A 72,089-nucleotide genomic window follows, 5' to 3' on the forward strand; every position below is an offset into this window, starting at 1 on the left:
AAATCTTCATGAAACTTAAAAAAAAAAAATATATCCACCTCAAATCATTTTTACGGTGATCCATTAAGAAGGAGCCAAGAAAAAGGGAGGGGGGTCCTAAAATGAAATTTCCTAATGCAACTTCAAAGTGAATTTTACACAGTGCTACAGACAAAACGGCTGAATGGAATCACACCAAACTTAGCAGAAACCTAGATATTTCCATGGGAAGCTTGCTTTTTGTGATTTGATGTATTTTGGTACATCATTTTTGATAAATTAAGGTTCACAATTCATAGATATCTAAATGGTTGAGTACACAAGAGTCTTGCAAGATTCTTACAAGCATGCAACTTCAAATAATGGAGTGATCTCATTGGCAGCAAGGGTTCTTTTTTCTATCAGCCACCTCGCTCTCCCTCCCTCTGAGTCCCAAGTATGCTCTCCTTTTAATTTTCTGGCTGTAACACAAAGTAAGGTAAGAGTATCCAGAACAGGTTGCAGTCCCATAGGAGTGGTCAAGAAGTATTTTGTTATTGACATGAATCAAAACATGGGCATTTTCATACCTCTCCTTTGATGAGCACATTTTTGTCTAGAGTAATGTCACTGGAAAAGCCACCCCATACAGATAGAAAATGGATGAACATATCTCTGACTGATGCTGGCAATTGTAAAGTTCCTCCAAGTCACAATATTACCTGCCACTCCCTGCACATTGACCTTGATGTTACTGTTGCAAGCACCTATCACAGCACAGGAAGCCAAATGATTTGTCTAACAATCAAATTGTGGCAGTCACAGTATTCTCTGATCTAAAAGAAAAATGTCTTACCTGCTGGGGTCTTCAGAAAAAATGTACACATCAGGAACAGCTGAGACTTTACTCATCTTGTTTTGAATAATTATGTGTTACATATCCATCAATCCTGTTTTTCAAGTAATTGTTTATTTGGCTTTACAATTATGTGAAAAATATGGAATACAAAGACCAGGCACTGACTACAACATTCACTAGAATGCGTGCACAGTAATGCAGCATCACAGAACGCATAGACTAGCAAATTTATCTTGAGTGTAGGTATAGTGATTGGACTTGGTCCAGCAAAGTGAAGTACAATAGCTCTGGAATAAATTGAAGAGAGTGGTGTGAGATAAACAGAGGATGGTAGACCCTGAAGATAACTGCATAGTAGTGAACAGTGAGCCAGTTCCATGCTGTGGCCATCATTAGCCTGGTGGTCAGGCAGGAAGCCACAAGCATGTTACAAGGTTGAACACCGCCAGGATTTCCGGGGAGGAACCACAGCCACCAAAAGGGTGGCGGAAACAAACAATATAAATGGGAACGCCTACCTTCAGGAACACAGGCACGTCTGTAGGCGCCATGGCAGGCAAATTGCAACTCCTTCCAATCCTCCACCTGGTCCTGCAACTCCCAGACCAGCGACGGCGACCAAAACACCAATCATAAGTACACCAGCCTAGCACACACTGCAGGGAACGATGTCAGTTCACACACACATACAACACACATATGACACGGGAAGCCACACCCACACACAAACACCCGTACCTACACACAGACATACACACATGCATACACGCTAATACCCACAACTACCACACATACATGTGGAAGGAAAGCCAGGAGAAGGTAGGTACCATCGACACCAATGGTGTTGTGGTGCAGATATATTATAAAAGTCAACATTGTGAATGTACCTATTAATACACAGGCCCAAGAGCAAGTCCTGACTGCAAAGTGCAGGCCTCCACAGGGCAGGGGCATCAATGGGTAATGCAGGTACCTCAGGGGTGAGGGGGTGGGGTGGGGGTGTCCCTGTGTTTGGAGGGGGTCCTTTCATCTGGGCTTGAAGGTGGGCCCTTAGGGGTGGACCTGGATGGGGGATCCTTGAGCTTGCCCTTGGGGGGTTTAGTCAGGGGTTGGGCTTGGCCTTGGAAGTGGGCTTGGTGTGAAAAGTGGAGGAAGTGGGCTTGGCCTTGGAAGTGGAGGGAGTGCGCTTGGGTTTGGCAGCAGGAACAGTGGACGTGACAGGAGCGGAAGTGGCCGGTGGTAAAGGTGCATGGGAGGGCATTGGAAAATTGGGATGCAGAAGGCAGGGGCACTGGAAGAGTAGCAGTACACTTAGGGTGAACAGGGACTGTATCAGTGGTGGTGAACAGGGAAAACCCACAAAGGAAATGTTTTTTGTGGACACATGGGAGGTCAAGGAAAGGATGTTTGGGAGTGGAGGGAATGGGTATGGTTGTGAGGTATGTACATGGAGGTGCCTTTGGTGGATGATATGAGTGTGCTGGGGGACTGTTGGGTGGGTGAGTGGAGGTGTTTAGATGTGCTGGAAGGAGGTAGGGAGGAGATGCAGGGAGATGGCGGGGGACATGTGAGTGTATGTTGAGATGGTGTCTGCAGGTAGGGTGGATGTGCTGCTGTGTGTGTGTGTGTGTTGACAGTTGTGTTGTCTGTGCCAGTGGTATATGGAGTGCATGAATGTGGGTAAGAGGATGTGGTGACGGTGTCAGTGAGAACACATCTGGCAGGTCAGTGACTGAGGTGGTGCAGACTGCAAGTGCGAGTGGTGTGCCAACTGTGAGGGGAGAGGTGGTAGGTGGGTAGGTGCAGGGTGTGGATGTTGTCATGTCTGCAAATCTTGGTTGAATGTGTGCATGGTGGTGGTGGTAGCATCTGTGGTGCTTATGTCTGTCCTTGCATATTGTGTCTGTTGATGTGAATGCATGTGTGTCAGTAGATGTGGCTTGGATTGGTGAGGGGAGTAGGATGTGGGTATGGGAACAGGTAGCTGAAGGGGGGAACAGAAGTAGAAGGGATACTGGCTGCCATCAGGGAGGAGAACAGAGCCTGAAACGATCGCTGCAGGCCAGACAAGGCACCGTGAATGCCTTCCAGGAACACATTGTACTGTTGCATTTGGGATGCCAGTCCCTGGATGGCATTCATGATAGTTGTCTGCCCCACAGAGATGGACCTCAGGAGGTCAATAGCCTCCTCATTGAGGGCAGCAGGGACGGCTCGGGCAGGGGCAGAGGTGCCTACGGCAAAGGAGATGCCCACCCTCTTGGATGAGTGGGCACGGGCAACTGGGTGGGGAGCTACAGGGAGGACGGTGCTGGTTAAGGGGGTGGTGGACAAGGGTGATGCAGGCATGGGCCCAGATGGGTCAGCCACCGCCAGTGAGCCCCCATCGGAGATGGAATCTGAAGATGAAGTGGTTGATCCTGTTTTCCCCATGGCACTCCCCTCTCCATCCGTCCCACTGGTCCTCTCGGCTCCGTTGGTATCAGCCTCCTATGCCCTGTGGGTGCAGCTTCCCCACTTGCCAGTGCCCATTCTCCTTCTCCAGATGATGCAAGAGAGGGTGGGTGGGTGGGAGAGAGAGACTGTGCAATCGGTCAATGCCAGCACAACAGTCACAAAGAGTAACTACATCATCTTCTCATACTATGCTTTGACATGCCATGCCTTCACCTACACATGCTATAACAATGGAACACCAAAGGGGAAAGCATAGCTATGCACATGTGTACTGCTGATGGCTGATACAGATGCAATCGTATACATGATCAGAGGCATACCCACCACACCTGCCCAGTACCTGCCCACTTCCTATTGCCGTTGAGACACACAAGTCCTGGACAACGAAACCTACATGGTCCTGCATGGGTAGTTGGCATGCCTACTAGGCCATTGTCTAATTGTACAGTGACATCTTGCCCCACCTTACCTCACAATACACAGTACCTGCCAGCAGATTGAGGACTCTACCTTCGCCCCTGGCACATTGATTGGCAAAAACTGTTTACAATGGCCTGACACCCCAGAAGCAATGATTCTGTTGGCATGAGCTGCCTAGCCCTTTCTTGGTAGTAGGTGACAACACAGATACCACATTGGAGGTAACTACCCCTCTATTCACTAACACACATCTATGATGCCAATCCTGCCAGGTTGTCTAATATCCATAGTGGACATTAATCCATCTATTACCCACGCTACAGTTCCCCAATAGTGCTGACCCCGAGCCACCATGGTAACACATGTTGTAAGTGAGAGTGCGTACTCACCCCCTTGTGGCTGCTGTGCTGCCCTCAAGCACGCATATACCTCAGGGTAGGCTACTACCAGAATGCGGGCCATTAGGGGGGTCAGGGTCCGACAGGCACCCCTCCCAAATTGGGAGGACGTCCCCAGCTGGGCCTCCGTGGTCTTCCGGGCCCTGCGTCTCAGGTCCTCCCACCTCTTTCTGCAGTGGGTGCTCCACTGGGCATGGACCCGTAAGGTCCGCACTTTCTTGGCGATGGCATGCCAAATCTCCTTCTTCTGATGGACACTGACCTGCATGGGTGACACAGACAGAAGGACACAGTCATGTAAATTGGCATCCCTGGGACAGTAGTGGACAGCACACAACACACTTCCACACCCACACGTCATCAGCCAACATAGCCTTAGGCCCCTCTCCCATGTCCATGCTCCATACTCACTGCCAGCTACCAAGGCCCCCATCCACAGGCGCACAAATCGCATACAGGACAATGACACTGGGCGCGCCTGCTGCTCTGGTGCCCCATACAACTGTCTATACAGGGGCAGGACCCTGTTCACGAGCCGTTCCAACTGTTCCTGGGTGAAGGCTGTGGTCCTGCCTCCTGCAGGACGTGGCATCTTGGTTACCAGAGTCAGAACACAGCAGCACATGCAGTGGAGGTCTTTAGTGCACGAGGTTCAGGAGTAAAGTGAGCATGAGCACATGAAATGGTGCTCATGACCGCCATGGACATCACCGTCACCACCGGCTGTGATCACCATTGGCTCCTGCCTCCCATAGGCAACAGTGTTTACCAATGGTGAGTAGCATAGCATTTGTGACCGCCTACCACCATGATGTGTTAACACCGGCAGGATGATCTAATTTCCACCTGTCCCATGCATTCAGACAGGCGGCTACCATTTTACATATCTAATGTGTAATGTGTGTGAAAGTTTGTGCATCATGGTGACATATGCTAGCCTGCAGCCACTTCAACACCTTCAACACAGTCCAAGGTCAACACAGTCTATGGTGCACATAATTAATCCAACTCTCTCCTGTTTCCAGGTTTGTTGGATGGTTGAGGATGGAGAATGCACCGGTGTACCGTAGTAGACCTTGCCACGCGAGAGGAGTGTCACATCATCCAGCCCTAACGCCTGAACCGTGTGACCATAATGGAACTAGTGGCCCAGTTGGAGCTGGATCTGTTGTCTGCCATTCGCAATCCCAATGTCATCCCTCACACAGTGCATGTGTTGTCATTCTTCCACTACCTTGCCTCAGACTCCTTCCAGGTCACAGTGGGCCTTGCAAGTGGGATGTCGCAGCCCATGTTCAACAACGTCCTGAGGGATGTACTGTGTGGCCTAATAAAACATATGGCCAGCTACATCCAGTTCCCCTGACGAGCAGTTTTGCCCACTGTCAAGGCTGCGTTCTACGATGTGGCACATGTCCCACATTTCATTGGGGCCGTTGATGGCAACCATGTTTCCCTGGTGCCACCCAGGAGGAATGAACAGGTGTACAGAAACTGCAAAAACTTTCATTCGGTCAATGTGCAGGTGGTGTGTCTTGCAGACCAGTACATCTCCCAGGTGACGGCCAAGCACCCAGGCTCTGTGCATGATTCCCACATCCTGCGGAACAGTAGCATCCCACATATGATGGCACCACTCCAGAGGGTCTGCGACTGGTTCATCGGTATGTACCCCTGCATATGTGTGCCCCTTAGCTCACTGCCCTATTGCCCTCCCAGTCTTGACATGTCTCTCCCCTGTATGCACACAGGTGACTCTGGCTATCCCACCCTGCCCTGTCTCCTGACACCCGTGAGGCATCCAACCTCAGCTGCAGAGGACCATTAGAATGAGGCCCACAGTCATACCAGACAGGTCATTGAGAGATGCTTTGGCCTGCTGATGGCCAGTTTCCACTGTTTGCATGTCTCCGGGGGTTCCCTGCTCTAAAACCCATAGAAGGTGTGCCAGATCATTGTGGCCTGCTGCATGCTGCACAATCTGGCCCTGAGGAATCATGTCCCATTGCTGGATGCAGAGGAGGGGTTAGATGTGCCCGTGGCTGATGAAGGGGACATGGGGAGTGATAAAGAGGAAGATGATGAGGATGCAGCTGACTCGAGGGCACAGCTGATTCGACATTACTTCGTCTGAGATGCAGGTATGTGAAAACTCTGTGGTAGGTGTCCCCTAAAACTGTCTCCCTTGTCCCTGATTACGGTATTGGTTGCAGCTCTGACACTGAGTGGGTTGGGGGGTGTCACTTGTGCCAATGACTGGGGAATTCACAGTGTACAGGTCAGGCCTATGGTCAGGCAGGTGTTGTGCTGGTGCCATCAATGTGTATGTAGAATGTTCCCTGAGTTGCCAGTTTAAGTGCTATGTGTGTGCTACACAGGGTTGTTGCATCTGTGCAGCATCCATCCTACGAGTCAACATTGGGTGGCAGTGCAACATTGTTGATGGTGGCAGCGGGTATGAGGCCAGGTCTGGCACTGGGTTATGGACCTGACTGGCATATCTGCCCTGGATACCTGTTCCTACAGTGCATTTGTGTGGAGTTGGCATCTGTGACTCCTACAGTGATTGTTGTCCCTGTCTTACTCTCCTTTCAGGAAAATATTGTGGTGTTCTGTGCTCCATGACTGGGCTGTTGCCTCCATTGACACATATCTCCAGTCACTGCCTGCTCCACGATTGACCTCCCAGCATTTTGGTCCCCCCTTTGTCACTCTCCCATGAATGTGCTGGGCGATGGATTACCACTTGTACACTTATTGACAGTTCCATACATACTCATGGCAAATAAACACCTAGACATGGACTGTGCTTAATTGTTGTTTATTTGGGATGTACAAGTGTAAGAGGTGATGAGTGGGGTCATGGCAGAGGAGATCATCAGAATGGTAACGCCAGCTGTAAGTTGTCCACGTACAGTCTGCTGGCCATGGGTAGACGGAGATGTGGGAGTGGATAGTCAACAGCGTGTCATTGTCACACACAAGGAAAAATGTTCAGGAGAGTGTCACTTCCTGGCGGTGGTCGTTGTCTGGACATCATGTCTGGCTGGATGTCTACTTGGACGTCCTTGCTTGTGTGGGGGTTCCTCAGCTGCAGGGGAAGGATTGCTGGTGTCCTGCGAGTCCTGTGGCAGGGCCTCCATGCCACAGGCTGCCACTAATGTGGAGGGCTGTGATGGGATGTGGCCAGTGGTCGGGCCTGCTGGTGGGTGGTGGACTCATGGAAGACAGTGGTCAGGTCATTCAACATCCCTACTATGGAGGCCATGGTGGTATTGTGGGTCTGCCACTGTTGCATGGCCTCCTAATGGTATTGCCCTTGCAGCTGCTGGGTCTCCTGCACGGTAGCGAGGATCTGGGCCACTGTGTCCTGGGTGTGCTGGTATATGCCTAGGACTGGGTTGAAGCCCTCCTGGGCAGTCAGTTAGTGTGACTGTGCCAACCCTGGGGCCACGGTTCCCCTCTCATTAGCCCTGGTCCCCTGTGTGTGTGTCCCTGGCACAGTGTGCCCACTCCCAGTAGCAGAGGGGCCATCATTGTCTTGGGTTGGTGCCCTTGACTCTGGCTGCTGTACTAGGGGGCACACCCCTGATTGATGGGTCCCTGGGGCACAGTTTGGGGTTCAGGGTCTGGCTGTGGTATTGTTGCAACATGTGTTTTGTCTTCCGGTGTGTCCAGGGTGGGTGTGCCGTTGGTGAACTGCCCAGTGGCCGCAGATGGCCCAGGCAAGTTGTCCTCACCAGACATCCAGTGGGGCCTTCATCCTGGAGAGGGCTGTCTGAGCCTGCCATCCTCTGCAGGGTGTCAATGGCAGGGGTACCTGTGGATGCATATGATAGATGTTAGATGTGTGATGGTTGTTGTTGTGTCCCTGTTGTGATGCATGCAGTGGCTCGACTTGCTTCCCAGTGATAGCAATGACGGCTGCTGCACTGCAGACATTGGTTTGGATTGGACTGTGGGAGCTGTGGTTCTTCACATTGTGGTTGACATCCATGCATTCGGTGGGGGAGGGTGAGTAGGAATGGTGGGAGTGGGATGGTGTGGCATACAGAGGAGAGGCGTGGGCTGTTTGGGATGGGGTCAGTGAGGTGGGTTGCAGTGGGTTGGAAAGTAGTGGGGAGGTATGCTGGGCATGGGTGGCTGGTGCTTGGCGGGTATTGTGGACATACCATTATTGTGCCCTCCGCTGATGCCAGTCAGGCCCTTGGGATACATAAAATCAAGGACCTTCTCCTCCCAGGTTGTCAACTGAAGGGGAGGAGGTGGGGGTCCACTGCCAGTCTTGTTACTGGCTGCCCTCTGCCTGGCTGCCATGTAACGGACCTTCCCCCTGAGGTCGTTCCACCTCTTTGATGTCCTCCCTTCTGCGTGGGTATGTGCCGATTGCGTTGACCCTGTTGACGATCCTCTGCCATAACTCAGTTTTTTGGCTATGGATGTTTGTTGTACCTGGACTCCCATGAGCTGTGGCTCTACTCTGATGATCTCATCATCTGTGACCTGCAACTCATTGTAGGTGAAATGTGGGTGCTTCTGGCGTGACGTGTTGTGGGGTGGCTATGTGTTGTGCGTGTTGGGTGCAGTACCGGGTGTGTGGTTATGTGGGGGTGTTTGGCTGTGTGTGCTGTGGTGTTGTTTTGTGTAATGTGTGCTGTATGATATTTGTTTGCTGTGTTTGGGGAGTGCTTAGTCTCGAGTGTGGCTGTGGCGGCTCGTATTTGTCACAATGGCTTGAGGGTGGGGTAATATGGTGGAGTGGTCAGGTGTGCGTGGTGTGTGTATGGTTATTAGGTGTGGGATATTTGAACTAGACAATGTGGTGTTGGCTACTTTCCTCTGTGCCGCCTTGTTCCGCTGCGGTGTGAATCGCCTACGGTGTCTTCCGTGCATGTTCCGCTGTGGTGGAGCTTGATTCATACATAACATGACGGTCGGAATGGTGTCGGCATGGCGGGCCAGTGAGAGATCAGTCACTCTTTCGCTGTGGTTTGGCGGTGTTGGTTTTATGTCTGTATTTGGGCGGTTTGTGTTTTGTGACTCGTAGTCTGGAGGTCACTATACCACTGCCGGTATGGTGGCACCATTCCAACTCATGATGAGGGTCTGTGTGTGTGTGATGCTCCCAATCCAACAATGTAGTTATTTATCAGATTTAGAAATGTGGTTCATTGTGACAATCCCAATAAGGGAAAACTTCACATGCCAGTGGTGCCCAAGGTAACCACCAAAGAGTATTTAATCTATCCTTCCCCGGATCCTTTGAAAATATGAATCTGATCTTGCAGTGTGTATATTGTCCTCTTGTAGGAGGACATGTAAGCTACTTCCTCTAACCAATCAGAGTAGCTTGAGGTTAGTATTTCCCTTCCACCATTTCACACACTTGCCACATTATGGGACCTGACAATCCATCTCTTCCAATCAGTGATTTTTCTATCTGATAGCTGAAAACCTGTATCACAGATCCATTATCATCTTTCTTCTAAAGTCATAGCCGCTAATGTCTGCTTTATATCCTCTGGACTTCTAGTACATTTCAGATAACACACCTCCAAAATATATGCACAACATAAGCAGTCTGGTTGACTGCTCTACAGCATCATATATCATCTCAAAGGCTCAAAGGCTCAGCTTCGGGTAAAGTCCATTAGTGCAGGTTTTTGTAACATACCTGAACAGGATGACACTTCATCTGAGGAACTATGTGTCCCAGGAACTAATCTACTGCTGATGACTCCTGGGGAGGAAAGGCCTAGACTATGCTGTATAGCGCTGGGACAACACCCGCTGCACGGGACAAGAGGATGCTTCATCTAAGGGGCCACATGTCCCAGGAACCAATCTGCTGCCGGTGACTGCCAGGGAGGAGAGGGCCACATCCATGCTGCGCTATATAGTGCTGGGCCAACTCCCACTGCACAGGATATGCCCGGGCAAAGCCCGGGCCAATTGCAGGCCAGTCCTGCACCAATCAGCAACAGTAAGAATCATGGCAAGGCCACCCCCGTGGCTCTGGCCATTGAGACTAATGGATCATTCCTTGACCTTGAGAAGTAATTCCAGGAGCAGGTGGTAGCATCTCTTCAGAGAATGTTTGACATTAAGACTTTTACAATCAAAATACACTCTATCCATTATCTCGAGTTGTAGATTTGAACAGTGAATTATGTTGTTGGTTGGATTTCCAAGCAGGGTGGTGATCCTGTGCCGAACTGGCATGATAAGAAATTATGGTAGGCCAGCCTCAATGAGTAATAAGGGTTTCTTCTCCGGCGGTTTCATGGCCACCCCATGGCCTTCATGGTATAACAGGTGTTACACCTCCAGTGTTTGAAACAATGCCTCCCAAACTCTTCACACTACAGGTGTGGCCAGAGGTTTGCAGACAGGACATCTGCCTGTTTTTTTGGCAGTTGTTCCATTACTATTCCCTCTAAATCAGGCCAATTGTCTCTTCTGCTAAGATTCAGACATAGATAATGATAATTGATAATGTGATAGATAAGTGCTCTTGTTCTCGTCTAGTCAAAAGTAATACAATTATCTTCCTTGAAACTCTCTAACTAAATCTTTCCTTTCATATAGGTGCGCATTGCAAAGGAAATTACCTAGTCGATGTAACTAGGTTTGATTGTAATTTCTTTAACTGTAATTTCTTATCCTCTGAATTAAATTACGTTTTTTCTTTTACGTCACACGTCTCATTCCATCTATTGGACACAGTTAAAAGAGCTCAGTAAACGTGTAAGCTTGATTATATAGAGGGTGCTCAATTGAACAACAAAAAAAACATTTCTCTTTCCCCAGTGTGGCATCTCTGAAAATCACCAGCAATAGACATTCGAGAATGTTATTCGGTTTGACAACTCTGCAGGATTTTGAGACATACTGTGACATCATTCAACGGTTCATTCCCTTTTTTCTGTGAATTCATACTTTTCCATTGTTGCTTTAATTTAAAGCACATGGTATACCTTTCCCTTTAAATATGCAGAGCGCATCCACACAGTTGAAAAAAAAAAGTTATGTATTGATTTAGATGTATCAGTGATTATGTGCATTGTCCCAAATTTTCAAAAAACATTCCTAATTTACTTAGTGCTGAGTCTTCTTTGCTTCCACTTTTCATTTTTGTTTTGCTTCTTCATTTGTTTCAAATGTTAGTGTTATTTCGGGATCGGTCTCTTTAAAGATTGCTGCCTGTGTTTCCTCCTTCTCTAGTATTGACGCTGTGCAAGCATCTTTTCCTCTCCCGCAAGGAGGGCAGTGCCTTGCCACGTGACCCGTCCCACTGGCACAGCCTAGTAGCTAAAACACCAGCCAGTAACTCTTTATGAAGATTGATGGCAACCGTTTGCTCCTCTCCATCACCTGATTCAAGAAAAGGCTGCGGAGTGCTGACGTCCACAGTATTCTTCCCACCCCCAGGCACTTCAGTGTCTTCCCGCGGCGTTTAATTCTTATTTTGGTGGGCAGTAACATGAAATATTAGAACAATCAGCACGCAAATGCACGTCCAGTGTACCGCAGTGACCGCTCCCCAAACAACATCACATCACAACATCACATCTAGTATAAAATGACGATGGTGGCGGCATCAGTTTTGGGCTGACTGGTATCCTATGTAGTGGAAGAACCGTAGCAACACTATTTTACGTTTGCTAGCATATCTAAAGTGAGCAGCTAAACATAACTGTAACAAACCCAAAGCAAAATAACGCCACAGTTAAAACATGACATGGTACATCACAACAAAACTATCAAAACAACGCAGCACAAAAACTGCAGTACAAAAAACAAAATAACATTACTGTAGTGCAGCACAAAAGGAAAGGCAGCACAAAATAACACATCACCAACAAAATGCATTGCAGCAAGTATACACAAAAGTTGTTGTCATTCACTACCTCCTTCAGAATTCTGTTTTCATAATAAGATGGTGAAAGGTGTATGGAGCAAACACTGCCTTTACCACACCAGTCAAAAATGTTGTGTGGTTTAGCTTTAGACCCTAAATCTAGATGTGAAACATGAATGTCACTTAAATAAAAATAAAATAAAATGTGTTTATTATCCTTTTTCTTTTAAAAGGGCGGGGGTGACGAGCTGTGAGGGGGAGTGCATAGCACTCCCTCTCAGAGCGCATATATATTTGGCCGGCCGTCTTGGGCCGGCCAAACATACATGCGCAGTAGGCTCTCTCCAGCCCGGCAATACAGTTGCCAGGCTGGCGAGAGCCTGCACAGGCTCCCAGTCTGCCAGGGAGCACCCTGGCTCGGTGCTCCCAGCCAATCCTGACACTGCTCTGAGGAGTGTCAGGATTGGCGGCAGGGCAGGCTGGGAGCCTGTGCCTGCAGCAAGACGAAGGAGAGGAGCGACCCGGGCTCGGCAAGGAGCAAGGTAAGTGTTTTATTTCATTAGTTTAATTTATTTTAATTGTCCCCCCCCTACTGCGCACGCACACCGCCCCACCCCTTCAATGCCCAGCGAACCGCTCCTAACTGCAAGTAAATGTGGTTTCAGCATCACACAGCCATTAAGGTAAAAATACTTCCAAATCAGTTGAAATTAAATCACTAACACAGTCTGTAATTAAATCATCTGACAAAGTCTTTGGCTCTGAGTACAAGTTGGCCAGAAGGGGTGAGTTACTTACTGCATCCCATAAATGCTGTCACCAGTATTTACCTTGTGGGGTGGATAGTTCTTATTCCAGGTTTTCCTCTGGAAATTGAGGAATTAAAGTACGAAATGGGTTGCTTTCCATACAAAATAATACTCAGTGCTGTCGAGTTATTGATTGGTTTTATTTAAAATTTTAGATGTATTGTTATGCGTGCATATCTCTATTTAATAATTTTATAACAACTGATGTTGGCTGTGGTCTCAATTAATTTTTACATGAAATGTCGCTATATATGGTCATTACCATCTCGATGCCTTTATTGTTGGAACTCTGCAATACGTTGGTGCTATTTTTTAAGCACACCTGTCAAATTAGAGCTGATATTAATCATGCACAGCTTGTGATGATTTAGAACATGTACCTGTTTCTAAATAAAAGGCTTGCTTAAAGATATTGATTAGATTATTTCTTTCTTGTGATGGATTGAATGGTAATTGTTGTGCTTTTGTTGGGAAGCAGCTCATGTGCTGTGTGGGTGATTCGTGTCTCTGGTGACATGGTTCGAGTTCTTACAGATGTTTATTAATTAATTACTTCTTACGGACTGTGTGTTGGTATTGGTGTGTTTAAATTTATTTCGAATTTGTAATACTATGTGTAATAATCGCCTAGCTGCTTGATGCCCCGTTTGTTTTGAGGTTCAGTGGTAGCCTTTGGGATATACTACATTGAAATCCTATGACTCAGTACATTTTCACTCTTTTTCCCGACATTGGCCTGTATGCGATTTTCAGAAGCATTATGTAAAAGAAAGTCACCCAGTGAGATCCCACTTTCTGGCCTTCGGCCTGGTGGCCCGCACAGCTAGGACCGACTCCACTCTCATAAAACTCGTCTAGGGACCTAGGCATCATGATTGATAGCAAAGTCTCAATGATCACCCAAGTCAACAAAATTTCACATTCATCTGCTTCCACACCCTCAGGCTTGTCAAGAAAGTCTTTAGATGGCTCCTGACTGGCGCCCGAAGGTCCGTCACACAAGCTCTCATCACAAGCAAACTGGACTATGACACTGCGCTATTTGTTGGCATCACTTTTCAATAAATCAAGAGGCTCCAAATCACACAGAACACACCTGCACGACTTATGCTCAAACTATCACACCACCAACATATATCCAAACCCCTTATGAACTTCCACTGGCTCCCTATCCCTATTCAAACTCCTCACACACCTAAAAAGACCTACATAGTCAAGGCTAGGCACACCTCAACAGCGCATCCATTTCCAGATACAAACCACACAAACCAGATAACTATGCTAAGCGGGCAGCTTGCTCCTTGTCTATGTCCCTGACATCTGTCAAACCATAACTGGGGACCAGCCTTTTCCTACCTCAACAGCGAAGCCTGAGAGATCTCCCCCACTACATCAGAGCCACAAGCTCCATTCTGGAATTCCATAAAAAACAAAAAAAAACTGACTCTTACAATGAGCCCCAGACAGGTCTGTACCCCCCTCTTAAGTAACAGGATACCCTCACAGGTGATATGTGCACCATACAAATAGATACATCATAGCTTATAACATAACAGAACATTCTGTATTTATCATTTAGTGTGGATAAGTAAGATTGAGTAGGGCTGTTGCTTGTTAAACATAGGGCCAGGTTTGCAAGGTCCTAGCTCTACCAGAGAGTCACTTTTTGTGACGCTACGGATGTGCTATGCAGTGAGCCACATTTACAAGGCGGCGGTAAGCCACTTTTTGTGGCTTAATGCCACCTTTTAAATGTGGGCCCCTCCAATGCAGTTTTCTGCTTCAGAGAGGCATGCAATGGGTGTTGCTGTAGGCATTCTACAGAAACACCCATTGTTTCTGGCACTTCCCCAGATTTACAAGAAGGCATAAATCTATGGCAGCGCCAAAAACTAATGCCAACCAATGGGTTGCGTTTGCATGGCGCAATGAGGAGGAATACTTTTATTCCTTCTTGTTTTTGCTTTTTCTATGCGTACTGCATTCCGCAGCACACATAGAAAGAGCAAAATGCCATGAATGATTGTTTATGTGTAGGAAAGTGCCCCTTCCTGCACATAAACAACAATTAAAAAAAATTATGAAATCACTTTTGTAGATTGTATATGTGCAGGAAGGGACACCTCCCTGCACATAAACAATCAATCCCCTCAACACAGACGCCCTTGCACTATGGTGCAAGGATGTCTGCATTGGCAGCTACATTTAAGACCAGTGCAGATGGAAATGCAGGGGTGCGCCATATTTTAGTAAATACAGCGCATTTCTAAAGTGACGCAGCGTAGCACCGCACTGCACCACTTTTTAGTAAATCTGGCCCATAGTGTTTAATTTGGGTAAGCGGCTGCAAGTGGTGCCAGCCTGCACTACTTTTTGTGGACCAGGACTTATTTTTCACCATCGGACTTTAAGCCACAGCAAAAGAGAAAAAGGCAGAAAACAGTGAAAGACGGAGGGAAAAAACATTGAAAAACAGTGACAAACTGAGAAAGCAGGGAATGAAAAGACACTGTAATAATGAGATAAAGGACAGGTAGTTTATGATGACCGATGAAAGAGGCATGAGGTGGAATAAAGAACAGACAGCCTAGGTATTTGACAACCCCGACATTCAGTTATTGCCAGTGGTGGGCTTTTGAACAAAACTTTGGGCCTCTGCAGGGTTTCAAGTGGGGCGGGCCTCCTTGGGTCATAGACTGACCCTACAATGATGTCCTTAACAAAAGAAAAACAAGCATTTGCAATGTAATGGGTCTTGCATTTGCTCGAGTTAGAGCTATTAGTGTTGTAAACTCCCAACCGCACTTTTCATGCCACATAAACCTAAGATGAAAAGTAATACAATTTTACATAAGGAAGCAGAATTAAAGCACCACGCCATGAGTGTGAAGGTGACTAATCAGAACAAAAAGATGGTCTAGTTTTGCCTTTGCATAGTAATAGGAAGAAAGCTAGTGCGATCGTGCTGTGTAAAACCTTGAATTTGTGAAGCAGCGCTAGGATAAACAACCAAATTAAACTGGTAGTTAGGAAAAGCGCTCGATTACTGCCCAGTGAGATTGCGCTGCTGGTGAAATAAAGAGAAAAAGTAGTCCAGAAAACATACAGAAAACATGGAGCCTTGTATGTTTTCAGTAATTTACCAGTGATCTCGAGGAGGGCTAAACACTGGAAAAGGCATGACCTATGCATGCCTTTCCATGATTAAATCAAGAGAATATTAAAAGGCAAGCCCACGAACCAACGAAAGTGATGGGTGTGACATGGGCATGTTTAAAAGCCTACTGAGAGATTACAACTGGGACAGAGTGCTTGCGTGCTCGAACCTAAAAAGGATAAATCTTTGACCATGACTATAAAAACTGAATTAAATCCGTCAGCAATATAGTTTCTGTTTACATTTCACATGTTTTTCTAATCTTGCATGCCTTAAGAGTGTTTTAATTTTCCACAATGTTGTGCCTCTGTAGTTTTGTTGTGTAGCATATTACCTTTCTATGGTGTTGGGTGGAGACAGAGTCATGTCTAGATGTTTGTGATATTTTAGGTTGTGAGTGGGTTTTTAAACTGGCCAGAAGTAAGAGTTCTAAAGTTGAAGCTGAAGGTAGTGCGAGTTTCTCATAGTGCCTGTGAGTGGGCTATTAAAGTGTTCAGAATTAATGATCATCCAAACACACCCTCCCTGCAGAGCACACAGAGCAAAGGTCATCCTTCCAACTTCAATTGTGATTATATGTGAAAGTGTGTAAATGGCATACAGATTGGAAACATATTGACAGTGCTAAACTAAAAGAAAATGCTGTGCTTACATTTGAGTCTATGTGCTATGTGTGTAGGGTTGGTGATGTGTAGGAAATGCAAGGAAGTGAGAGGGGATGATGTGTGAGATGTGCAAAGGGAGGATTTCAGAAAGATGTGAGGGTAAGAAAAGGCATAAGTGTCTAACAGAGATTACAGAGGAAAGCAGTGTGACGGGAAGTATGGGAGTGACTGAGACCATCCAAAGACCACTACCTGTTCTACAGACTTTATAAAATTTCCTTTACACTCAAAATTTAAATATTTTTCAATCTTAATTATTCACAACAAAATTCTTGTTGTTACTCACTTATTTGATACTTGTAACAAGCATTGGCATAGACAAACAGGTTTGTCTTCTTTAGGTAGATTTTTTACTGTGTTATATGTCTGGACGGAAACTCACAGAGAGTTATTAAAATTCTAATAAAGTGGTACCAATGGGAAGCACAGGGTTTTAGTTTACAAGCTTTAAGCCACACCCTTAATTACAGAGGACACGCTCCTTGGAAATGATTACTAAATATGGTTCGTTTGTCACACCATTTTTTGAGATTCCTACTTTTTTCATCCCACTTAAAGCCCTCAGCCCTGGCACACACTTTTACAAATTAATATCTGGATAAATGTGTACCAGCAATGGCCTGCACCCAAAAGTGCTTAAATACAGTACTATTATGTAAACTTCAGAATATAAAGATGATTTTTAGGGGATACTGTGTACTATCTAAGAGTTCTATACCTAGATCTCATATCAGGACTATGTAATCCCTGTCTTTTTTGTTCAGGCCACTATTTATTGTGTGAAGCTCAGTATGTTTATAAGCTTCCATGTGATGGTTCAACATAGGAGCTCCTGCTATTGTCAGAGGTTTTGAGCAATTACTCTGCATTCTTTAAAAGTAAAGTAAATAATGAACACATAAAGCCAGATATGAAGTGAAATGGTGCATAGGTAGTTGTTTGTTTTTGATTCAAGTCTCAAGAAATTGGGATTCCCTAGAAGAATGAAAATGATATCTATGTTTTTTTAAGATCAGAGTAAGAGCTTAGGTGACACAACAAATGTTAAAAAAGAAAGTTCAGAATTTCCAGGAACACATCTGCCTTTTAATTCACCAAATTTATGAGATCCTTTGTTCATAGGGTTGCCTGTTTTCTTCAGCTACGCAGGATTAAATTACACCAGTATAATAAGTGTAACGGGGAATTTTGCATTATGTTTGTTCTATGAAATTTCTAAAATTATGCCCTAACATGTAATCACACCGCCATCCGTGGTGATCATACAGCAAGGAGAATGAGAACTATGCGAACAACCAGAACGCGAGTACATGTTGTTTGAGGCAATTGTGTTTTAAATGCTATTATTCTATGCAAAATTCATGCTTGATTCAAATATTGACAAAAGGAAGCCCTCTGTGCTAAAATCTAACCCTGAATCATAGATTTGCATTGCACATAATTTCACATATGTGAGAAAACAGGGCTGATTGCATAGGCCACCTATTTTTTTGCCGCCATTGTTCACTTTTTGCTGGTGTTTTCCTGACTCTGATGGTGCCCTGGGCACTGCTATCCAGTCCCAGGGCCTGTGCTCTGTATAAAATAAATATACAAATCAGGCTAATTATAATTGGCTATGTCAACCTACCTAAAAGTCCCTAGTATATGGTAGGACATGTAGGTTTAAGGACCCCAGCATAGGTAGTGCACCCAAAGGTGCACTGCTGAGTTGCCCAGGGTCATTTTAAAGGCAGGCCTGACTTGCTGGCTACTTTTAAATAAAAGTTATATGCAAATTGGGCTTTGGAATTAAAAGTACTTACAAAGTCGTAAACTACCTTATTTTTACATATAAGTCACCCCTAAGGTGTGCCCTGTGTGCCCCTAGGGCTGGGTGTCATGTAACTATAAGCAGATACCTTATACAATAGTTTTGTAAGCCCTGGTGAGGTAAAGCATCCAAAATCCTTTTCCCTCATTGTAGCGAATGGCCTCAATAAGCTATAAAGGGGAGACTTTATTTAAAATGTATGAAGTCCCCTTAAATGTCAGATACTTCAAGTTTTGTATCAAGTTAATTGTTATAATAAATCCCACAACTTACAATTGTTGGATTTAATATAACTTGTGCAGGTAAAGAGTTTTAAACTCTACCTAAAAGTTGCTAACTCCAGCCCTGTGGTGCTCTGTTCTGATTGGCCAGCCTCTGGCAGCCTGGCCAGGCTGCCTGGCCAGGCTGCCTGATGAGGTGTGAAGTAGCCTGGGCTGAACACAAAGAGATACGCCTGGGGGAGGTGAACTGCTGGGTTGCTCCAAATGAACTTCCCACAGCAGATGGAGAAGCACCTCTCACATCCTGCAAACCCACACAATTAGGTGCTCCCATGATTAGATTAGGAGAGGGCAGGAGAAGTGTGTGTATAAGACCTTTAGCCACACCAGTGGCTGGGCTCAGCCAGATGTAACCTCCAAAAATCAATTTCAGCCATGATGGATTTTTGAGGAATGTTGCTCCTTAAGATTGATTTTTGCCACATTCCCATGAAGTGGTCATCACAGGGGGAAGGACCCTGCACCTGATTGGAGACCAGGACCCTCCTGTTTTTCACCCAGGAGCAAGGGCAAATATGGCGGAGCTGCACCCACACCTCAGTTCCCTACCAGATCTCTACAAGGGAGAACTACAGGAGAAGAAGGACTGCCCTGCGGGACCCCTGGCCTGCACCTGTACACTGCACTCTGGAGGGCTGCACCAGATGCACACTTGAGCTTCAGCACAAGAAGGACTTTTCCTGGCTTTAACGGGTTCAAGGTGAGACTCCCTGTTTGCTACAGGTGAAAAATTGCTAACCGGAGTCCCCTGCACCAGCTCCTGAAGAAACTGACCAGCTGACCACTGTCCAGTGGCCAAATTGGAGTTTGCGCCAGGTGCATTCTGGGAGTTGTAGTCTGCACCCTCAAGGGGCATCTTAGAGCTTCTGGAACCTTGGGGTGAGCTTATGGACCTCTAAAGAACCTTAAAAGAACATCTGGGAGAAGATCCAGAAGTTTGGAGAAGTCTGGAGAACTTTTTGAAAAAAGTCCCATAAAGGGACCGACCTGCCCTGGCAACTCTAGCTGGCTTGCCCCAACAGCCCCCGGCCTGACTTGCAGGTTCGTTCCATTGAAGAAAATCTCTGAAAAAGTGATTACGTCCGAACGTAGAAAGTTGACCGGCACCTCCCAGGCAGTGTATCTGAAGAGGGATCAAGAATCAGGTTTGCCCCGGTCGAAGGATTTCCATCTTGAAAAAACAACTAAGTCCAAAGGTAAAAATCTCCACCGAGGGCTCCCGCAAAGCGTATCCAAGGAAGAGTTCCAGGACGTTGGATTGGACGGGTGACTTGGTCCCACTGAAGAAAATCTCCAAGAAAATGACTAAGTCAGAAGGTAAACTTTTGACCAAGGCCTCCTGCAGCCTGTAGCTAAGCAGGGCTCCATCATGGTGGGCCTTAAACTTTGACTTTGCCCAGGTCGAGGTGCAACCAGATGACCAGATTGGCGCTATTAGTTTCTAAGCTCTAAAAAGCATTAATTCTTTAAAAAATCATATCTCCAGGTCCCCTTATCTGTTTTGAATTTTTTTGGTGTCATTTTAAAGATAAAAATATAGGCCCTCATTATGACATTGCGGTAAATGCCGCCTATTGCCATGTTGATGGCCTCCAACATACTGCCGCTGTGGCGAATATCCGTTCGCCATATTATGACACACATACACCAATCCGACAGAATATAGCCACATACACAAAACCGCCAGCCCAAAGGTCAATGCAAAAGTGGCGATCCCAACACCCATACCGTCACACCAACAAAACAACGCCCATCACATTATGAACCACGAATCACCACTGCGGACATTCAGCGACGGTAAACCATTGGCGGTACATACCGTCATGTTCAGAATGGGCACTCTCAAACAAAAAAAAAAAAATTTGGCCTAAACAAAAATCACACCCCTGACACTGATAAACACACAACATCCACCTACCCATATCAATATAAAACACACACCCACATTACACACAACACTTTACGTATACAAATCATTGCCATCAGACTGACACCAAGACCATTGAGACAACTAGATACCCACCACTTACACCCATACATCCCTCACTTACCCCACATCACACACTCCACATTACTCAACACACTCTCACCAACACACACCACACAACACCCATGTCCCCACAAAGGCACTGATGAGGAGTTAAGGGCCATGGTGAAGGAAATTGTCAGGGTAGAGCCACAGCTGTTTGGAGCACAGGTACAGCAGATATCCATTCCAACGAAGATGGAGCTATGACAGAGAATCGTGGACAGGGTGAACGCCGTTTGACAGCCACCAAGAACAAGGGATGACATAAGGAAGAGGTGGAACAACCGACGGGGGAAGGTAAGTTCCATAGCAGGAAGGCACCAGCTCGCCATACAGAGGCCTGGCAGTGGACCCCCACCTCCTCCCCCATAGCTCACAGCATGGGAGGAGCAAGTCTTGGCACTACTGCACCCTGAGGGACTCGCTTGAGCAGCCGGAGGACTGGACAGTGGTAAGTCTACATTTACCACTCATCGCCACCCATAGCTGCATGCCATCACACCACCTCACCCTCACTTCCATCATTCCACTCCATCCCACACACTGCACCTACATATATGGCTAACCCCAATGCCAGGCCCTGCATGCAATACCAATGCATGGACAGCCCTCCCAGCCCTGCATGGACATCCATAGGGAAACTAACAGTCCCACAATACATCACCATACACAAGCAAAAGGTGGCAGGGCAACGATAGAGGGGAAGCTAGGGATGTACAATATGTTGTACACATGAAGCGTAATACATCAATTACATCCCCACAGGTACCCCAGCCAATGTCAGTGGAGAAGAGGTGCCACGACTATCCAGTCCCCCAACAGAAGATGCTCCCAGTGATGACAGTAACTCTGGACTTCTGGATCTGGATGACCTACCTGGTCCATCAGGGACCACTGGACAGCCGGTCACCCAAGCCCACTCACAGACCACCACAGAGCCTCCCCCTTCAGTATCCCACACCGCAGCACCCACCCAGCATACCCACATCTCTGTCCCCGGGACACGTCAATCAGCAGTGTTCCTACCTGTCCAGGGACCCCAGGCCACACTTCACCACCAAGACAATCAGGGACCTGGGGTCAGTGGCAGTGGGCACAGCGTTCAGGGGACAGAGGCACAGGGCAACAGGGACACTGGGAGGACCGCTGTGTGCCAGGGGAAGGACCAGCCTAGGGAACAGACTCTCCAGGAGGCACTCTCCGATATCCTGTGAGCCTATCAATATTCCCAGGACACGATGGGACAGATTCTTGAAAACATGAAGGAGAACAGGCAGCTTCAGGAGGAACAGTATAAGAGGATCAGGGAGGACTTGCAGGCCATCAACACCACCCTGATCTCCATAGCATGGGTGCTGGCAGACATGTCCAACATCATGAGGGAGGCAACAGCACACCAGCAGGCCCCTACCACTACCTAGTCCATTGACCAGCCCTTCACTTCTGCTGTAACCAATGGGCAGGAGGCCCCACCACAGGACGCACAGGCTACCAGCATCCCTCCCCCTGCAGAATGTGAACCACCCTGCAAACGTTCCCTGCAACCCAGACAGAAGCCAGAGACCCTTGCTGTTGGAAAATGGGTCATTGGTAAGGGCAGGTAAGTATCTACACTTAGCAGTAGGCCACTAACCTCCACTTAGGTCCAGTTAGGTCTCAGTAAATTAAACCCAGCTCAACCCTTGGTAGCTTGGCAATGAGCGACAAGGCTTAACTTAGGAGACAGAGTGTAAAGCATTCAAATATCACAAAACAGTAATTAAATAAAACACAGGAAACAGTTTAAAAATCCCAAACCAATTTATAAAAATGTATTCTATTTTTATCTTTAAAATGACACAAATATGAATAGAATCAGATAAGGGAACCGGAGATATGAATTTTTAAAGAATTATTGTTTTCTAGCACCTAGAAACAAAAAGCGCCAATCTGGTCATCTGGTCGCACCTCGACCGGGGCAAAGTCAAAGTTTAAGGCCGACCACGATGAAGCCCTGCTCGGCTACAGCTCACGGGAGTCCTCGGTCAAAAGTTGACCTTCAGACTTTGGGGGTTATTACAACTTTGGAGGAGGTGTTAATCCGTCCCAAAAGTGACGGTAAAGTGAAGGATATACCACCAGCCGTATTACGAGTTCCATAGGATATAATGGACTCGTAATACGGCTGGTGGTATATCCGTCACTTTACCGTCACTTTTGGGACGGATTAACACCTCCTCCAAAGTTGTAATAACCCCCTTAGTCTCTTTTCTGAAGATTTTCCTCCAGGAGAATAAGCAGGAGCCATCGGTGGAGATTTTTACCTTCGGACTTAGTCGTTTTTTCGAGGTGAAAATCCTTCGACCGGGGCAAACCTGGATCTTGATCCTACGTCACTGAATCCCTCCTCGGATAAGCTGGCTGGGAGGTCCCAGTCAACTTTCTACGTTCAGACTTAGGCGGTCATTCTGAAAGCGGCGGGCTGCAGTCGCCGCCCGCCAGGCGGTCACCGCCGAATGACCGCGGTCAAAAGACTGCGGCGGCCATTCCAACTTTCCCGCTGGGCCGGTGGGCGACCGCCAGAAGGCCGCCCGCCGGCCCAGCTGGAAAGCCCCTTCAACAATGAAGCCGGCTCGGAATAGAGCCGGCGGAGTTAAAGGGGTGCGACGGGTGCAGTGGCACCCGTCGCGATTTTCAGTGTCTGCAAAGCAGACACTGAAAATCTTTATGGGGCCCTGTTAGGGGGCCCCTGCACTGCCCATGCAATTGGTATGGGCAGTGCAGGGGCCCCCTGGGGCCTCACGACACCCGTTCCCGCCATCCTGTTCCTGGCGGTAAAAACCGCCAGAAACAGGATGGCGGGAAGGGAGTCGGAATCCCCATGGCGGTGCTGCTAGCAGCGCCGCCGTGGAGGATTCCCTGGGCCAGGGGTAAACCGCCGGGAAACCGGCGGTTGCCCTTTTCTGACCGCGGCTTTACCGCCGCAGTCAGAATGGCCCAGGAAGCACCGCCAGCCTGTTGGCGGTGCTTCCGCGGTCCCCTGCCCTGGCGGTCATGGACCGCCAGGGTCGGAATGACCCCCTTAGTCTCTTTTTTGGAGATTTTTTTCTCCGGGACAAACCCGAAAAATCAGGCCGGGTTGCGGTTGAGGCAAGCCGGCTAGAGTTGCTGCAGCAGGTCGGTCCCTCTATGGAACTTTTTTTCAAAACTTCTCCAAACTTCTGGGTCTTTTCCCAGATTTCCTTTTAAGGTCTATTTGAGGTCCACAGCTCACCCCAAGGGTCCAGAAGCTCTGAGATGATCCTTGGGGGTGTGGACTACAACTCCCAGAATGCACCTGGCTCAAACTCCTTTTTGGCCACTGGGCAGTGGTCAGCTGGTTGATTTCTTCAGTTGGTGCAGGGGACTCTGGTTAGCAATTTTTCACCTGTAGCAAACATGGAGTCCCTCCTTGATACAGTTGAAGCCAGGCAAATTCCTTCTTGTGGTGAAGCCCAAGTGTGCAGCTGGTGCAGTCCTTCTGAGTGCAGGTTTCATGCGGAGGGCACTCCTTCTCCTTTGGTTCTTCCTTGTTGGAATCTGATGGGGATCTGGTAGGGAACTGAGGTGTGAGTGGAGGTCTGCCAGTTGTAACCTTGCTCCTGGGTGAAAAACAGGGGGGTCCTGATTCTCCAATCAGGTGCAAGGTCCTTCCCCCTGTGATGACCACTTCCTGGGAAGTGTGGCAAAAATCAATCCCAGGAGGCAACATTCTTCAAAAAGCCATCATGGCTGAAAATTATTTTTGGAGGTTACATTTGGCTGAGCCCACCCACTGGTGTGGCTAAAAATCATAAACACACCCTTCTCCTGCCCTCTCCTAATTTAATCAAGGGGGCACCTAGTTGTCTGGGGTTGCAGGATGTGGAGGTGTTGCTGGGTTGCTCCAAATGTCCTTCTCTGCCTTTGAAGATCAGTTTGGCAACCCTCCCCCTTCCTGACTCATCATCTGCTGAGGGGAGATCCCCTCCCACAGGCACATCTCTTTATGTGAAGCCAGGCCACTTCACACCTCATTAAGGCAGCCTGGCCAGGCTGCCAGAGGCTGGCCAATCAGAGCACAGCAGCAAAAAAAAATGCAGGGCTGAAGTTGGCAACTTTTTAGGTAAAGTTTAAAACTCTTTACCTGAACAAGTTATATTAAATCCCACAACTGGAAGGAACACCTCAGAGGAATTTTCACTATCTGTGGATGGTGTTACCACTGCAATTGTGCCCCCTTCCAGACCAGGGAGCACTGTCTCTATGCAAAGCCTGACCGCAGAGGAAAGGAGAGAGGAAAGGGAGTTCCAATTGCAAATGGCAAAACTGAAAATTGAGGCTCAACAGGAGGAGAGAAGGGCAGAGAGAGAAGCCAAACAAGCTGAGGCTGAAAAAGCAGCCAAACAGATTGAAGCTGAAAGAACAGCCAAACAGATTCAAGCAGAAGCTGAAAGGGCAGCCAAACAAGCAGAAGCTGAAAGAGCAGCCAAACAGGTGGAAGCTGAAAGAGCTTTGGCTGAAAAGAAACTATTGCTGGCTCATGAACTGAGTCTCAAGGAGCTGGAGATCAAGGCGAGACAGTCTGAATCCAGCAATAATGGTGGCAGTATACAGACAGGACCTGCTGGAGAAAAGAAGGTTTGTATACCCAAAAATGTGGTGCCCAGTTTTGTGGTGGGAGATGACATAGATAAATGGTTAGCTGCTTATGAAGTTGCACTAAGGGCTCATGAGGTTCCTGAAGGGCAATGGGGGGTAGCTATGTGGGGTTATGTGCCGCCATTGGGGAGGGACACACTTCTCACATTGGATCAACCTGATCAAAACACATACCCACTTCAGAAAGCCACTTTACTTGCCAAGTTTGGGCTGACCCATGAGGGATACCGTCAGAGGTTCAGGGACAGAACCAAACAAAACACACAAACATGGGTAGATTTCTTTGACTTTTCCCGTAAGGCACTGAATGGATGGGTGCGGGCAACAAAGTAAATGACTATAAAGGGTTATATGACTTGATTCTGAGAGAGCATATGCTTAATACTACTTTTACAGAGTTGCACCAGCACTTGGTAGATAGTAAACTGACTGATCCCAGGAAGCTTGCTGAGGAGGCAGACCTCTGGGTTAGCACCAGAGTGTCCAAAAAGGTACTTGGGGGGGACTCCCACAAAGGTGGTCAGGGTTCCCAACAGAAGAAAGAGGGGGGAGATAAACTTACAGATAAGGAACTCTCAAAAGGCCCCCAAAAGAATTCCCAGGGAGGGGGTGGCAACCATTCCTTCTCTAAATTTGGGAAGAAGCCAGGGACATTTGATAAGTCAGGGAAATCCAACCCCAAATGTATGGAGTGTTACCAGTATGGTCACTATAAAGGCGACCCCCAGTGCTCAAAAAGGGCACCGTCCACTACCGGACAGACACCTGGGATAACTAGTGTAGCTCTTGGAGGGGAGATGGACCCAGATAGCTTTGGGGAGCAAGTAGAGATTTCCCTAGTATCCCTGGGAGAAAGAGAAATGGTGCCCAAAGCCCACATGCCCCGAAATACTTCCAAGTACAGGCAGTGGGTCACCATTAATGGGCAGAAGGTGGAGGCTCTGCGTGACACAGGAGCCAGTATGACTACTATCCAGAGTCAGCTGGTGTCCCCAGAGCAGATAGTCCCTAATACATTCCACCAGGTCATAGTCGCTGACAATCGTGAGAGTCACCTACCGGTGGCTCTGGTTCCCTTTGAGTGGGGGGGGGTCTCTGGTACTCTGAAAGTAGCTGTGAGTCCTGCCATGCCTGTAGATTGTCTGTTAGGCAATGATCTTGAGCACACTGCTTGGAAAGAAGTAGAGCTCAGATCTCACCTGGAGACGTTAGGGTTACCTGAGTGGGTCTGCATGACCACCAGGTCCATGGCTGCCCGGGAAGGGAGTCAAGGGCGTGTGGAGCCTGGAAAAATGGCTCAGAGAGCCACCCAAGAGGGGGGCCAGGGGCGCGGGAAACCCGCCTCTAATGTTCCCACGGTGGTAGACGAGGTCCCTGAGGAAGAGGAGGCCCCCGAGCCAACCGGGGAGGACATAGCTGCCCTGGGTAACCTACCTGAACTTGCTGGCTGGCAAGTAGAGGGGGGGCCAACCAGGGAAGCATTCTGCAAGGCGCAGAGAGAATGCCCCACCCTTGAGGGTCTGAGGAAGCAGGCCACAGACCACGCAGTAGGTGACGCCTCTGGCGCTCACCATATTTACTGGGAGAATGATCTCCTTTACAGTGAGCGTAGAATTCCAGGTCCTGGGCCACACCGTGTGCTGGTGGTCCCCCAGTGTTACCGGAAATTCCTAGTAGGCCTGGCTCACGACATTCCCCTGGCAGGACACCTGGGCCAAGACAAGACCTTTGACAGGCTTAACACCCACTTTCATTGGCCCAGAATGAGGAAAGCCTCAGATAACTTCTGCAGAGCTTGCCCCACCTGCCAGGCTAGTGGGAAGGCAGGGAAACGGCTTAAAGCTCCCCTGATCCCACTCCCAGTCGTTGGCACCCCCTTTGAAAGGGTGGGCATTGACATTGTTGGTCCCTTGGACCCCAAAACTGCCCTGGGCAACAGGTTTATCCTGGTTTTGGTGGACCATGCCACCCGCTATCCAGATGCAATCCCTCTGAGAACAGTGACTGCAAAGGTGGTGACTATTGGGAATATTTACCCGTGTGGGATTCCCTAAGGAGGTCGTGTCTGACAGGGGCACAAACTTCATGTCTGCATACATGAGAACCTGTGGGATGAGTGTGGGGTGACCTACCGGTTTACCACCCCTTATCATTCTCAAACCAATGGGCTGGTTGAGAGATTCAACCAGACCCTGAAAGGCATGATTGGTGGCCTGACTGAGGCCATGAGGCGTAAGTGGGACGTCCTCTTACCCTGCCTGTTGTTTGCTTATAGAGAGGTGCCCCAGAAAGGGGTGGGGTTCAGCCCCTTTGAGCTTCTCTATGGTCACCCTGTCAGGGGACCCCTAAGCATCGTTAAGGAGGGCTGGGAGAGAGCTCCCCAGGCCCCTCCCCAGGATGTGGTCAGCTACATGCTGGCCCTCCGCAAACAAACCCAACGCTTCTGGAAGGAGGCCCAGAGTAACCTCGAGGCCAGTCAAGAGGTGATGAAGGAGTGGTACGACCAAAAGGCCACTCTAGTTGAGTTCTCACCTGGAGACAAAGTTTGGGTGATGGAGCCAGTAGAGCCCAGGGCTCTCCAGGACCGCTGGACTGGCCCCTTTGAGATCAAGGAGCGTAAAGTGGAGGCCACTTACCTAGTGGACCTCAAGACCCCAAGGCAACCCCTAAGGGTCCTCCATCACAACCGGCTCAAACCTCACTTTGAGAGGTCTGAGGTCAGTATGCTCCTAGTCACCGATGAGGGCATGGAAGAGGAGAGTGAACCTCTCCCCGACCTCCTCGCTGTCAAAGAAGGGGATGGGTCAGTAGGTGGTGTCATTCTCTCTGACTCCCTGACTCCAACACAGAGAGGGGACTGCTATGAGATGCTAGAACAGTTCTCCCCCCTGTTCTCCCTTACACCTGGACTAACCCACCTCTGTGTGCATGACATTGACACAGGTGACAGTGCTCCTGTAAAGAACAAAATTTACAGGTTGTCAGATAAAGTGAAGGCCAGCATCAAGGAGGAGGTCTCCAAGATGTTGACTTTGGGGGTTATTGAGAAATCCAGTAGTCCCTGGGCCAGCCCTGTGGTATTGGTTCCCAAGGCTACTGCCCCAGGTGCGAAACCAGAACTCCGGTTCTGTGTGGACTACCGGGGTCTCAATTCAGTCACCCGGACTGATGCTCACCCCATGCCCCGAGCTGATGAGCTCGTTGACAGGCTAGGCGCTGCCAAGTTCCTGAGTACGTTCGATCTTACTTCCGGGTACTGGCAGATTGGCCTGACTGAGGGGGCTAAAGAAAGATCTGCTTTTTCCACCCCTGATGGCCATTACCAATTCCAGGTGATGCCATTTGGGCTGAAAAATGCCCCCGCTACCTTCCAACGGTCGGTTAACTGGGTCCTAGCTGGTAAAGATGCCTTCTGTGCAGCTTACCTAGACGACATAGCTGTCTACAGTTCCAGCTGGGAGGAACACCTGCTCCACCTCAAGGAGGTGCTTTAGGCCCTGCAACAGGCAGGCCTGACTATCAAGGCTAGTAAGTGCCAGATTGGGCAGGGTTCCGTGGTGTACTTGGGACCCCTCGTAGGTGGTGGAAGGGTGCAGCCGCTCCAGGCCAAGATTGAAACTATCAAGGCCTGGCAACCACCTAGAACACAGACTGAGGTGAGAGCCTTTTTGGGCCTCACTGGATACTACCACAGGTTCGTCAAGGGCTATGGTACCATTGTGTCCCCCTTGACTGAACTCACTTCCAAGAAACAACCTAGGTTGGTGAATTGGACAGAGGCCTGTCAGAAAGCCTTTGATTCTCTGAAGGAAGCCATGTGCACGGCCCCCGTGCTCAAGGCCCCTGACTACTCCCAGGAATTTATTGTTCAGACAGACGCTTCAGAGCATGGCATAGGGGCTGTTCTAGCACAGCTGAATGAGGAGGGCTCAGACCTACCAGTAGTCTTTATTAGCAGAAGACTATTACCACGGGAACAAAGGTGGAGTGCTATTGAGAGAGAAGCATTTGCTGTGGTCTGGGCACTGAAGAAGCTAAGACCCTACCTGTTTGGGACTCACTTCCGGGTTCAGACAGACCACAGGCCCCTCAGATGGCTCATGCAGATGAGGGGTGAGAATCCAAAACTCTTGAGATGGTCTATTTCCCTACAGGGGATGGACTTTACGGTGGAGCATCGCCCAGGGGTTGACCACACCAATGCTGATGGTCTCTCCAGATACTTCCGCCTTAGCGATGAGAGCTCCCAGGAGGTCGGGTAGCTCTCCCCACTTTCAGCTGGGGGGGACACATGTTAGACCTGACATGCCTTGGGGTGGTCACCCCTAACTTTTTGCCTGCCTCCCTCCACTTTTTGGACCCTGTTTTGCTGGCTTTTAGACTCTGCGCACTTTACCACTGCTAACCAGTGCTAAAGTGCATATGCTCTCTTCCTTTTTAAACATGGTAACTCTGGATCAGACCTGATTGGACTATTTAATCTACTTATTAGTCCCTAGTAATGTGCACTACATGTGCCTAGGGCCTGTAGATTAAATGCTACTAGTGGACCTGCAGCACTGGTTGTGCCACCCACTTAAGTAGCCCCCTTAACCTTGTCTCAGGCTTGCCATTGCAAGGCCTGTGTGTGCAGTTTCACTGCCACCTCGACTTGGCATTTAAAAGGACTTGCCAAGCCTAGAACTCCCCTTTTTCTACATATAAGTCACTCTTAATGTGTGCCCTAGGTAACCCCTAGAGCAGGGTGCTGTGTAGGTAAAAGGCAGGACATGTACCTGTGTAGTTATATGTCCTGGTAGTGTAAAGCTCCTAAATTAGTTTTTACACTACTGTGAGGCCTGCTCCCTTCATAGGCTAACATTGGGGCTGCCCTCATACACTGTTGAAGTGGCAGCTGCTGATCTGAAAGGAGCAGGGAGGTCATATTTAGTATGGTCAGAATGGTAATACAAAATCCTGCTGACTGGTGAAGTCGGATTTAATATTACTATTCTAGAAATGCCACTTTTAGAAAGTGAGCATTTCTTTGCACTTAAATCTTTCTGTGCCTTACAATCCACGTCTGGCTGGGCTTGGTTGACAGCTCCTTGTGCATTCACTCAGACACACCCCAAACACAGGGTACTCAGCCTCACTTGCATACATCTGCATTTTGAATGGGTCTTCCTGGGCTAGGAGGGTGGAGGGCCTGCTCTCACACAAAGGACTGCCACACCCCCTACTGGGACCCTGGCAGACAGGATTGAACTGAAAGGGGACCTGGTGCACTTCTTAGCCACTCTTTGAAGTCTCCCCCACTTCAAAGGCACATTTGGGTATAAAACAGGGCCTCTGCCCTACCTCATCAGACACTTCCTGGAGAAGAAACCTGAACCAGAAACTACATCCTGCCAAGAAGAACTGCCTGGCTGCTCAAAGGACTCACCTGTCTGCTTTCTACAAAGGACTGCTGCCTTGCTGTTGCCCTGCTGCCTTGCTGAACTCTTGTCTGGCTGTGAAAGTGCTCTCCAAGGGCTTGGATAGAGCTTGCCTCCTGTTCCCTGAAGTCTCAGGACCAAAAAGACTTCTCTTTTTGACTTGGACGCTGCGTGCGGCGAAAATTTCGACGCACAGCTTGTTCCGCGGCGAGAAAAACGCCGCACACCGACGCTGATCGACGCGACGCTCTTGGGACGATCGAAAATCCGACGCGCGGCTTCGCAAGGACTACGCCGCCAGACCTCTAGAGGAGAAATCGACGCGACGCCTGCCGTGAGATCGTAATTTCGCGCGCAGCCCCGCAGACCAACGCGCAGCCGGAGAACAAGCAGGAAAATCCACGCACAGACCCGGGACATCTGGTAATCCCCGCAATCCACAGAAAGAGACTGTCCGCGCGCCGGAAAACGACGCACGACTTCCCCGCCTTGCTGTTGCCCTGCTGCCTTGCTGAACTCTTGTCTGGCTGTGAAAGTGCTCTCCAAGGGCTTGGATAGAGCTTGCCTCCTGTTCCCTGAAGTCTCAGGACCAAAAAGACTTCTCTTTTTCACTTGGACGCTCCGTGCGCCGAAAATTTCGACGCACAGCTTGTACCGCGGCAAGAAAAACGCGGCACACCGACGCTGATCGATGCGACGCTCTTGGGACGATTGAAAATCCGACGCACGGCTTCGCAAGGACTACGCCGCCCGACCTCTAGAGGAGAAATCGACGCAACGCCTGCCGTGAGATCGTAATTTCGATGCGCAGCCCTGCAGACCTACCTCAAGAGGAGAAATCGACGCGATGCCTGCGTGAGATCGTAATTTCGTCGCGCAGCCCCGCAGACCGACGCGCAGCCGGAGAACAAGCAGGAAAATCCACGCACAGACCCGGGACATCTGGTAATCCCCGCAATCCACAGAAAGAGACTGTCCGCGCGCTGGAAAACGACGCACGACTTCCCCGCGTGGAAAATAACGACGCAAGTCCGTGTGTGCTGGAGAGAAATTGACGCACACATCCTTTTTCCACAGACCTCTTCCTTTGTGGCCCTCTGAGGAGATTTTTCCACTCTAAACCAGGTACTTGTGCTTGAAAGAGACTTTGTTTATATTCTAAAAACTTAAGACACTTTATATCACTTCTCAGTGATATCTCTACAATTTCCCATTGCAACTTTATTCTTTTTGACCTACAATTATCCTGATAAATATTATATATTTTTCTAAACACTGTGTGGTGTATTTTTGTGGTGCTATATGGTGGTATTGTATGATTTATTGGACAAATACTTTACACATTGCCTTTTAAGTTAAGCCTGACTGCTCGTGCCAAGCTACCAGAGGGTGGGCACAGGATAATCTTGGATTGTGTGTGACTTACCCTGACTAGAGGGAGGGCTTTTGCTTGGACAGAGGGTAACCTGACTGCCAACCAAAAACCCCATTTCTAACAGTGGGCCATTTATGTGACAGGCTGGACTGTTTGTTTAATGGTGTTCTACTGTCTGTATTACCTCTGGGGTCAGTGCCCATCAAAAGAATGGTGTATGGTGTGCCATCGCCAAGGATGTGTGGACCCTGGGGGTCTATGGCAGGAGGAGCACCCACTGTCGGAAACTTCAGGAGGACCTGAGAAGCTGGGCATGGAAGACCTCGGAGGTCCAGCTGGGGATGGCCTCCCAACGAGAAAGGGGTGCCCGTCGGACCCTGACCCCCCTGATGGCACCCATGCTGGCAGTGGCCTATCCTGAGCTGGATGGGTGCTTGAGAGAGTCACAGGAGCCACAAGGGGGTGAGTACAGTGGGTATCATTACATATTCTGCCAGGTGGGTTGGTATCCGGGTGGTGGATGTGTGATCGTGGGTGCCCCTAAGGCCAGGCCAGACATTGCAGCGTAGGTCACCTGAAAGGTAATGCGTGTATGGCAAATACAGGTAACCTAGCTTGTTAGGAGTCCATTTCAGACAGGGCATGATGGGTCCCAGGAGTGCTGAAGTTGGCAGTGGGTGGTCCTCATCATGCCTCAGCAACTAGCCATATCACTGGTAGTGCAATGCATAGTACTTAAGCCTGTCCCCTGTGTGTGACGGTGATGTGTATGTCAATAGTGGTGCTGGTGCAGTCATTGACCCAGTGTATCCTGTGTCTCTCTCTCTTGTCTTTCTTGTTTTGTCATCTTGTGTGCATTAGCATCATCTGGCGGAGGAGCAGGGGCACCAGTGACAGAGGGAGCTGCATCCCACAGGAGGCAGAGTCCACTGATGCCGAGGGAACCAGTGGGACGGAGGGCGAAGGGAGCACCACCGCAGAAACTGGAGGAGACAGCACAGACTCAGTTATCTCCTCTGATGGGAGCTCCCTGGTGATGGTGGACAGCTCTGTGACCATCCCAGCTGCAGGTACAGCCCCCACCCCGGTACCAGCACCGTCCTCCCAGTCGCCCCTCAGCAAGTTGCCCGTGCCCGCTCACCCAGGACTGTGGGCATCTCCTTTGCCCCAGGCACCTCAGGCCCTGCCCCAGTGAGACCTGCTGCCCTGAGTAAGGAGGCTATTGACCCCCTGAGATCCATTTCTGTAGGGCAGTCAACCATTGTGAATGCCATCCAGGGGCTGCCATACCTGATGCAGCCATGCAATGCATTCCTGTAGGGCATTCACTGTGGATTGGCGGCCCAACAGAGATCGATTCAGGCTCTGGCCTCCTCTCTGATGGCAGCCATTGTCCCTGTTTTTAACATCCCCCCTCCAACTACCACTTCCCAGTCCCATTCTCCTGGCCCCAACCCATCCCAGGCACACAAGACAACACCCAAGAGTGGCACATGCAAACACAAGCACCACACTTCATCACACAAGCACTCACGCAAACACCATACAGTTGCAGACACGGCAACATCCACTGCCTCCACTGTCTCCCCTTCCTCCTCCTCCTCTACCTCCCTCATGGTCATGTCCACACTCACACCTGCATGCACTACATCAACATCCACCACCAGCATCACCACACCAAGCAGCACACACACCTCACTAGCAGGCACCTCCACAACAGCCATGCACGCTTCCCCTCTGTCCTCTCCCACCCTGTCTGTCCCCCCTCCTAAGGTACACAAGCACTTACACACCCAACAGCCACTCACCTCACATCAGCATGCAGCCCATGCACCTGCACCCAAATCCAGCAAACATACACCTCCTACAACTACTCCCTCTACCTCCAATCCCATCACGCCTCCCACCCCACTGTCCCTAAAAAGCTTTTCCTTGCCCAACTTGACCTCTTCCCTCCCCCTCCCCCATCCTGCCCATATGAGCATGGTACCAAAGACCCAGCCCAGCACCTCAGCCAAACAGTCCATGGGGACAGTGGTGGCATCACCTACTCATGGTGGTAAGGATACCACACCTCCATCAAAGAGGGGGAAAGAGCCTACACCTCCATTGAAGAAGGGGAAGGAGCCTGCACCTCCATCGAAGAATGGGAAGGAGCTTGCACATCCATCGAAGAAGTGGAAAGAGCCTGCACCTCCAGGCAAGAAGAGGAAGGAGCCTGCACCTCCATCCAAGAAGGAGAAGAAGCCATCCAACCCTGTCAGAAAGGGTAAGGAATCCACACCCCATGTAATGGAGGAGACTCAGCCCTCTACTCCAGCTGAGGCTGTCAGGGTGACACCTCCACCACCAGCTGTCACTGGGCCCCCACCCCCAGCTGAGGAAGTGCTCAATCAGCAACTGCAGAGGCTGCCCAGAAGGCACCCCCATCCACCACCACACTGCAGCCATTACCACTTGCAGAGGCTGCACAGGAGGAACCTGCATCCACCACCACACTGCATCCATCACCACCTGCAGAGGCTGCCCAGGAGGCACCTCCATCTGCCAAAACCTTGCAGCTGTCACGGCCAGTGGATGCCAGGTAGGCTACCCTCCAGGGGCTGCTGTACGAGGGGCCCCATCCAGAACCAGTGGGAAAGTCACCCACCTGAGAGACTGTGGCCTTGCACTCCCCGGGACAGAGCAATGGGCATGTTACCCCATCCAGAACCAGTGGGCAAGTCACTCACCTGAGACACTGTGGCCTTGCACTCCCCAGGACGCAGTAATGGGCATGTTGCCCCATCCAGAAGCAGTGGGAAAGTCACCCACCTGAGAGACTGTGGCCTTGCACTCCCCAGGACAGAGCAATGAGCATGTTGCCTCATCCAGAAGAAGGGGGCAAGTCACCCACCTGAGAGACTGTGGCCTTGCACTCCCCAGGACAGAGCAATGGGCAGGTTGCCCCATCCAGAACCAGTGGGCAAGTCACCCACCTGAGAGACTGTGGCCTTGCACTCCCCAGGACAGAGCAATGGGCATGTTGCCCCATCCAGAACCAGTGGGCTTGTTCCCGCATCCGGCTGAGGTGCCCCCCGAGGTGCCTGTCCACTTGCAAACTGATGCCCCTGCAGAGTTCTATCCGGATGAAGTCAGGATTCGAGTTGGTCCTTAGACTGTGGTCATGTGGGCCCAGAGAACATTGGACTGGGCAGTGTCCCTTTGTGTACATGTGTACATATCTGTTTCATTGACAAATCGCTAAATTTTTTAGATGTTGATTTAAATACAATCATTTTCGTCCATTCCTGTTGTCCTTGCATTATTCTGCCATGTATTGGGGGCAAATTGTTTGTCGTGTGCAGTTGGTTGTGTGTATGGTGTGTGTGTGTGTCGGATGTGTGTTTTGCGTGTGTGTGTCACTCTCGTTTTCCTCCCTCCACCCCTTGTGTGCTAGGCGGCTGTTCTCACCGTCGTCGTCTTCATCAGCGTTGGTGTTTCAGGTGGAGCATAACGTAGAAGATCATTGAGAAAATTTGCAGTTTAGGCTCAATGGTGGAACCCTGTTCTTCTGTGTGTCTCCGATGGTGAGTCCTTTCTCTTCTGTGATGCGTTTCCTCCAGGCTTCTAATGGCGTTGGTACCACTCCGGATAAGGTGGCGGTTCGCAGTGTCATAATATGGTGGGCAGTACTTTGTCTCCCGTCTGGCTGTTGCCGGCTACCGCTTTGGTGAGTGTTGTTTCCGCCCTGGTGGTTGGTGTGGTACATTGGCTGTCTATTGGAGTTGTCACCGCCATGGTCATAGTTTGGCGGTAATTACCGCCAGCCTGTTGGTGTTATTACCACCACTTTATCACTCACCGCCAGTGTCATAATGAGGGCCATAATCTGTTTTTATAAATTGCTGTTGAATTTTTATTGTATTTTGTGTTTTACTTATTTACTGTTTTTAGATTTTTAAATTCTTTACACATTTGTCTCCTAAGTTAAGCCTTTTCACTTGTTACCAAGCTACCAAGGGTTGAGCTGGGTTTAATTTATTTAGACTTAACTGGACCTAAGAAGAAGTTAGTGGTCTATTGCTAAGTGCAGGTACTTACCTGCCCTTACCAATAATCAATTTTTCTACAACATAACTTTCTCAAAATTACAATTAATTATGCAAAAGCAAATTACCCGAATTCCGCGTACCCCTGTTAAAGTGTCAGTGTATTCATTATGAAACAATTTCCTCATTTGTCTTCATTTTACTTCTCTAAGTGATTGACTGATTGCCATTGTGATCTCATTAAATAGGTTAATTTACTTGTGTTCAAACTGATAAATATTGTGTAATGTTATAATTCCAGTTTCTGAAAAAGTCCTTATTTACGTCACTAGGATAACATGTTGATTTACACCTCACATCACTTTCGAAGTTTACAGATAGACCAAAGTGCCACTTGACAAATTCAGCAAGAGCTAATTACTAATGTCTGTATCATTTTACAGTTTCTGAGGGTGTAAATAATGTTAAAAATTTAAAGCAAAGCAACTTAACAGTAAGTCACTAATTGGTTTAGGAATCTTCTCAAGAACTGCTTTCATTTTCAGAAATTTCTGTAATCATAATTTTATTGAAAATCATTATACATTTAGCGTTAGCAGTACACTATCTACTGTCGGGTAATGCCGGTCTCAACACATCTGCAGCTCTCAGTGCGCCCACCCTCTAATGCCATATAATATCTTGGTGCAGCCCCGGTATCACCTGGTCTAAACCCAGCACCTCCCATTCCAACCCTGCACCTCCCACCTGCAGCACTCCCTAATACATATCTATTTAACTCCCCTCAATGCAGCGTCAATGGCTCCTGGATCTCTAGCAATAGGCCAATCATTCATAGTTTTGACCTCTGTCCTTTTAGAAATATTTACTTTGTTACATCTGAAAGAAACCCAAACAGCTCACAATAGGGACCACATTAACATATGGCTAATCCAGAGGTACTTGGATCATGTCAACCAATATGCCGTGCTGTGAAACCCTGTCTCTATCCTACTACCCGCATGCAATACTCAGTCACAGTATCCAAACTGAACAACTGTTATACAAACAGTTCTGGCAATAGCATTAGCACCTCCGTTAGTGCACACACCAGCAATAGCATACACTATAATGCTGACACCTCACCCAAAAGTTCCAACAACTCCACTAGAACCCGTACAAAGATTGGAAACTTCATCTTCGCCAGCACCCTACCACATCTCCACCTGTAATTACATACACATGTGCATGAGCAACTGGACCAACACAAATAAAAATCCTTCTCACACACCTCAGCTCTAGTACCCACAACAACATGCTAGGACTCTGGTCCGGGACTCCAAAACCGAGGGACACAAAGACTTGTACAGGGAGAAATGAATAAGGGTGTGTGAGACTCATATAATTCGCTTTTGCATAAATACATAAAATTGTGGAAAAATGAAACAACGTTCAGTATAAATATGCAAAATGCGAATCTGTTATTTAATGCTATATTTTCGCATGAAATTAGTCCAAGGGCCAAAAGCAATTTGAACAACAACCGTTCAGGTTCTGTTGTCCTCACACTTTACTAGTACATTTTTACTGTGAATGGTGAGTAGTTATGCAAATTGTCGTAATTTTAGGAATTTTGCGTAGTAAGCATAATACTAACTTCCCATAATAATACAAATTATACTGGTGTAATGTAAATTTGGACCAGGCCAAGAAATTAACACAGAGAATGGAAAATTGACCCCGAGATTGGACTACTCAATCATCGGCATTATTTGAAGGAATCTATGAAGAGAGCATGAGGACCAGGTGGACACAAAGACTGACAATGGAGGCAAGAATACATGAACACAGCCAGTAGAACAGATGTAGTCCATCACTGTAGCTGAGTACAGAAGACTCAACACTGACATTCCAACAATAGGATAGATGTTGTTGGGCATGTAAACTTAAACATGATATTGTGACAGGGAGAAGAAAAAAATTGACATAGAAAGAATGAAACATACAAATGGTAGTCCAAGTAATTGGGCTATTGAAAAGGATGAGATACACACTCTAGTAATAAACACAGGCCTTGTCAGGGTGAACCACAAAAGACACAAAATAAATGTGTACTTAACTTTCTGGCAGCTTGGCACAGAAGCAGTCAAATTTATTTGGAAGCAATGTGTAAAGTTTTTATGCTGCACATAAATAGTAAGAAAGAGAAAACACAACACCAAACCAATTAAAAAAGTAATATATAATAAATAAAATGAGTACAACTGTCACAAATCCAAACACTACAACCAGTGTTTTTAAATTTGTATGTAAAAGTAGCACCATACACGGACATTTGATTACATAAATGATATTTCACGTGTTCGAGTTTAGTAAAGCACACACGTTGAATGTTGTGTTATTAGCCATCAGAATGTTAGCGTCCGAAGTTAATTTACAAACAATACAACCTACACATCTATAGTGACCCAAAACATCAGCGAGAGCCCAAAGAGATCATATTTAGAAGGGAGAACACAAGCACTTTACCACTGATCAGCAGGGATAAAGTGCAGAGAGTCCCAAAAACGAACAAAACCGAGTTCAGTAATGGAAGGCGGGACCATGCAGAAAGGACAAGGTCTAATAGGTAGATAATAAACTTACATGTAATAAGAATCATTTAACGCCAAAACATGACTGGGAGACATAAACACTAAAATAGGATACTTGAGACACAAATATCGGCATGGGAGCAATGATACATAAACACTGACAAATAAATAGGGAAATAGTGTCAAGTAATGCTAGGCGGGCACAAAGTTCAAGGCATGGAAACACTGACACTTGTACAGGGCAGCACTGTCACTGGCATAGGAAGATGCTAATATTCAGAAATTATGACTCTGACACCGGGGTAGAGGAAAAGAAAATGGGACACAGTGACAAATACGTTGACAAGGAGCCAAATAGGCAACCATACAATTACAACAGGACAAGAAGGCATACAAACGGGCAACAGTATGGAGAAACATGAACACTAGCACCAGGACTGGGAGACTCTGACAATAGGAGTAGGTAGCGCCAACAATGGTACATGAAAGGACTGGACTAGAAACATTAATACCTTGACATCAGTAATAGGGAGACAGTCCCACTGGGAAATGGGACTACAAATATTGACACTGGGAGAATAAGAGAAACGCAAACTCTCTTACGGGGAAGTGAACTATCTACTTGCACTAGTGTCAGTGTAGGCAGACACTGGCATAAGAAGGCACAAATGCCAACAATGGACAAGCAAACACAAATGCAGACAAAAGAGAATGGAGACATTTATACGGGGCAAAGACGCTGACATTGGGACAGGGAGACAGAGGTATAGGGGGCCAGTGACACGCTGACAGTAAGATGCTGACGCTGGAACGGGGAACCAGTGATGAGCACCCCATTAATTGGACAACAGTCTTTAGGAAGCCCTTAAGGGAGTTGAATGGCTTTTTAGACAGTCAAGTACAGCATATTAAAACACAGTGAAAGACCAACTGGACAAGGCTTCAGACATATTTATTTATATATAAGCTAAATCAAGTTATTATAACCATTAAAAAAGTACTTTATATTATTTTTCTTCAGTGCTAGACACCACTAATATAAATGTAGCTGTTTAACCCTGGACTAAAATTAAAATGATTTCAGATGTTCCTAGGAAGGAAAATTGATGCACATATTTGCTTTTGTTCAGTTGGTGAAATGATGTATCCCAAAGGGAGCACCAGATACGTTGAAATACAGGCTACAGCCTTCACAAAATGATGCACTTGGAATCTGACAGAGGGTATTTGAGAGGGACGGAAGATAATTGTTATGTCAATGATGTGATTATTCATCTACTCATTGGTCATTAGTGGAAACAGAAATAACCCGCTACTATTCAGAAAATTGTGGGAAAGTCTATGAAAGTACAGTACGCTACAAAGGTGTGTGCATGATACTCTAGAGAGGAATTAGAAGTGGGTCATAATATGGGGTGCTATTATGGCCAGTAGGAAGTCCCTGTAGCACTGGGAAGCTAACAGCCTCTCCCTGCCCAATATTTATGGTCCCTAGGCTCACTATACAAGACGTCGCCTCCCAGTAGATCCAGTGTCACCCACTGGGGATGCCATTAGCCTGTTCTTAAGGCTTTGAGGAATAGGGCACTCCTTCTGCGCCTTGCAGAAGTCTGCCTGGGAGGGACATCCTTTTAGCGTGCAACTCTGCTACATCAGGCAGGTTTCCCATGGCAGACATATCCTCTAATACCTTTTACAGGTCCTTGTCCCTCAAGTTGGACTTTACCTGGTGGTAATTTCTGAGGCTGGTTTCCTACAATTCCCGCCCTTACACTTTAAGTGTGAATCTTGTCCTCACTTACTGCATATTTTACCAAATCCCTATACGGAACCTTGTCTGCATTTACCTCCTGGACGAAAACGTGAGAAACCAGTCGGTGCATGTCGGTATCAGAGATGAGTGGCGCTTTCCTTTCTCTCAGCACAAGTAAGAGATACATGAAACAGCTTGTAACCGATCGAATAAGTGCATTCAAAACTGGGTGAGCGATTGTGTTCAATGCATCAAATAAAACTAATGAAGAAGTCCTAGATGCGTAGAGACAACCTTCCCTTGGAAGCAGTGGGTTCGTGAAACAGCCTCCTGTTATCTCAGGGAAATACATTCTTCCTAAGAGAATGATCCACTCCAGAAACCAGCAAGCTGTTTTGAGGCAGTGCGTTAAATAGCTTGCCAGTGGCGGTGTATGATGAATTAAATGGTTTTCGTGAGAGTTAGAGTGCATAAGCCTATCGTGATAAAAATAATTTGATTCTGGATGCTCTCCAGAACAGTAAGTGGATTAATGAAACAGACTTTAGTGCAGGTTTTAGGTGTCAGTAATAGTCTCCGAAAGAAGAGGCCGGTGCCTGTGAAAGACCACAGTAGAAGTGTGGTATTCTTGAGAAATCACCTAGCAGAGGTTGTAGATGCATAGGAGTGCGGCTGGGAAAGGTGGTGGGCGAGGTAAACAATATTATAATTTGAGAAAACTTGGAACATGAACACAGTGGAGCTTAGTGTTTGTGCAGTTGGGGTGGTGAAGAAATGATTATGTGCAGTTTGTTGAATAACAACAGGAAAGAGTGAGCTTTACCTTTGTGTCTTTTCTAATTGCTCATATATACCAACCATCTAACAACTAAATCTCCAATGGAGACAGCACTGTTGATACCCACTGGGATATAAATATTTTGTAAATATAAAAATAGTTATCATAATAGTCTTCTTTGGATAGTAATTAACATTTCCTGAATAGAACGACTTGCTATTCTTTTGCCTTTGATTTCTTTATTTTATTTCATTTGACATCTACATCACGATTCTAGCATTTTCAGTCCTTCGTGATTGTCAAGATGGGTTAATTGTTCTCATACCAAAGGAGCTGTGCCAATTAGGAAGCAGGCAGCCAGGGAGAGCTTCTGTGCTCCGTAGCTGTGTGAAAATTTCAAATGGATTACATTTCTATGTGCATTTAGATATTTTTGTGGAAAGTGTAAATGCAACACCTCATTTTCTTTAAAGAAAGTTCTGCCAGCATTTTCATTTGGTCACCACACTAACATTGTTTATAAGCAAAGATAGTGCTGTTATCATCCTAAAGATAAATGTTGTAGGTCAGGCGTGGATAAATGATTTGCTCTCCATTTTACAACTTTGAGCCTCATGTAAAGATTTTGTAGATGGAGCAAAGTTCCTCAGGGTGGTAGAAGGCATTACCTTCACAACTCTCTCAGAATACCAACTGTCAAATTTGTAGATGAGCGCTGACCCAGCTGACATCTTAGTACATTGAAAGGAGCCACCATCACTGCAATTCAATTCAATGTGCCAAAAGTTTGGTGAATGCCTGCCATCGGTTTTGAAGATGGTCGACAACATTTATAAAGATTTTGGCTAACAAAAGACAACTAATGACCCCCACCCTGGGACTTTTCTCCCACTGTGTGGGAGTCATTATTGTTTTTTTCTGTCCCCCAGCACCAGGTTTTTCTTGGTGGTGATGAGTAGGAAAAATAGACATTACACCGTCCACCCTATATAGGGTTGGTGGTGTAAGGTCCTTCCTCCAATGGCCCCCATCGCTGCTGGGCCTTCAAAGAAAGTTTTCAGTCGATGAATTGTTAATGCTGACATTTTATTCTTCAATATTCATGTATTCTGAATGTTGAATCTGCATAGAAAATGAGTTAACGTAGAAAATGAATACACAAGTTTGAAGTCGTGCCTACTTGAATGGCCACCAATAACCACAAAGTGTACTTATTAACAGCTCATTATTGTAAAATGTTGAGCTTATTTTTGGATTAATGTAGTAGTATGTCATAATAATGGTTAGGTATTACATATTTGCTTTATTAATCATAGGCCTTCATTTAACAAGGTTTTGGGCCTAATTACAAGGACTCATGTCAAGTTGCATTGCTTAGACGAATCATAAAATGGCTGCTTAGAGAATAAAATGTAGGTTTTCTATTGCGTTGACCAAATGCTAGTAGTTGAAGCTCTTTCCCATAAGAATTGCCTGCTAGAAAACATTGTACTAGCTATAGATACTTTGTATAACGAAGTGTGTGTAAAAGCGAGGTTCCCAGGAGCGGACAATGGAAGCAATTACTGGAGTATAAGCAGATTAAATTTTGTTACCTGATGAGCACAACTACGGGAACAGGAGAAGAAGAGCCCGCCATCGACATGTGAACACTGGTTTAGTGAATTCTTAGATTTGAGGTTCTACTTTCATTGGACTAAATGTAAATGTACGATCCTTTGGCCAATAGCAACGTGGGTAGTAGTTTTAGGGAATCTAACATAGCCACACTGCACCGAGAGGAGAGAGGCCATTTTTCCTGTTTTTCTTAACTGTCTTGAGAGGATAATTATTATTATGCATGAAGAGACATTTCCTATTTTGAACTTTAATGCTGAATTCCAACGCTTTGCTGACCTAACAGATGTCTAATTGACGAAGACTGTTACCGCTTGCTGACCATACTGAGGCAAGGGATAAGATGATGTTACTGATTATTATGTCTATTTGCTTTTGTTTTTAGGTACCAACTGCTAATTTTGATAGAGCTATAGTTAGATGTTTTCCAAATTGTTGTTGACTAAATTGTTTTGCATGAATCCCAAACATGCTATTCTAATCAGAAGGTTAGTTAGGATACTCCCTGATGATGCTTACTAAATATTAACATCAGTTTATGTCTTTTTTTTGCTGAATCTAAATGTATGCCATTTCTTTTGCACAGTTGGTCTTGCTATTGATTTGTACCATAACTTTGGAATGTGTAGTGGTCCAAACTTTGATTAAATTGTGGTTGTTTAGGAGATTTGATCAACCAGTATTGTTTCTGTATGTTTATCATTTGATTTTCATTGATCACATTGACTAAGTTACGTGACATTAGCATTGTTATTGTAGGGAAATAATCATTTTAACTTTCACAGAAAGATGTGGTTATTCATGGCCAAGCGGTCATGGTGTGTGGAAATTATTGACTCCCAAGATTATTTATGTTATTGATTGATATTGCTTTTGATTTGCTTTGGAACTTGGTCCTATGGTGGGAACTACTCTAAGTACAGTCAAAAGATCTATTGAACCTCTAACGTGTTCCCTTATAATCTAATGATAAGAAACCTAATAAGGTCAGACACGCGCTAACAGGATTCATTAGGGGCTCTATCAGTGAAGAATATTGGGTCCTTCCATCTCTAAATAAGGTGGGCAGCCCTAGAGTTTGGTGTACAAGCGAGCACCGCGTCAATTTTTGACTGTCTTGGGTTAGGGTGTCCTGTGTTTTTCCGGCTCCTGCTCCCGAGCGCAGGCACCCCATTCCTGACATAGTTTAGATCTTGGGGTGGGTGTTGCCTGGTTTCAAAACAATGTTCTGAACTCGTTTGGCCTCTTTGTGCATGTTGCTTTTTAGTTCAGTCTTGGTTGGGGTGGCGCGGGAGGACACGTCGTTTTTTTGCCGGTCCTGGGTAGCCCAGTGCAGGGTTCGATCCAAGGTAGTCGCTCTAGGTTCCGTAGTACTGAGCTTTGTTTGCAACTAGTTCTGTGAGGAATAGCACCGTAAGGGGGACTTTCATTTAGTGCCTCGCTCGGTTTGGTTGCCAGTGGGTCCCTTGTTCAGACGTCGTCTCTGCTTGCTGGGCATCTGCGCCGACCGGAGCGATCTGGACCCGGTTGCCGGGGAGGTAATAGTTTGCCTCCCCGCTGCAGCACGAGCAGCCCAGTCAGACAACTCCTCCCCTCTTGTCTCAGGTCACTTACTTTTGGTTTATGATGTTTTGTGGCCTCTGGGAGATTCAGGTAAGTCGGGGGCCCCAGCACTAGTGCGGTTTATGTCCGTAAATCCTCTCAGGCTCATCAGGTGTCCAGAGCGCCTCCTCCCCCGGTAGCCCCCGGCCACCCCCAGGTGCGGGGACTGGACTCCGAGTGGGGGGGTGTCCCCCTCTATTCAATCACTCCGGCCAGTGGCAAAGATTGGGGTGTGGCAAGCTTCACTAGGCTGCCCAAGGGTTCCCACACTCCTACGGGGCTCAGCTCTGTTTTTGGCACAGGGTCCAGCGGGGCCACGCTCTCGCTTTGCCGCTCTGTTGCCCGGAGATTGACTGGTTTTTGTCCCTATAACATGGTCCATTGAAGACAAATGAAGAGGCAAAGGGCGCCCCCGCTCAGCTGCACGGTCACCGCCGCGATATTTGCTGCTTGACGTGTGTTTATGCCGCCCTGCACCGGCCCCTCAAGCCAAGTCCAGCACACAGTATTGGTTCCCAGTAAGGGAGGGGGGGCCCCCACAGGTGCCCCCAAAGCCCTTTGCGGTCTCCAGCACAGGGACCCCGCAGGGGGTGCCCCACCTCGTGTTTGCGGCCGTCAGGCGCTGGGGGGGTTTCACCACCCCTCTGCAGGCTTTATCTGGCGATCAGCAGGGACGGGCAGGGGCCACCCAAGCTCCGGCGCGTGGCCCCAGCTCCATCCGTCCGATCCTTTGCAGTAAAGCCGCCTTCCCGCGGCCCGACCTCGAGGCCGGGTCCGCGCGGCCGTGGCACCAACTGGCCAACATGGACTGCCGGGGTCCTCCTCCCACACGGCTGGTCCTGGCGCGTCCCTCGCCTCTCCTCAGCACGCGAGGAGCATTATGCCCCCCGCGTCCCCTCCAAGAGATAGTTTTTGGCGAAGGCGGTGCGGAGCTCTAACAGCTCGCGTCCGCCATGTTTGCTGGCTTAGCCACGCCCCGTGGTTTATGTGGCCTTATGATTTTGAGCCAGGTTTTACCTGGTGAAAACTGTGTGAGAAAAACACCCTTCGGTGTGAAATTAGTGCCTGAGTTTGAGTCTTGAGTGCGCTCTAATCGAGGTTGTAATTACAGCTATTGTAGAGTGTATACTGTTTTACATAGTGTACTTGCATTGAATGCAATTAATAATACCAACATGAATTATTTCTACCCTTACTTAGTGCATGCTACAATTTTAATTGCCTCTAGGTGCTGATAAAAGGTGATAACTACTACCTAACCCAACAGTACTCATTTTATCGAATTTAGAAGGATGAGAGGACGAGTGGACAAACCAGGAACAGAATATGTGACCTATGGTTCTTTAATGGATGCATTAGACACAGCTATCTTAGAAAGATTTTCCAAAACTCTTTACTCTGTCATGTCACCCACATTCATGTTTGCTTAGTTTAGAGCTAGAACATGATTTGACAACCTTGCTCAAAGACTAACTTTGTGTACTTTACTAGCGTAAAACATTGCCTTTTTCTAGTATTACAATCACATTTTTTGGTGCTTTTCCTAAAATTATATGCACGATTTAATATTAACCCCTTCGCTGCCAGGCCTTTTCCCCCTCCTGTGCCAGGCCTTTTTTTGCCTTTTTGGAATAGTTCTCGCTTAGGCTATCATAACTTTTTGTCCACATAAGCTACCCACGCCAAATTTGCATCCTTTTTTTCCAACATCCTAGGGATTTTGGAGGAACCCAGACTTTGTGGGTTCCCCTGAAGGAGGCCAAGAAATTTGCCAAAATACAGTGAAAATTTCGTTTTTTTTAAAAAAATGGGAAAAGGGGGCTGCAGAAGAAGGCTTGTGGTTTTTTCCCCCTGAAATTGGCATCAACAAAGGGTTTGCAGTGCTAAAATCACCAGCTTCCGAGCTTTCAGTAACAGGCAGACTTGAATCAAAATACCCAATTTTTCAACACAATTTTGGTATTTTACTGGGACATTCCCCATTTTTATGATTTTTTTGTACTTTCAGCCTCCTTCCAGTCAGTGACAGAAATGGGCGTAAAACCAATGCTGGATCCCAAAAACCTAAACATTTCTGAAACGTAGACAAAATTCTGAATTCAGCAAGAGGGTAATTTGTGAAGATCCTACAAGGGTTTCCTACAGAAAATAACAACTGAAAAAAAACAATATTGAAATTGAGGTGAAAAAATAGCAATTGTTCTCCACGTTTTACTCTGTAACTTTTTCCTGTAATGTCAGATTTTTGAAAGCAATATACCATTACGTCGGCTGGCTCCTCTGGTTGTGGGGATATATAGTGCTTGTAGGTTCATCATGAACCCTAGGTAACCAGAGCCAATAAATGAGCTGCACCCTGCAGTAGGTTTTCATTCTATACCAGGTATACAGCAATTAATTTGCTGAAACATAAAGAGTGTAAAATAGCTATCAAGAACACCTTTGTATTTCCAAAATGGGCACAAGATAAGGTGTTGAGGAGCAGTGGTTATTTGCACATCTCTGAATTCTGGGGTGCCCATACTAGCATGTGAATTACAGGGCATTTCTCAAACAGACGTCTTTTTTACACATTCTCTTATATTTGGAAGGAAAAGATGTAGAGAAAGACAAGGGGCAATAACACTTGTTTTGCTATTCTATGTTCCCCCAAGTCTCCAGATAAAAATGATACCTCACTTGTGTGGGTAGGCCTAGCACCCGCGACAGGAAATGCCCCAAAACACAACGTGGACACATCCCATTTTTTGACAGAAAACAGAGGTGTTTTTTGCAAAGTGCCTACCTGTAGATTTTGGCCTCTAGCTCAGCCGGCACCTAGGAAAACCTACCAAACCTGTGCATTTTTTTAAACTAGAGACCTAGGGGAATCCAAGATGGAGTGACTTGTGGGGCTCTGACCAGGTTCTGTTACCCAGAATCCTTTGTAAACCTTATAATTTGGCTAAAAAAACACATTTTCCTCATATTTCGGTGACAGAAAGTTCTGGAATCTGAGAGGAGCCACGAATTTTCTACCACCCAGCGTTCCCCCAAGTCTTCCGATAAAAATGGTACCTCACTTGTGTGATTAGGCCTAGCGCCCACAAAAGGAAATGCCCCAAAACACAACGTGGACACATCCCATTTTTTTGACAGAAAACAGAGGTGTTTTTTGCAAAATGCCTACCTGTAGATTTTGGCCTCTAGCTCAGTCGGCACCTAGGGAAACCTACCAAACCTGTGCATTTTTTAAAACTAGAGACCTAGGGGAATCCAAGATGGGGTGAGTTGTGGGGCTCTGACCAGATTCTGTTACCCAGAATCCTTTGCAAATCTCAAATTTTGGCTAAAAGAACACATTTTCCTCACATTTTGGCGACAGAAAGTTCTGGATTCTGAGAGGAGCCACTAATTTCCTTCTACCCAGCGTTCCCCCATGTCTCCCGATACAAATGATACCTCACTTGTGTGGGTAGGCCTAGCGCCCGTGACAGGAAATGCTCCAAAACACAACGTGGACACATCCCATTTTTTCACAGAAAACAGAGATGTTTATTACAAAGTGCCTACCTGTAGATTTTGGCCTCTAGCTCAGCCAGCACCTAGGGAAACCTACCAAACCTGTGCATTTTTTAAAGCTAGCCATCTAGGGGAATCCAAGATGGAGTGACTTGTGGGGCTCTGACCAGGTTCTGTTACCCAGAATCCTTTGCAAACCTCAAAATTTGAGACAGAAAGTTCTGGAATCTGAGAGGAGCCACAAATTTCCTTCCACCCAGCGTTCCCCCAAGTCTCCCGAAAAGAATGGTACCTCACTTGTATGATTAGGCCTAGCGCCCACAAAAGGAAATGGCTCAAAACACAACGTGGACACATCAAAATTATCAAACACAAAACTACCTGTTTTTGCAGGGGGGCACCTGTGTTTTTGGACCTGGGCTCAGCAGCCTTCTAGGGAAACCTAGCAAACCCAGACATTTCTGAAAACTAGACACCTGAGGGAATTCAGTGAGGTGTGGCTTGCGTGGATCCCCCAATGTTTTCTTACCCAGAATCCTCAGCAAACCTCAAATTTAGCTAAAAAATAAACATTTGCCCACATTTCTGTGTGGGATCACCGCACTGGGACACATTTCATACCACCCAATGTTCCCCTCAGTCCCCGTAAAAATGATACCTCATTTTTGTAGCTGGGCCAAGTGCTTGTGAAAGGGAAGAGCCAAAAACATGTTGATATTGAGGGGGAACAAAGGGGGTCCAAAAGGGCAGTTTGCAAAAAAACATTTTTAGGCTGACAAGTGCAGCAGAATTTTTATCGATATAGATGAGACAATGCTGGGTGGTAGGAATTTTGTAGATTTCTGCAGATTCCGGAAGGTTCCATCACAAAAACGTGGGAAAAATGTGTGATTTCCAGCAAAGTTGGAGGTTTGCAGGGGATTGTGGGTACAAAAATGGTGCGGGTGCATGTGAAACACACCAGTTTGGAATCACCCAGATGCTTAGTTTTCAGATGTGTCTAGGTCTTGTGGATTTTTCTACATGGCAGCGTCCCAAAGTCCATAAAGTGCAGCCCTCACCATTCCAAGGTGGACGATTTTGAGAGTAAGCCAAGTTCTCATGGCCCAAATGTAAAACTAAAACCCAAAATAATCAAATGCCTTCTTGCTTGCTGTGGGATAAGATGTTTTAGAGTGTGGAGGAGAGCTGAAAGACTGTTACCCCCTTCAGTTGAGGTGGGGGCGTAACCGGGCCCATACTGGTTGGTAGCCACCACCCCAATATTTTTTGTTTTTAAAAAAAATTCCCTAGCATCTAGTAGACTTTCTGACCCCCCCCCCCTTCCAGCGCAAAGGACGAGGCCTCTGTGACAATCAGCGTGTGATCGCGCGCTGACGTCACGGGGGTGGGGGGAGTCGGGGGTGGAAGGGGAAGGGATTCCCCTTCCATCCACGACTGGGGGGCGTGGGTGGGGGGCCCATGGGGGGAGCGCTAGCGCTCCCCCGGCTCCCGGGTGCCTTGGACGAGATCACCTCGTCCAAGGCAGAGAAGGGGTTAAATAATAAATATTTTACATCACATGAGGTTTGCTACTACTGGAAAGTATTTTTGCTGTGCTCAGACGTTATTAGCTTAGTCTTTATATGAATTCTCCATGTAACAATCATAAGAAATTCAGACTTTATCCTCAAGAGAGTTTTTTATTATTCTTTCAACAGGTTCTTATTTTGAAAGGTTGACAATAATAGCCATACATTAAGCGGTGATAATATCAGTAAACATGCCTTTCACCCCATAGTGGATGGATATGCCTGAAGCTACCTCAAGGCCGTGGGTTAACATAAAGATCAGAAAGTTGCATGTATACAGATTGGGAATTTTTGCAGTCAATCCCTTATATGTGCTGCAAAGCAACTTAGTGATGTGCATGCATTATAGAAAATTTTAGCTCAGAGTGATAAGGGAGTTAAGAGCCAACCGAGTAGGGTATATATCAAGATTTTTTAAATGGTGCTGCCTCTAATGTTAAGAAATGTTAGACTCAAGGCAAAAACAAGTGTAGAGAAAATAAATGTTTTTGAAAGGATATCTCAATTTCGAAAGATGGTGGATTTGTCACTTGATTAAAGCAAGACCAGTAAAGTACATTAGGTCTGAAAAGGACTTGGATTGTGAGATAGACTCATATATTGGAGTAAGAGCTGGGCCCCACACCCTTCCTACCTTTAGTATGCCGTGGGCGACTCAGTCAGTCCATCGTCTTGTTTGCTTTTCATGACAGGATGCCTTCTTGGTCAAGAGGACTCCATATAATAAATAGTTCCACCTGTAGCTCTTGGGCATGGCGTCCCTCTAATGAGTTTAAATTAGGTGCCGAGAAGTCAAATCAACTGAAACTTTGGGTGAGCCGAACTCAAAGTAAGCATTGCTGTTGCCACGTCCTCCATTTTGAGACTGTAGAACAGGGATTATTATTCATTTCATATGCATGTATTGCCTGAAACAAAGTGTAATCAGTAGTCTACAATCAAATAAAATGGCACAATTGATACATTTAAAGTGTTGTTCAGAGTTTGGTGTTAAAATAAAGTACTCTGATTTCTTGAGGAAGACAAAATTCAGTTGGGGATTGCAGGAGTAGAGATTTTACTGATGAATTAATAATTAATAATGTACTGATCATTGATGAACTAATGTGTCAAAAACGGGTGACTTTTGAAAATGGCCACCATAATCCTTTTGTTTTCTACTTAGGCACCATTTAGGTAACTTTTCAGTTGTTTTTTATTTTGTCAATGCTTACTTAAAAGAGCATGTTTAATAGTTTATAAACGTGTAAACAGCTAACTCTAGCGGGTTTTTTGTGTTATGTCTCACAAGGTCAGATTTACTAGGTCATTGCTGGAGTTTCACTATCCTATTGTTTAGAAAATGTCACTAACATGTGGTTTCTTCCTCGAGGATGGAAGTAGATGGCAACAATGTTAGACGCTTCTTCATGAACCTAAGATTCTGATGACTTGAAACAGTTGAGCCACATACAAGACAGAAGAGAAGAAGAAATTGAGTTAAGCTAATGATTCCGTCAATGAGATATTGCCAAATGGGAATTCAGTGTTCTATGAATGTGTAAATTTTTGTTATCTAACTTTAGTTTTATTGGCTAAATCTACAACTTCCCCTGTCCTGACCAATCATGAGTTTTGTGAAAGTTAATAAAATATTCTGTCACTTATTTTGGGGGGGTGTTGGTTGGTTGGGTTGGAGAGAGAGAAAGGAGTGAAGAAGTAGACCAGACCTTATGAGATTTTCCAGTGATATATTAGTCATATGGGCTTGGGGGGATTTTTAGATCGTTCCTACTGATGGTGTCCCCTTGCTGAAGTGATCACTCTGTTGTTATCCTATGGGTAATGTATAAATTGTGAATTGTCATATGTATCTTTTGTTGTACAGGTACCAGCTGCAACTCATGAATTAATTGCTGCATAATAATGATATTAATTTTATTATAACCCGAGTTAGTATATTTTCTTTCTAAATTTGTGTTTTTAAAATGTTTACATGAAGCCCGACATATTAATCCTAATTGGTGGTTAGTGAGGGAGTTTGTCTTTACATTCTCATGATTCAAATTGAAATTTTTTTGATTTATTGTTTCAAGTTAATTTGTTTACCTGCTTTAATTAAACTTAGGTATATACAACGGTCTAATCAGCCATTGATGATTCTGTATGCTTATCATTTGTGTTTGAGAATTATTTTCGTGACTTTAGCATTGTTAATATAGAGAAATAAATTTATAATCCTTCTTTATAAACTGGTGTGGTCATTGTAGTGTAATTAGATTATTGATTTCTTGTGTATTAATACTTATTATGACATGCACTATTTACATCCCCTCAAATCAATGCTGTGTCGGTCCATTGGCCTAAGCCACGAGATCCACTATTTAGTCTGAGGTAATAGCTAGGATTTCTTGGTGCTACAGAAGGATAAGATTATATTAGAAAGAAATCCCTCAGTAGATTCATTCCTGGATTCATACATTGAAGGCTTTTACATTACCAACCATCTCTAAAGAAGGCACTGAGTGGTCTACTTCTGGAAGCTTATCTTCTGAAAGACACTTAATAGACACATGGGGAAACACCAAACCTAATTGTTTTGCATTTACTTTTGTGTTAATGCTGATGTGATACTGCCACCAAGTTTGTGGCATCTTTTCAATTAGACTCTTTTAAGTAAATTCTACATAAGTGCAATATAAAAACATGCAATATAAAAACAGGATGTCTGTAATATCACAAGAGCAGTTTGTGTATCATTTGATTCTAACAGACTAGGTTTGAGATTCCACCTTACCTAGAGTTAGAAAATGACAGCACACCTCAGTCATGATGACAATTGTCTAGCTCCAATATCTCTATCTGAGACACAGTTGAAATGTTACAATGAGTGAACACTTTTTTGCTTTCACTGTCTTAAAGTGAGAAGACAAAGATTAGGGGGATAAGCACACTACCGGTGTACCATTAGTGCAGGAATTGTGTGTGCTCTCCTGGCAGTGGCAAACTGAGAGAGGTCATCCTTTTGTCCATATCTAATGCACTTGTATAGTCATCAAGGAGACTTTCTGAAGGGTGCCTTAGCCTTGGAAATAGTGGTGTGTGGGAATGAAAGTACATTCAAGGTTTTGATAATTTCAAAATGAATGTTAGGTTGGTCGAGCCTGACACTGAAGACTTCCTTTCATGAGATCATTGATTTGAGAAACATGGGATTGGGGTGCACATTTCGCTAAGTGATTTGCTAGGTGATGTGGGGACTAGCACCATGGATTTGGAAGTGGGGGACTTGAGAGCAGGCCCCATGTTATTAGCACAACATGTACTGGAGTACTACACTAGGGATTTACAGTTCATGGCACTTGACATTTTGGGACAGAGGATCTACCCCATGGGCCATATTTGAAGACTGCATTTTGTACTATGCAGAGAAATACTACAATAATATACTTCACATGGAACAAAATGCAATTAACAAACTTATGGATGAAAAACTCTGCCTCTCAAATCTTATAAAATGTTTGAGTCTCAATTACTAGTCTACAATGTATTTGAGTTGTATGTAGTTAAGAATGAGATTAGGGGCCTGATTAGGAATTTGGCGGAGGGGATTACTCAATCCCAAATTTGATGGATATCCCGCCCCGTATTACAAGTTCCATTATATCCTAAGGAACTTGTAACAGGGTGGACGGAATATCTATCACATTTGGGTCAGAGTAATCCCCTCCGCCAAGACCCTAATCAGGCCCTCATTTTTTAATGTACCTTGCTCCCAGAGTGTAAGTGTAGTATTGGAAAGCCACAAGACTCTTCCAAATGTTTCTTTCCTGCATAAAAAGGATTGGGACCACCATGCCACTGGGAGTCTATTGATGTGTGAAAACCATCACATTTAGCATTTCGGTGGTCCAATAACATTAAGATTACAAATTTCCAATAATACGAAAAGCTATGGGTGCTGCGGCCCACTTTTGCCATTGGTCTTGAAAATTGCCCTGCTGTACTAAGTACATTGTTTTATATTGAGTGTATACATACAATCACCTATTTAATCTGGACTCATTTCCTTTTTGCACACATATTGTATGTAATTTCACTATTCAGTATGGTGCATGGATATTGAAAACGGGATGGCATTGTTCTTCTAAATCAATTCGGGATAATCTAGACACAAGCGCCAATCAATAACAAGCTTATGGCACAAGAAAGAAAAATCAAAGTAATATGATTATAGCCATGATGCCAATGTATGCCCATATAACCAGACATCCTGGAAATTCACAATAGGAACAGTGGAGACTGTGATAGCCAACTGTGATAGCCAACTGTCTTTCATGTCTGGCCTAAAACTGCATTGTTGACGTCTTTCCAAACAGAGGTATAAATTGAACCTGTTTGGTTGTTACATGTCATATGGCCTGCAAGTACTTACTTAAGGACATTATTACTATTTACTAGGGGTATAAACTGGTATATAAACCCATACTAAGATAAGTTAAGGTAAAGGACCTGTCAAACTTGTGGAATTTTACAGCCATGAAGTAGCTTACTAGATTGTTTCCTTTTTTAATGTATTAGTACTAGGAGTGGGTGATAAATTCCACTCCACTGGTGGAGTTGGTGGAATTTTAGCCACTCTGTGTTATGCTTGCGTGAGCTCTGAAATGTTACTAATAAATATTTTATGTATTTTGCATTCTGAATGTGCGTAGAAAATGACTTACTTGAATGGCCGCCATCTAATATAAATTGTTGTATTAAAGATATATTCATGTTTGTTTAGAGTTTATATTAATAATAAAATGCAGTCATATGTCATGCTTGCTATTAAATGCTATGTATTAGCTTAAATTAACTGTAGGCCCCAAGCTAACATGGCCTAAGCTTTAGTTTTGCACTATCGTTTAATAGGAAAATTGCAATGTCAGAATAAAATATGATCTCATGCTTGCTGGATAATAGAGAAAGTAATTGTTTCAATTTTGAAGGTTTACCAAATCTTACGAATAAGCAAATGTTTTTCCTGTCTTCATAAGCAACTGTGTATTAGGTAATGTGTGTAGAAATGTTAATGTACTAAAATTGTTACAATTATTAACTTGAAATGTATGAGAAAGTAATGTTCCCAGGAACTAACAATGGATGTACTGATGGAAGGAACGGAATAACATTAAATGTTGCTTCTTGACAAATCAACGACATGCATAAAGGGAGAAGAACCAACCATCAACATGTGAAAAGATGTCTAGTTATATCTCTGATTTAGAATAATACTTTTATTGGACTGATAGTTATCATATGATTTTCTGACCAATGACAACATGGGACAACTGTAACTTACCTGCACTGCACTCAGAACTTGTGGGGCTACTCTCATGAGCTCTTCTTTGGGTCACTTCGATACTTTTCTACTGAGACTTACTCTAATGTTATCTTTGTGCTCCATGCGTAAACGGCTGGTGTTCACTCTTGCGCTTGATGCTTAGAGCTCGATGTGCCTTTAGTGTATTTCTTAGAAACTTCTCTTAAATGGTTCAGAGAGCTTAGAGTCCCCAATTCTGAACCATTTTTCCATGTCCTGTTGCTGATGCTGCCTGAACTGACGAAGACTAATTACCGCTTGCTGATCCATAAAAGGACTGATATCTTAATCTGCAAATGTCTTTACTATTTGTTTGTCTTTTGTTTCTGGGTACCCACTGCTGCCTTTTGATAGAGCCATAGTAAGATATTTTCCAAATTAATGTTGAGTAAAACTTTTTGCATGAAGCCCAACATGCTGATGCTAATCAGATGATAGAGATTCTATTTCCATTTAACTAAAATACTGATTTGATGTTGTTCATTTACTGAATGTCTCAATGTATGTTATTTCTATTGCGCAATTACTCTTACTGCTGATTTGAAGTCTGATCATAGAAAGACTAATTGTAAATGCTTTAATTAAGTTGAGATTCTTTAGATGATCAGGCCAACCAGTGATGTTTTTGTACTTATATCATGTGGTTTTGAGACTAATTTACCTGATACTAACATTGTTAATTTAGGGAAATAAACTTTCTAACTGATACTAAAGGTGTGGTTATTCGTGGCCAAATGGGTCATGGTGTGTCAGATTTACAGTCTCTAAAGATTTTCATTGATTGTTTTGTTGATAGTCATGATATGTGTAGACTGAAGGGTGTAAATATCTTAAATGAGTCCAAAGGTCCATTGACCCAATATACCCATCAACTTATTGCAATAAGCCAATAAGGTCTGACACACCAACAGAAATGGTAGCAGAGTAGGATGGTTTGTCTCTTTAAGAGAACATCCTTGAGTATAATTCATGGTTTGTCTCCTTAAAAGATCGCCATAAAATCCTAAAGATAAGATAAAAGATCTAAAGTTGATTTGGTTGAGATTTTCTGTTTATGATGCAAAATAGAGAGAAATATGGCCCTAGAAGCCTAGGATGACTTTCCCAGGCCTCAGAGTTTGCCTATGCTTGTTTGAAAATGTTCTTGGTGTTCTAGTGACAGTGTGAATGAAATAGGTTTTGTGCTTACACAGATTGAGCATACCGCAGGTGAATTGTGATGTTTGTGAGAATTTAGGTGAGTTTGCGTAATCCAAATTAAGTTGTAGAAGGAGTTTGTGTACTCTGAAGAGTGAGAATAGGGAAGTCACTAAACTTCAAATGTGTGTGGCGCGTTGTGCTAAAACATTTTCCACATGGTTGTTGGTATACGGGCCCTGCGAGGTCTCAGACTCCAGAATATATTGAAAAAGTGTATGAGACACTTGTTTTTGTTGTAATTTTTCTGTTTAGTAGGTCAATCGGGCATGGTCGACAAGTCTGTGTGTGTCAAAGTGAGTGAAATACATTTTCGACTGTGATCTGGTGAGACCTATGTGCACCTGTACAGGCCAATGATCAGTTGAGAGTAAAATTTGCAGGTCGATTTTTTCTTGTGAATCAGGATAACTGAAAAAGAAGGAGTAGCACCTAGAGCGAAACGCCATCATTGAAAAATCTGTAAGGTTTCTGAAGCGATTGTGTTACCCTACCTATAATAAACAGATGGGTTTTTGATTTTGTTGGAGTGCTCACAATAATTTTGTATTAGTTTAGTGTGAATTTGAATGGAGGAGGGCAAGCTGCAAGACTTTGTCAGCCGCTGTACGTGTGAGTGTGACATCATTGGAGCCCCGCTGGGATAGGTTAGATAGTGAAAAGAGTCACGTAGGGATTGGCTAGCGACCGTGAAGTGCAGTTTGTTGAGAAGGTAGTCAAAGAGGATTTTGGGATTAAAAGTCACTTCCTGATTTGATTGAAATACCACAAAATTTGCAAAGATCACATATTTCAAAGCTCTAAAGAGTGCCCTAAAAGAAGAAGTGTCTATTCCAGCATCAACAGGGGAAGTTACTCCAAATAAAGGTACACCAGCATATCTAGTTTTTGAAGAGCGGGGTGCTGTGCCATGCCTTTGGTTAAAACAGTGGTGCAAAACGACAGAAAAAGATAGGAGTGTAGCATTTCCTACCCATGGGACATTTAATTTGAAAATTCTAGAAAACATAAGGAGGGTGATCTATTACATGAAGCCCTTCCCGAGACCAGCACAGTTTGAAGCATTAGTAATCTGGGAACTAGTGGCTAGACAGCAACAGCAGCTAAAATTTGAGAGAAGAATGAAAAATGCAGAGAAAATTGTGGCGTAGGCTAGATGGTACAATGATCAGAAGTTCTGGAGATCTGAAACTTTACAGGGAATTAAATTGTTTCCTGTTATTACTCAGGTAAATGAGAGAGCAGGGAGGAATACTACCAAGAAGGCAAATAAAAGCCCTTCGGCGGGTAGAGAGCAGAAATCAAAAGAAACTAGGAAGTCTTTGACACCTGACGAAGAGTAAGATGATGATGAGTTCATTTTTACAGTTGCTAAGGAATCGCCCTCCACCATATGCAGCACAAGAGAGCGATCCAAGCACTAATGTAAACCCTACAGCTCCGACAGTTGATCTGACACAGAGTCCGCTACAGAGTAGTCTTAGTATACCCACTACATTGGCAGCTCAAAATCCAATGCCACAGCCGAGAATTCCCAGAATTGATCAAGATGTGCCTATTGTAGACACTGCAACAAATTCTATTGTTGAGACAGGACAGATTTACCAGAAACCAACATTAGTTCAGACGGAGTCAACTCCACACTTATAGCTTCAAATGCCGCCACAAACGATTCCGAAGTTTACACCTGTGACAGGAACACAGACAGAGGTATCTGTACTGATGAGTCAGAATACAGGAATGATGCACCCCCAGAACCCGAATGTTAGACCAACTTCAGAAGCAGTGTCGGTACCCATTACTATTTGTAGTGAATCCTAGTTTGTTTTAATGAGAAAACAGGAGTTAGCTTAGCCTTTGGCTTGCAGACTCGTGCCCCCGTCACCTAGTGACTTTTAACCTACTTAGCTTGCTCTGTCTTAGCCCATTTACTTATTTAATTAATCTAAGATGGCTGCCTTTTTTATAGTTAGGCCACTTGTTAAGCTTTGCATTATCAGTGCCACCGCGCTAAGGCGTCAAGATCAAGCAAAAAGACAAACAGTAGGTGTTCACACTTAGGGATTTTCCCTCTCTATACTTTCGAGTATAATTGCCGTCCCTAGCATGTCTGTTATCTATTGTTTGGGAACACACCTACGTCAGGGGTCCTGGTAGATCTGTATAAATACATCGCACTTTAGACAGATAATCAGAGGGATTCCGACCAGAGGGCATCGGCACCATTGCTGATATCGATGCTGCACGTCGTCTTGACGCTGACCCAGTCTTCGTGTCTCTTCGGAGTCTGAGATAGAGACCTCATTCCAAGGTAACGAGGGTTGGGGGCTCCTCTCATGGACATGGCATTGGCAGATTAGGTTTAGCAAACCCAGCTCTCCTTTAGGTAGGAGGTTAGGCCTATCATATCAGGGTATTAGGACATATTACACATCTTATGTCTTTTATATGCTATTGCAAGATGGTGGTAATGACTCTCGTCTTCACAATTCTGTTTCTTGTATTATTCATCATCCTAATCATTGCAGCCCATGCAACCTATCGCAAACTGCAGTTGTGTTAAATAAAAACTATTTTAAACTTTACTGCATCTTTGTCATTGCCTGTGTTTGCATGAGGCATGATATATCTGTGAGAAAGGGGTAATCTCCGTTTAACTACAACACTCCCTGAGATGTCTTATTTTCGAGTCCATGTGTAAAGGCTGCCGCAAATCACCTTTTACTATTGTGTTTCTGGTGAGGTGCTGCTAGTGAGCCGGTAAGGTTGGGACAACAGTTGCAAATTGTTGTAGGATAGGCATAGTCACCTACAAACAAAAGTACTGTAATCCTTTAACCATCAGTCTTGCCTAGAGCAAGAGTCCAAACTACGACATATTGGTCCAGTCATACCATTGAAATAGCCCAAGGAAATAGCGGAACAAATGGCCAGGGAATCCTGAGTCAGAATATAATGGGAGAAATACTTGATGGGAATGCAGAAATATTATCCCACAGAAGAAAGACCCTGGATGAAGCAGGATCATTATTAGACTTGAGTCCATACAGAGTTCCCCCAAATACTGAAGCAGGGTCACATGTCAGTCCCAACCTGAGGTTAATGACACTGCAACCTCCCAGTCGAAGTACACAGCCTAATAACATTTCACTGCAAGGTTTGACAGCCCAACAATTGACTGAATGGTTGGAAAAGCTGAGAAGTCCACAAGGTGTTTCAAATGGAGGGAATTACCTAAATTATACTAGACTTGTAATGGAAGTAGAGGAATTGATTGAAGGGACAATGGGAGTAAACAGACTTGAATCATACACAGAAGACAAACTGAGATACTTGTGTCCAATAGTCACTAAGAGAGCGGGAATTGTTCATCAGAAATTGGCAGAGTTAAAGGTTAGAATTCAATGCAAAAGATTTCTAACACATGAGAACTGCAGGAATGAAAACACACCTTAGAGAATGTCTTCAAAGCATTCAGACATGGAGAGCATTAGACAAATGGGAAGGCAGATGGGTGAAGAAACAAAAGAAAAGAAAGAGATTCTGACATTCCCCCTGCAAACATGCCGTAGGCTGAGAAAGCAGTAAAAATATTACCAATGAAAGAAATTACAGGAGGGAACTTTGTTCATGTTCCTTGGAGCAGAAGTGACAGTCTGTCATTTACAAATGATTACCCCAGACTGAGGGAGAAGCCTGCAGAATGGCACTAGCAGACAGACAGGTTTGTGAAACTTGAAAAATGACAATGGGAAGACTTAAACACTCTGTTAGAGATAGTTAGTCCTGGCAGATGTATGGGTGGAATGCAAGAGGAACATAGATTGGCTGATAAGGGAACCAGAGAGAGCTCTAGCTACAGGTGCACCATCTCCTGAAGTAATGAAATATAACTATGAGGTGATGGAATTTTTAAAAACAAGGATTTCGCCAAAGAACATTGATTGGCAGCGCATAGACAGGACAGCCCAATAAGTGAAAGAGTTGATTCACGCATACTATGAGAGATTGTAGCAGGCGTTTAAGTATTAGAGTGGTACAGAGACAATTGAGCCGAAAGACATGATTCTTTTTGTGTTCAGATTTGTTGAAGGACCTGAAATTAGCCAGATGATTAGGAGTCATTTGATTTGCTGGCAAGCGAAGCCAATTGATGAAGTGTTGCAGTATGTGAAATACTGTAGTGAAGAAATTGAACTGAAACAGAGGAAGTTGAAGGAAAAGGCAATGGTGATGCAGGGTAAAGTAGAGCAGACAGGGATTCAGGGATGTTTTCGGATGCAGCAGGGAAACATGTTGTTTCAAAGTCAAGGCAGAGGTAGAGGCCATGGAGGAATGGGAAGTGTGAATCATGGTCCTGATTTGAATACGTTGGTGGTTCAAGGGGAGGCACAAGGAATGAAAAGAAGGTTATCATGTCACGCTTGTAGAGGCCTCTGGCATTGGAAATGGGAGTGCCCCATGGTAAATCAAGGAGGTGTTGTTCAGCAAATGAGTGATGTCAATTCTTTCCAACACATAAGAGGGCCGAGAAAGAGAGGTCCAAATCCCGATTTTCAGAATAATGTGAATCAGATGCAAGGTTTTCAGCCCATTGAGCATGTGCAATTGCCTCAGTTACAAATACCTGAGACACAACTGATGCAACCTAAAGTGCAAATGGTGCCTAGACAACAAAACCAAATACCTCAAGCCCCAATGGAACAGCGGCAAGTGATGCTTTCTCAGAAGGTCATAGAGGAAAGGTTTAACCCAAATAATAATAATGTACACTAATTCCCCTTACATAGTGAAAATGATTGGGCGAGTGAGAGTTCAGATGAGGAAGAATGCATATTGGCTGTATCACTAAAGATAGATCAGAAAGGTCCCCATGTTAAAGGAAAGTTGAATAGTCACAAAGTCAAATTTTTTGTCAACACTTGCGCTACATGCTCTACATTGAGAACTGCACAAGTTCCACACCTGTACCTCTCAAGGAGAACTGTCCAAGTTGTAGGAGTAGCAAACCAACAACTGACAAACCCAATTACAGAACCAGTTCTGGTCAAAATTGGCAATTTTAGGGGATTGCACAAATTTGTGGTTTGCGATTCAAGCCCTGTGTCCCTATTAGGAAGGGATTTGTTGTGCAAAACGAAATGCTTGATTACTTGTTCAAATGTTGGGACTGGGATTCAGACAAACACTGATGATAAAGATGATCTACTTACAGAGACAAACAATAACACACTGAGTGGAAAATATCCTCTGATTAGCTTCTTTCCAGTTTTCACTGCGAGACATCTTCCTCCTGATTTACAGGGATCTGTTATAACGAAGGTGTGGGATTTTTCAGGAAAAGACATTGGCCTGATAAAAAGGGGTTGAGCCAGTTAAAGTTAGAGTCAAGCCAAATTCAGTTTTTCTGCAAGTTCTGCAATACCACATGACAAAGGAGACAATTGAAAGTGTAGCACCAATAATTGAAGAATTCTTAGACAAAGGAGTTTTGAAAGAAGTGCTGAGCAGTCCATGTAATTCATCAATAATGGGATTGTGAAAGCCATGTGGGAAAGTTTTAATTGTTCAAGATTTGAGAAAAGTGAATGACATTGCAGTGAAATGTTGCCTAGTGGTACCCAATCCCGCAGTGATCATGTTTCAAATTTCAAGCAATTCTGAGTGGTTCACCGTAGTAGATCTGTCCCAAGCATTCTTTTCTGTTCCTCTTCATGAGGGTAGCCAATTTCTCTTCTGTTTCAAATTCTTAAATCGTGTCCATTGCTAGTGTAGGATTCCACAATGGTTTTCAGAGTCACCTTCCATTTTCAACCAGATCTTAAAAAAGAACTTAGAGTCATTGGAAATGCCTTACCAGTCAACATTGTTACAGTACACTGATGATTTATTGATTGTATCCAAAAGGAAGGAAGAATGCAAGCACAATACAATTGCCTTACTGAATCATTTAGGGAACAATCGTCATAAAGTGCCCCCAGAGAAATTACAATACTGTCAGAGAGAAATAAAATACTTGGGTCACCTAACTGAGAAAGAAATTCGGAAAATATCCAGAGAGAGAGAGTTGCAGCTATATTGCCGATTAATCCTCAAACTACTCAAAGAGATGTTAGGATGTTTTTGGAAATGGTGAGCTACTGCTGCCAATGGATTCCAAATTGTTTGGTCATTTCAAACCCCCTGCAAAATCTGACTCCAAAGGAGGTTATTGACCATTCAGTGTTAGACCGAGCCTGAATGAAAGCCTTTGCAGAATTGACACAGACTCTGTGACAAGCGCCAGCTCCAGGTTTGCCTGATTACACAAAAAAATTCCTGTAGTTTTGTCATCAACGTATTGCATGTTCTTTGTCTGTCTTGACTCAAGCACATGGCGGTGTAAATCGTCCGGTAGCCTAATTTTCAGCTACCTTGGACCCAGTTGCAGCAGCCTTACCAGGTTGTCTCAGGTCCGTTGCAGCAGTTGAACAGAGTCTCACTCAGACTGAGAGTATTGTGATAGGGCATCCCCTTACGGTACTGGTCCCTCACTCAATAGAGGTTTTGCTCACTAGATCCAAGACCCAGTACTTAACAAGTGATTGATTGACCAAGTACGAGTCTATTATCTTGGGATCCCCAAATGTGTCAATTAAAAGATGTACAGTGCTTAACCCAGCAACTTTATTTCCAAATGAAAATGTTGAAATTGACAAAATTGCTGACATTGATCATGACTGTCTGGAAGTAACCGAATTGTGCACAAAAACAAGACCTGATATTAGAGATACTTGCTGGAAGGAAATGATCAAATTGTCTTTGTTGATGACTCATGACTGAGACATAACATGGGCGCATTGGGAGTAGGATATGCCGTATGTACTATCTCTAGGACACTAGAGGATTCCTTGCTTCAAGGAGTATATTCTGCACAAATGGCATAACAGGTAGCTCTTAGTAGAGCATGCCATTTTTGCACAGCTTAAAGTTACAATTTTTACAGACAGCCAGTATGGATTTGGAATAGTCCATGCCTTTGGCCAACTATGGTCACAGAGAGGTTTCCTGACCTCTTCTGGTTCACCAGTAAGAAATGGCGGAGGATTTTTGAATTATTACAAGCTATTTAATTGTTTGAAAAGATTGCTGTGGTTAAATGCATGTTCACCAGAAATGGCAAGATTTTGTTTCAATGGGAAATGGATATGCGGGTCAAGTTGCAAGGTTTTGCACATTGAACTGTATATCATTCAAAGACAATTGGGACCTGTTATCTGATGACATTGAAGTGCTTACAAATTATGCTTTGCATGTTATAGATACCCTGGAACAATTAAAAGCTTTACAGGACAATGGCCCAATTATGACCCTGGCAATAAATGCCGCTTACTGCCGCGGTGACAGCTGCCAACATACCACCGCACTGATGAAATATCTGTTTACCATATTATGACACACACAAAACCTACAAAATACTGGCACATCACTTAACGCACTCTAAACAATACACAACACACAACACCCATGTCCCCACTAAGGCATCCCCGTTTCACTGACGAGGAGTTGCGGATCATGGTGGAGGAAATAGTCAGGGTAGAGCCACAGCTGTTTGGAGCACAGATACAGCAACTCTCCATTGCCAGGAAGATGGAGTTATGGTGGAGATTTCTGGATGGGTGAATGCCGTAGGACAGCATCCAAGAACAAGGGATGACATCAGGAAGAGGTGGAATGACGTACGGGGAAGGCATGTTCCTTGGCAGCAAGGCACCAGCTCGCCATCCAGAGGACTGGCAGGTGACCCTCACCTCCTCCCCCACAGCTCACAGCTCACAGCATGGGAGGAGCAAGTCTTGGCAATACTACATCCTAAGGGACTCACTGGAGTAGCTGGAGGACTGGAACCTGATGAGTCAATATTTACTACTCATCACCCACCATATCTGCATGCCATCACACCCCCTCACCCTCACTCCCATCACTGCACTCCATTCCACACACTGTACCTACACATCTGTCTAACCCCAATGCCAAGTCCTGCATGCTATACCAATGCATGGACAGCCCTCCCAGCCCTGCATGTACACCCATCACCAAAGCATGCACAGCATGGAGAACTAACAATCCCACAATACATCACCATACACAAACAAAGGTGGCAGGGAGCAGCAACAATAGAGGGGAAGCTCAGGATGTACAATATGTCACAGACATGAAGTATAATACATCACTAACATCCCCACAGGTGCCCCAGCCAGTCTCAGCAGTGATGAGGTTCAACGACTATCCAATCTCCCAACAGAAGATGCCCCCAGTTATGACAGTAACTCTGGCCTTCAGGATCAGGATGAACTACCTGGCCCATCAGGGACCACTGGTCAGTCGGCCACCCAAGCTCACTCACAGTCCACCACAGAGCCTCCCTCATTAGTATCCAACACCACAGAATCCACCGATAGTCCCCACACCTCTGTCCCCAGGACACGTCTATCAGCAGTGTGCCCACCTGTACAGGGATACCAGTCCATCCCTCATTCCCAAGACAATCAGGGACCTGGGTTCAGTGGCAGTGGACACACCGTTCAGGGTACAGAGGTACAGGGGAACAGGGACACTGGGAGGATGACTGTGCACCGGGGGGACATGTGCAGGGAACCGACTCTCCAGGAGGCACTCACTAATGTCCTGGGTCCTTACCAACAATCCCCGGACAAGATGGGCCAGGTTCTTACCAACATGCAAGAGAACAAGCGGCTGCAAGAGGTACACCATCAGGAGATCAGGGAGGATTTGCAGGCCCTCAACACCACCATGGTCTCCATAGCAGGGGTGTTGGCAGATATGGCCAACATCATGAGGGAATGGACAGCATAGCAGCGGGTCCCTACCACTAGCCAGTCTACTGACCAGCCCACCAGTTCCGCTGCACCTAGTGGACAGGAGGCCCTGCCACAGAACTCACATGCCACCAGAACCCCTCCCCCTGCAGAAGATGAACCACCCCACAAGCATCCCCTGTGACCCAGGCAGAAGCCAGAGACACTTGCCAGGGCCAAGACCACCCCCAGGAAATGAGACCCTCCTGAATGTCCCCCTTGTGTCCCACCCTGTCACCATGTCCACTTTTAACTGCCTTTGTTCCACTTCCTATGGCCCCATGGACATTGGAACAATACCCTGTACTTTCCTCAACCATTACCCCATTCCATTGCACTTTTCTGACAATTATTTGCACTACAATGAACAACCTTGAACACAACTTGAGTGAAAGTGTTTTATGTGATGAAAATGTGCATATATGGAAACAGTCACATTATGTGCAAATCATCTGAACACTGTGATAGCATACATTTAATGACCTGTATCTGTCTGTAGTAATCACATCACTACACATTTGGTATATCACCAACATCTGCAAAATGAGAAGCCATAGGTGAAAGTAAGTAGAGATGCAAAGGAAGTGAATGTCATTGTGCTACAGCCACACAGAAAACATCAATAATCAGAGGAATGGTCAGTTCCACTGTCTCACCTGTGTGTCATTAGAAGTATTGACGTATAACTGATGTTCTGTTGTCCACATCTTCATCCTCACTGTCCTCAGGGTCCACTGCTGCCACAGTGGCATTTGAAGTCTCCTCCTCCTGCAGATAAGGCACATGTTGTCTGAGGGCCAGGTTGTGCAACATGCAGCATGCCACTACTATCTGTCAGACCTTCGCTGGTGATTAGCACAGGGATCCACCTGTTAAATTGAGGCATCTGATCCTGGCCTTCAGGAGGCCGAAGGTCCTTTATAATAATTCTCCTGGTTCACCCATGTCCATCATTATAACTATTCCCAGCCCCTGTCCTGGCATTCCTCACAGGGATCAGGAGTCACAATAGGTTTGGTTAGCCAGAGTCACCTGCAAGTATTGAGGGACAAACATTAGCCTTACACAATGGTATGGGGTTAACACCAGAAGGCATACACTGACATACAATGGGTAGGGCGTCAGGCTCACCAATTAGCCACACCCTGTGCCTCTGTAGTTGTGCCATCACATTTTGGATGCTGCTATTTCTCAGGTCAAAGGCATCATGCACTGACCCAGGATACTTGGGAGTGAAGTGGAAGATGTACTGGGCAGCCAGACAGGGGGGAAACGCAATATGTGTACCGTCAATCGCCCCAATAAAATTAGGTATATGTCCCACTGCATAGAATCCTGCCTTCACAGTGGCCAAAACTTCCACCTGCGGGAAAGCAATGTAGTTTCACATGTGTTTCACCAGGGCAGACAAAACTCTTGCCAGCACGATTGTGAACATTGGCTGTGACATTCCTCCTGCCAAGCCCATGTCACTTGGAAAGAACTAGTTGCCAGGAAATGGAGCACTGATAGAGCCTGCACAGGAGGTGGGATACCAGTGGGATCAGGGATAGCTGATATCAGCTCAGGCTCCAATTGAGCACACAGCTCTGTGATTGTGGCCCTGTCTAGTCTATAGGTCAATTTTATGTGCCTGTCCTCCAGTGTAGCCAAGTCCACAAGAGGGTCTGTACACGGGGTCTTGTCTCCTCCTCCTATTCATCCACAGCGGTAGGTATCAAAGGGACACAAGAGTGAGTAGGCTGTCACAATTTGAACAATCAAACCACCTTCTCAGTGCACATTGAGCATTGATGTAATGGGACAATGGGAATGTCAAAGTATGTGCAAATTGTAGCAATGACTCATTTATGGATTTTCTAAATGTAATCCACCACCTTGAAATGGCAACCGCCTGTCCTATATACAGGGACAGGTGGAAGTGAGGTAACTCCATAGACGTTGGGAGTCATGGCGGAAGCCGGTCTTCCACCGCCTTGCAAATACTCATTCGCTAATATGGGGCTCTAAGGAGTAGAGTGGCCAATGGGGATCAGCGGCAGCAGTGACTGTGTACACTGCCGTGGATGTGACTTCCATTTTCTATCTAAATCCTCACTTGATTCCTAACTTTCCACAGGACAACACCTACACTGCATGTGCTGCTGTGACCTGGGTCTGGATCCTGCCATGGCCCATGTGACCGAGAAAAAGGCCCCTGCCTTCACTTTTGAGGAGTTGGAGTGCTTAGTGGATAGAGTCCTACCCCCGTATGGACAGCTGTATGGGGCTCCAAACCAATTGGTGAGTACACCTTGAGCACTATGCATGTGACAAGTTTGCATGGAAATGTGTGTTCAAGCATCGTGTCATTTGGGGAGGGGGTATGTCTGGTGGTAGTGTACATGGCGGGTGTTGGGTGATATGTGTGCCAATGGAGCTGTAAATGGCATTTGTGGGCCATATGTGTGACAGGCTGGATTGTATGTGTAATGATGTCCTCCTGTCTGTGTTTCCTTTGCAGGTCAGCGCCCGTCAGAAGAAGGGATTGTGGTGTGCCATTGCGAAGAATATGTGGACCCTTGGTGTCTACAGCAGGTGGAGCACCCACTGGAGAAAAAGGTGGGAGGACCTCAGATGCTGGGTCTGGAAGACTGTGGAGGCCCAGCTGGAGATGACCTCCCAACGATGGGGGTGTGCCCATCAGAACCTGACCCCCCTTATGGCCCGCATACTGGCAGTGGCCTACACAGAGCTGGATAGGCGCTTGATGGCATCACAGCAGCCACAACAGGGTGAGTAGAGTGGGCTTTACAACTATAATTGGTAGGTGGCATGTGATCCTGGTGGTGGGTGTCAGTTAGTGGGTGCCCCTTAATGCCAGGTCAGAGATCGCAGCATGCTCCAGCTAATGGTTGTATTGCTAATTCTAGTAACCTAGCTAGGTTGCATTCCATTTCAGACAGGGCTTAGTGACTCCCAGGAGGGGTGCAGTTGGCAGGGGTTGGCTCACATCTTGCTGTGGTACCTAGCCAATGGAATGCCCGTACGATGCATGGTGCTCAAGCCTGATCCCTGTGTGTGACGGTAATGTATATGCCATCTGTGGTGTTGGTGCTGTAATTGACCCATTGCTCCCTTTCTCTCTCTCTCCACTTTTTTCTTCTGTCATCCTGCCTATGTGTGCATTAGCATCATCTGGCGGATGAGCAGGGACACCGGCGACAGGGGGAGCTGCATCCCACAGGACTCAGGAGGAAGAGTCCACTGACGCCGAGGGCACCAGTGGGATGGAGGGCGAGGGGAGCACAGGAGGTGACAACACTGAGTCTGATTCCTGCTCCTATGGAAGCTCCCTTGTGGTGGCAGACACCTCTAGGACCTCCCCGCTTACAGGTACCGACGCCACCCCCTCACCAGCACCACCCTCCCAGTAGCCCCTCACCGAGTTGTCTGTGCCCACTCACCCAGGAAGTTGCCCATCTCCTTCGCCCCAGGCACCTCAGGCCCTGCCCCAGTCAGCCCTGCTGCCCTCAGTGAGGTGGCTATTGACCTCCTGAGATCCATCTCTGTAGGGCAGTCAACCATTGTGAATGCCATCCAGGGGCTGGCATCACAGATGCAGCAATGCAATGCATTGCTGGAGGGCTTTCACTGTTGATTGGTGGCCCAACACAGACCGTTCCAGGCTCTGGCCTCCTCTGTGATGGCAGCCATGGTCCCTGTTCCTACATCCCTCCTCCAACTACCACTTCCCAGTCCCAATCTCCTCAACTCCAACCCATCCCATGCACACATACAGATAAGCATGCACACAAAACATCACACAAGAGTGGCACAGACAAACACATGCAGCACACTTCAGGCCACTTCAGACAGTTACACACACAACAAAATCCACTGCCTCCACTGTCTCCCCCTCCTACTCCTCCTCCTCCCTCAATGTCACATCCACGCTCACACCTGCATGCACTGCATCAATAGCCTTCACCACCATCACCACACCAACAAGCACACACACCTCACTTGCAGACACCTCCACAACATCCATCCAAGCGTACTCCGTGTCCTCTCCCACCCTGTCTGCCCCCTCCTAGGAGACACAAACACACACACTCAGACACCCAACAGACATCCACCTCACATCAGCACATTGCCCATGCACCTGCACCTGCACCCAAGTACAACAGACATACACCTGCAACAACTACTCCCTCAACCTCCACTTCCATCCCTCCTCCCTCATCCCGCCCCACTATCACTAAGAAGCTTTTCCATGCCCAACTTGACCTCTTCCCTCCTTCTCCTCCCCCCATCCTGCCCGTAAGAGCAGGGACACAACGACTCAGCCCAGCACCTCAGCCCAATAGTCCACGGAGAAAGTGGAGGCACCTCCTAGTCATGGAGGCAAGAAAGGAAAGGATCCCACTCCACCACCAAAGAGAGGGAAGGATCCCACTCCACCACCCAAGAAAGGAAAGGATCCCACTCCACCACCCAAGAGAGGGAAGGATCCCACTCCACCACCCAAGAGAGGGAAGCAACCCTCTCGACCATCCAAGAGAGGGAAGGATCCTACTCCACCACCCAAGAAAGGGAAGGTTCCCACTCCACCAACTAAGAGAGGCAAGAGGCCCCTTCCCATAGCAGTGGGCAAGGAACCCTCACCTCTATCTGAGGCTGGCAGAGTTTCCCCTCCAACAGCAGTGGGCAAGGAGCCCTCACCTCCAGCTGGGACATAGCAGCCCTCACCTCCAGCTGGGATACAGCAGCCCTCACCTCCAGCTGGGACACAGCAGCCCTCACCTCCAGCAGAGAGCATGTAGGCTACCCTCCAGGGGATGTTGTACAAGGAGCCCCCTCCAGAACCAGTGAGCAGGTTCTCCACCTCAGAGACTATGGCCTTGCACTCCCCAGCAAAGAGCAATGGCCATGGAGCCCCCTCCAGAACCAAGGGCAGGTTCCCCACCTCAGAGACTATGACCTTGCACTCCCTAGCAAAGAGAAATGGGTCTGGAGCCCCCTCCAGAACCTTTGGGCAAGTTCGCCACTTCAGCTGGGTTGCCCCCAAGCCCCATTCCCCCTGAGGTGCCTGACCATTCCCAACATGATGCCCCTGCACAGTGTAGTGTGGATTTCATCAGGGAACAATTTGGGCCTTGGACTGTGCCCTGTGGCCATGTGGGCCTTTTGTACTTTGGGCTGGCCATTGGCCCTTTCTAAACAGTGACTCATATATCTCTTGTCACATGTACAATATGGTGGCTGTTGGCATCAAATTACACTATCAGTTCTGGCTAAATGTTGTCCTTGCATTATTATAATGATGTGTGTCCTGTGAGACTGATTTTCCTCTGCAGCTGGTTGTGTGTATGTGTGTTTGGTGTGTTTTTTTGCGTGTGTGTGTCACTCTCCTTTTTCTCCCTCCCTCCCTTGTGTGCTAGTCGGCTGTACTCACCGTCATCATCTTCATCAGCGTTGGTGTTCCAGGTGGAGCATGGCGTAGATGAGCATCAGGAAGACTTGAAGTTCCGGTTCCATGGCGGCATTGGTCTTCTCTGTGTCTCTGATGGTGAGTCTTTCGTCTTCTGTGTTAAGTTTCCGCCAGTATTTTGATGGTGTTGGTACCACCCCGGAAATCCTGGTGGTTTGCTATGTCATAATATGCTGGGTGATACCTTGTCTTCCGCCTGGCTGTTGATGGCTACCACCGTGGTCAGTGGTATTTACATCCTGGAGTTTGGTGCGGTACATTGGCTGTCTATGGGAGTTATCACTGCCATGGTCATAATTTGGCGGTATTTACAGCCAGACTGTTGGCGGTGTTACCTCCACCTTAACAGTCACCGCCATTGTCATAATGACCACCATTGTGTGTTTTAATATTACTAATATAAAGTGGAGCAACCAAAGTTTCATTGAAGCTTCATTCACAGTAGAAGATTAATAATTCCTACATACAAGTGTGCAAATAATGATTTTAACATGTTGGATTTCAATATGTGTGCATGTTACATTCATGTATTTTGCATACGATGTTATAGTGAACTTACATCTAATTCATAATTTGTTGAGATATTAATAGAAAATGCCTGTTTAGTCAGGTGTTTTGAATGTGCGTTGAAGTATCATAATAATTTAGCTTAACTAAATGCCTGAGATGTTGATTGTGAGTTTAACCTTCAATGTGGAGTTTGCTTGTGTTGCAACATTCTTTATTTACAGGTGCACCCTTCTGAGTCAACAGTTAATGAGAAACATATTGTGCATTTGAGAGAGTAGAGTATAGGATGGTAATTTGGCAAGGACAAACGGAGTGCTAACAAACTGAGAAGGAAGACTCTTGTGTGTCATGCTCTGGAAGCTCTCAAGGTTGTCCTGATGTTCGCCTCATGGGATGAGAACATAGAGGGAGTTGCCATTTCCAATTGTGCATGGAAGATGGAAAAGTAATGGTGTTCTTGAAGGTTCTGCAAGGTCTCACTTGGTATTCATTTAGCTAGATAAGTGCAGACCCCTTTATCCTTTAGCAAGAGCAGATTCCCTTGAGACTTATAGAACTACAGACCTCTATATTCTCAATCTGGTTGAGTGGCTTCATGGTACACACACCTCTCTATCAGAACGTTGTTTCTTTTATGCTGATGCTTATCTAATAAATTTACCTTCTCCTATACTTCCTGAGAGATTATTAGGATTTCCCTATAGCTTAGCTATAATATTTAGAGTAAATTAGTTTGCAAATGATTAGGCAAGAGGACTGAAACTTGTTTGCTAATCACTAAATCCTATTTCTTCTCTTCTGTGTTGCTACAACTGAAATCCTTGTATGCCTTATGCTTGCAAGATTAAAACTGATTCAACGCTTTACTTCACCTTTGTTGATTCTGTACTTATATAGCTTGTTTCTGAGGCTCATTTACATAATCTTGGTCTTAAATTTGTAATAAATCTTTGAACTCAAATCTACGAATCTGAGATTTAATGTGTGACCAAATAGGTTACTCTGTTAAGTGATTTGAAGTGTTTATTGTAACTCCCTTTACCCCTTGGAACTCCAAAAAATGTCAGTGAAAAGAAGAATAATGAGACAATTGGCCCCAATCATTATTAGAGTCATTTTTGTG

The sequence above is a fragment of the Pleurodeles waltl genome, chromosome 12, assembly GCF_031143425.1.
Source record: "Pleurodeles waltl isolate 20211129_DDA chromosome 12, aPleWal1.hap1.20221129, whole genome shotgun sequence".
NCBI classification, from domain to species: domain Eukaryota; kingdom Metazoa; phylum Chordata; class Amphibia; order Caudata; family Salamandridae; genus Pleurodeles; species Pleurodeles waltl.